Genomic DNA, 71,075 nt, shown 5'->3' with positions numbered 1-71,075 from the left:
ACACTACTGCCACCGGCGCTGCTACGGTCGCGGTCACCGACGGCATCACCCCGAGAGTCCCTGCCAGCCGCATCCCATCCCTCCTCTCAGCGCGCGACTCCGGCGCCGAAACTTCCCGAACCTTCCCGAACGCGCCGACGCCACGCGTTCCCGCCACTGTCGTCGCTGTCGACAGTACCGCTTCCGCCGGCCCCACTCCCCGCAATGACGCTATGGAGTCCTCCCACCAATCATCGATCGTTACATGCCACGGAGTCTTCCGGCCTGCACAAGAGCCTTCTAACTCATCTGCCGATCGGCACCGCCTCTCCCATCTCCAAATAGACCAGCCCGCGCAGCTCTCAACGCGAACCCTCAACACCGCACGAAGCCGGGGCTTGCCCTCACCTCCATCTAGCTTGCCCTCGCCCGCGACATCCCTGCGCTCTCCAAGCTCTGGCGGCGCTGCTGTCGCCGGCCGTGGAGGCGGCGGCATCCACGTGGCCGAAGAGGCAGCTCCCAACTCGTGCCGTACGGCCAGGTCTCAGGGTACCGCCTCCGCTGCGGACCGCCCGGCAGTGGCGTCGCCGCTGCACCAGTCGACGCATTCCCAACCCCGCGTACAGAATCCCAAGACACCACCCGCGAAGACGAGCTCCTGTACGAATGTAGGAGCGGTGACATCACCACAGGGGCTCGCCGCGGCGGCGCAAGGCTCTGCCGCCAAGGCTGCCGCCGCCGCGGCCTCTGCAGCAGCGGCGGCGGCGGCCGCCACTGCCGCCGGCAGCCATCAGCCCGCTTGGAATTCTAGTACGAGCAAGGGGCCGACGCCAGGCAGCGGCTGTAACTCTAACAAGGCGGTCCTTGTACCTATCCCGCCTGTACGACCACCACGAAAGCCGGCGGAAGCTGGCTGCAGCGGAGGCAGGAGCAATCCTGCGGTCGCCGCCGCCATATCAACGGTGCCGACGACGGGAGGACGCGTACAACCGGCTTGGGCCGCCGACAGGTGTTTGGCCGCGGCCGCTGCCGCTAGCACAATTGCTGCTGCCGACGGCGAGGCTCATCTCCCAGCCACGGACACTGCCAAGCACTTCGATAAGGGACATAATGACACCGCTCCGCCGCTGGCACCCCGTTGTCATGACGGTGCCCCGTCGGAAGACGCGACGCTAGCGGAGAGCATTGACAGCGGCAGTGGTGGCCGTGACGGGTATTGCGGCAGTCGTCGCATCGGCGGCGGCATCGGCAGCCGCATCGGCAGCGGTGTCAGTGGCCGTAGCAGCACCGGTGGCGGCAGTAGTCGCATCGGCGGCGGCATCAGCATCGGTGACAGTGGCCGCAGCAGCGGCGGTGGCGGCAGTAGTCGCATCGGCGGCGGCAGTGGCAACAGTATCAGCAATCAATCGGCCGCCACAGGAAATACCGCTACTGCCACTACCGCAAGCGTTTCAGCGATGGCGGCTGCTTCCGGCGACGACGGCGGTGCCTTGGACGCTGACTCCCTGGAGCTGATGGACCTGGGAAGGTACGACAGCAGTCTGTGCGGCAGCAAGGTCGCTCACGCAGGTGTACCAGGCAAGGGTGCCTTGCTGGCCCCGGCGCCCAGCTACGCGAACAGCTCACAGAAAGGCATCAGCGGCGGCGGCATCAGCGGCAATGGGTACGGCATCAGCGGCGGCGGCTGCTGTAATACGCGTTCGGAGGATTTGAGCGAGGCTGTCCCTGGTGTTGCTTCAGCTTCAGCAACAGCTGATGGGGCTGCAGGGAAGGTGGAGAATATGGGTAAGGGGCGGGCTCGGGAGGTTGAAGCGCCGTCATCGTGCGGTTGCATTCTGATGTAGAATTTGCGTGTTCGCAAAAAAATCAATTAACAAGGATGGGTGATGCCAGGGCATGCGGCTAAGTGGGCGACGCAGGGCCCAAAGGTCCTAGGTGTTCGCCGCCCCTGTGGAGAGAAAAGTAAGGTGGCAGGGGAAAAATGCTTATGCGTAATGCTTATGGGCTACAATTCTCGGCGTTCCTCCTTTCCAAACGGTTGGCAGCCTAAGGCCACCGGAGAGCAGCTGAGGCTTGTTAGGCCAGCACGGCCCCTGCACAAGGATGATGCGCACAAATCGAGAAATGCTATTATTGCAACGTGTGGGGCTGGGCCTGTTAACTGTCGTGGCGCCAAGTTTGCCGTACGAAGGCTGCGTCCACACAGCTAAGGCAGCCACGTCCAGATCTGGCGTATATCAACAACAAAATAATACCAGAAGTTGGGTGGGTGGGTGGGTAGATAGGTGAATCTTTTGAAGGTCTCCGGAAGGTCTCCGGAGGGGAGGCAGCCCTCGCCTGGGTGCCAATCGGTGTTGTTGTTGGTAAGATGCGGGGACATTGGCATGCGAAGGCAGGCCGAATAGGATTGATACTGCACTGCGGATGTGTGTGGGGGGGGGCACGGCATGTGGGGGTGAGTCGTTGATGGAGTGAGCCTGTCAACAGTGGAAGATGATGATGATGATGATGATAATGATGATGCTTTAAAGAACTGCTGCACGCGCAATGATCCCGGGGGCAGAGCGCAAAACATGTACGCGGGTGCAATACATGTACGACAGAGAACGCTGATGAAAAAATGATACTGTTTTTTTATTTCTCAAGTAGGCAGGACCATCACCACTAGAAACATTCAAGCTGAAGTGTAGCTCGGGTCGCTGTGGACGGGGAAACGCCTGTGTGATGTAAGGGGACTGCTTACTGCTTTGCTTGCTCGTTGGCTTAGTTAACTTGCATGCTCTGGGCTTACCGGCTGGATGGATATGTACATATGTGATGCATCATTGGATAGCTGGTTTTATAATTTGCAATCATAATTGGGCAGTGAATACTAAATGGATGGACGGCTGGCTGTTTGAAAATGAAAAAACAAAACGTTGCGGCTGCATGGACGGTGTGGGCGGATAGATGACTAAATAGACGAACTAGTTAGAGAGCACATATATATACGATATACCTACCTACATATTATAAATTGAATAGACGAACTAGATAAAAAAAATGTATGTACATGATAGTAGATGCACCTTGGCGAGTCAATTTTGGGCGGTGCGCTTGATGACAACGAATGATGACCGCCGATGATAATATCATCATCTATCATTGGCTGAGATAAGATAGACACGCGCTTACTGCGCTTTCCACGTGCGATGGCCGCCACCATAATCGTCCGTGGTTGGGACCTCTTGGGTTGAAGCCAGGGCAGAGGCGGCAATTGCAAACAACATTACCAACAGCAGAGCTGGAAGCAGGGGAACTGGTTGGAAAGGTAGATATACATGGCAAGGTACATGACGACTGGATGTGTGGATTGAGGACGTAGCAGAGGTGTGTGTGGTTCTTACAGTGGGCTTCAGACTCACGAAGAGTAGAGCCAGCTGGCCAGAGGTGTTGGCGGCAGCAGCGGTGTTGGCGGCGGGCGGCATGTTTGCGCATTTCCGAGCTAGAGAGCTTCCATATCTTTTAGTACTGGCGCTGTTTGTTCAGTTTAATCTTGAGAGCTTCCTAACGGGGCTGGTGGACTTTGGTTGATTCCACTAAAAGTTGGACGCACTGACCGAACGTGTAGCTGCCTAGTAACAACCGATTTTTGCCTAGCTGCTTAAGAAAAAATCACTTAGCATTAGTCTTTTAGCAGCTCTGAAGAGCGCAATTATTTCCTGGTAATTTTTGCAGAGAAATTTGAAACGTTCTGCGAATCACAATTTTCCGGAGCCTGTCGCAATAATAATTGTCGGTAAGGTTCGTCAGGCTTCAGTCGGGTTGTTCTGTCTGCCTGCCGGGCACTGTTAATCCCGGGGTGTTGGTGTTATGCACATGTGCCATTTACACCTACTGGCTTGTGAAAATTGCGTCCATAGCCGCAGCTAATTTGGTAGTGATGTGTCATGTAAAGTCAGCTCTCATACGCCGTCCATGTTCGCCCACCTCCCATGCCCTTTCGCGCTCGCTCCGCATTCTTTATGCATCCTTAATGTATTCATGACATCATCAGATGCGCCGACCTTGCACTCAGTCGCGCCTGGATTGTTACTAGCTTACTAATAAGATCTTAGCTTGATTAAAACTAAAACAGAGAACCTCTCATCACGGAGTAATAGTCCCATGCCGTCAAGTGCAGGACATGAATTTCTTCGACGGATTCAGCTAGCTCAGATGAGGAAGAGGTTGCGGAAGGGCGTATTCAGAGATGCTAATTAAAAAGATGGATTTCACCATTGAAGCAAGTAAACGGCCTTGATGTGTGTGTGTGGTTGTTACAGTGGGCTCCAGACTCACGAAGAGTAGAGCCAGCGGGCCGTGCACTGCAGTAGTGACAAACATTCACACTAGATTCCCACCCAGATGAGACAACACAAGTCATCTAGACAGGCAAAAGCGCGACCAAAGGGAAGGCTCAGGATCCACAACCATTACTGAAAGAGGCTTGAGCCTCAAAAGTCCTCCAATTATTCCCAGAGCTGCGAAACCCCGAAGGCGGCTCCGAAAGTCAACATCAACTCGATAAATGGCTCCTTCTGTAAGGGAGGACCAGGGTTGGTTTTCATGGTTGCAGCCATGTATCGTCTCCCATGCTCCATGGCTGACACCGCAGCTAGAGCCACAACATCCCAAACACATTGTTGCACTGTTTGTGGGCTTGGATAAGCCAAAGCTGTTCCCAAAGTTGTTGGCCTTGATGCTGGCAGATCGCTTGCCTCGAGTGCCTCGGACCAATCGAAGACAGCTACCCACACGTCACCCGTTCCCGTGAATGATACCCGTGACGTTCATTGAACGTCTGGATAAGTACGACACTTTCCAAGATAGCCTATAATACGAACCAAACCAGAATTAAGATCCTTACCAAGCCTCGAGTCGCCAGAGTTCGTTGGCAAGGACATTCCGCTCGTTCCACGACTGCAGCGCTACCTCGGTATTTCCCCATTCACCATGGCCCCACCGCCGCCTGCTGACGGTGGTACCACTGGTGGTGCGACCGGGGGCATCAGCAACGGGAGCGGCGGCGGCGGCGGTGGCGCACTGACACCTCTTTGGTGTGAGCCGGAGGCCCTGCTGCACAGTCTTTTTAACTTCCCTCACGCGCCGGCCAGCAGCCAGCAGTCGGTGTCCCACGTCGAGGCGCTGTGTGACCTGCTGCGGCGATTCCTCACCCGGCAGGTGTGTAGGCGTTACACATAGATTACATATACTGGTTCCTACTGGTGGTTGCGCTGCTGGTCTTGCATATATACATACATATGTACTCACATACATACTTCTGAAGTCGGATGCGGTGGTTGGATTAGGGTGCCCCTCTAGCAGGGGAGAGCAGGGCATTGCCTCGGGAAAGGGGGCCGCTGGTGAAGCTATACCACCCTGTAACAACATCATACTCACATACATACAATGGCAGGCGGCTGGCAGAGGTTAAGGCCTGACTTCTGCTCCCAGTCGACCCAGTCGACCCGGGTTCAAATCCGCCTGCCGGCTCCTCGGGTGTTTGAGGAGTAATGAAATGGGAGGTGGCCCCCCATCTTATGGACGGTGTAGGATGTGATAATATCAACTTGCGAGCTGACCAGGAACTAAGTTGATGCGCCGTTGATCCGCTAGATTTGGTTGGATGCTGGTGGTGAGTTGCCGAACCCAACGAATACATTCTGAAGTCGGATGGGGTGACGGATTAGGGTGCCCCTCTAGCAGGGGAGAGCAGGGACTGCCCCGGGAAAGGGGGCCGCTGGCGAAGTTGACCACCCTGTAACAACATACATACAATTCCTGCGAGCCGACCAGGACGGAGTTGGGCCGCCGTCGATCCAGCAGATTCCGTTGGATGCTGGTGGTGGGTGCGGAACCTGAGCGATCCACTGAGAAGTTGACTGGATGAGGATGCCCCGAAATGCCGGGGAAGGCAGGGTTTCCCAGGGTAGCTGCCACGGGTGAAGATATACCCCCCTGTTCCACACATCATACATACATTATCACATCCTAGGCCAATTCAGCAGCGTGGCGGGGAGTGATCATGATCATGATCATGGGTCATGTCTTGATCATTCCCGACTGCGACACTTCCGGGTCCACACTAGCCAGGTGAATGTAGCATCCTCATACCTCAATCCCTTCCGTGTTCCTTTCTAACGGCCCATGTATGCGCCTCTAGAAGGCCTTATGGCTCAATGCCACATGCATTCATGTGCACGATCTGAAACCATGGACGCCGTGCACCCGTCCCTACCGCTTGATGTACACCAAAAATGTATTCCCGCACCTGCTGGCGCACACAGAAGGGTGGTGGCAACACCAACACCAAACAGCACCAGCAGGAGGGCAGGTCTTCGGCCGCCGATCCCGCCGGCCCCGTAACCGATGAGGTTGATGTCTGGAATGGCTTCCCAGCCGACGGGTTGGCCGCTTTAAGTGCTGCCGCAAATGCCTTGTACGGCAGCAAGTGCCCTGTACGGCAGCTCACGTGGTTCCCGGAATACGGTTGTGCGCTGCTGGGTATTGGCTCGGACCCGGACTTGTTAACGTCGGCGTCGGATGGCGGGGTTATAATGTCCCGGCCTGGTGAGGTGGTGCTGCACCTGGTTGCTCTGGATGGCTGGAGCTTCAACGTGCACTGGTGAGTTCGTAGATAGCTGGTGTGAGATGGTGATGAGCTAGAGCAAGTAGCAGGGTCTGCGTCAAGTGCCATCTATCGTAGTGTGGTAAGGCGGCCGATATTAGGACTATCGCCGGATGGTCTGGCAGGACATGAATAATCGAGAGGACTGGTAGAGATAGCTGGTGTGAGATAGTGAGCTAGAACCAGCACTGGCCCAATGGCAAAAGAGCCGGAAGTAGTGCAGCGGTGTTCCGTTCGCAAGCATGTACAACTTCCGCCGGTAGAAGTCCATTGCTTTGATACACACACGTGATATCCTGGATGGTGTGGCACATTCTGCGAGCGCTCGTGAATGCTTGCGTGCGGTTGGCTTCCCGACCAGCTCCAGGTAAGAGATCCCGATGAAGTGGTGAGGAGCACTGAAGTAAATAAGATGTAGCGTACGGTGTGGAGCAAGGCGGCTGGGGTAAGATTACAGCGGCCGTTACAAGGTGTGTCGGGGTGCTCCCAGCGTTCAGCGTGACCAATGCAACACGGCCTACACAGTAAGACATGGCCGATTTGTGTCCATCTGTCCGTCGTCCTGTCTCCTGCCACCCACCCCGCAGTACACCCAGCGGTTCCCAACACACGGCCCGGTGCAGTAGCCACGTCAGCCTCGTCTGTGGCGCCATTAAAGCCGAAGAGTACGGCAGGGTGGTCAGCGCCGTACGCGCTCAGGTGCAGCGCAGCTCTCAAAATAATCCGCATCGGCGCACTCCCGCCTTCATACACGCATCGGTGTGTAGCGCACTGGCTGACGTCAGCACTACGACGGAGATCCATTCTCGCGGCGGCTTCACGGATGTGGCCCTATCTTCTGGGGACATCAACTATGAAACGTGCTGGCCGCTGGTCAAGGCAGTCCTGCAGGTATGTACTCCCGCGTGACGATGATGCCAGGTTCATCCTCATTTCAGCATTCTCAAACGAGTGCTGTGCAGGAGCCCCATAATGGGTGATTTAACATCCCCTTGCAGTATCCTGTGTCTTCATGCCCCCGAGAGTTCGGCGGCCTCCGCTCTTTCCCTTCATCCTCATCTTCCTTGAGCTCTTTCTCCCTATAATTCATCAGCACACATATGGAAACTCTGTGTGGATACGCACCTTAGGGTGCTGTACGACGAGGTCGTACGGTGTATCATCTGGCCATAGTACATTTGGCCCCTTGCCTGCGTCCAAGATACGTTTTGCCATGCGCTCCATATCTACGAGACCGCCATCCTGTGCGCCTCGCTTTGTTCCCTGGCAAGACGTTTCCTTCACTCGCAAATAAGACACTCGATTCTCGCCCCTCTCCTCCTGCCTGTACATAGTTCGCCCTGGAGAAGCAGTACGGCGCTGTTGCTGCCAGAGGTCGCAGTCTCTCCATCCAGAAGCTGCCGCCACCGCCGCCGCCATCGTCAGCGCCGTCACATCTCCTGCGCCAAGCACTGGCCCGGTTGGATCTCTGGCTGCTGCGCCGCCAGCTTCTCCTCATCAACCCTGACACCGCCACGCCGCTCATGGTGACGGCAGCGATGCGCATGCTGGATGCCGCCGCCACCAAGGCGGCGGCACTAGCTGCTGATGGGTACGACATGGCCGCCTTCGAGGCCGCCTGCCGCCAGGCACACCAGCAGCTGCGCACCGCCGTCGGGGAACGGGCATGGCGAGCCGCTCGTGCGTCCGAGCTCCCTGGCCCGGAGTCCGCGGACTTTCTGGGTACCTTCCAGCCACCCTCCGGCGTGCTGCCGGCGGCGTTCACACCGCGAGCGGAGGAGCAAGGTCTGGCGGCGGCACGGCAGCGCGCGGAGCGCAACCTGGGCTCGTTGCCGCTGCTGCCCGAGCATGCCAGCTTCTCCCAGATCCTGAAATCCATGTCGGATCCGGGACCCTGGCGGGACCTCAGTAGTGACGTCGCGGCGCAGCTGGTCCTGCGCTCCGTGGAGGGGGTACTGTTCCGCCGGGCCCTGCAGCAGCTCGGTGGCGGCAGCGGTGGTGACGACACCGGCGATGCTCGCCTGGACGAAGGACGCCTAGGTGAAGGGGAGGTAGCGGCGCTGGAGAATGTTGTGGATGAGTACCGCGCGGCGCTTCAGCGTTTCCTATCGCGCCAGGGCCCTGGGTCGGGTGCGGTAATGGTGGCTGAGCTGCGAAGTCGGGAGGTGCTGGTGGTGTGGGTGGCCTACTGCCTGATTCACGCAGCGGCATGCAGGGCGCATCCGCTGATGGCCAGCCGCGGAGGCACATTCGCGAGCCACGAGGCCCTGCGGCACCTGGTCCTTTCGGACCGATTGGCAGTGGACGCGGCGCTGAGTGTGGCGGCCTATCTGCAGGGATGTCGCCAGAGGGCAGTAGCGGCGGGCGGCAGCAGGCGGGCGGATCTTTTCTCGCTGCGCGACGGCGGGGTGGGCACGATGGCGTTCGCGGAGGACTACGTGGCGGCGTGTCCGGTGCTCCAGGGGATCCTGACGGCGGATCAGGCAGATGCGGCGGAACGTGTAACGGCGCACTGGAAGGAGGTGCAGCGGAAGCAGCAGCTGGCGGCCCAGCTGCGGATTACGCTGGCTAAGCATGAGGGGGAACTTGCGCAACTCAATCGTGAGCTGCAACGGCACAAGGCTAAGCTTGCAGCGCTGGAAGCGGAGCTTAAAGCTTATCATTCTTCGGAGAGCGCCGAGCAACATGCCACCAAGGACAGAGTTTCTTCTGTAAAGTTTGAAGTGCGAAGCGTCGAGTCCAAGCTGCAGGCAAAAGATGAGGAAATATGCAGCACACGATGCCAGCTTTCTGAGGCGGAGAAGGCCCCGCCGCCCGTCGTTCAGCCGCTGCCTAGCGATGCTAACCTCGCCCGCCAGTGGCTGTTCTTCCTGCACATGCCACCCCTGCTGCGCCACCTCTCACGCGCCAGCTTCCTGGCCCAACAAATGCTTCTGCCGAGACCCATCAGTGGTGAGACCATGAGTGCCATTGCCGTACAGTATTCCACATCGCTCGTACAGCACTATAACACACAGCGGCAGGACCGGACTTATGCTTCAACCCTTCGACAGACGCGCGCCGGCGCTGACGGCCGTGTCATGTTGTGGTCCACAAAGAAGGCTCCGACCAGCGTAGGTCCCAAGATGGTGGACGATTGCCGTACACCGTCCGATGGCGTTTGGTACCCAGATTCCCTGGCGCCCCTCATGGCGTGGGCTGGTTCCGGAGCCGGTGCAGATCAGGGCCAAGGCTTTCCGTCGACCTTCTTCGACCCGTTCGCGGTGCTGGATGAGGGCCTGTTGGAGCTGTACTTCACTGAGAAACTGCCGCAAGGCGCGGAGTCGTTGCAGTGGGCCATGCACGTGCGGTCGTCTGCGAGCGTTACGTCGCCTAGTCGCGGCAACGTCGCCATCGCCCAGCAAGGTGTGCGTGTAGCGCTGTAGTGCTGTCTATAACACAGCTTGCTCGCATCAAGCTTGCTTGGTATGTACTCCCTTCCCTAAGCCCAGCTGAGCCCAGGTGCAACTCGCTGCTGTCAAAACCCTCCCAACGTACGTTCCCTCAGCCGCTTTCCACCAAGGGTTGGAAGCAGCTGTCCTTCCCATTTGGAGCTCGGTTTGCATCCGGCGGCTTTTTTTTCCTCGCATTTAATCCTTATTTCCTCACGCTGCTTGGGCCCCTTGTCTCCCACACACGCTTCCAGATACCAAGCCCTCTTGGCTGTCCAAACCGGCCTTCTTGGAGCTCTGCACCCTGCGAGCTTTTCCCCTCCGTCAGCTGCGTCGACTGGCCGCCGCCCTACATGACCACGTCTTGCCGCTCGCCCAGCCCGCCGTACACACGCTTGTACGGCAGCTGCTCTTCCACTTGGGCACCCTGACCGACGATGAACCACCGCAGCTGCTGTGGCGCCGCGGCTGGGAAGCCGAGTGTGACGTGCTGACTGCGCTGTACGGCGATTTGACGGCGCTGGCGGAGGATCTCGAGCAGACGCCACGGGAACACGGCGCGGTGCTGCTGCTGGGGGAGGTGGCGGGGTATCTGGCGGCGTGGTACCCTCCCTGCCGTGATGTGGCGCGGCGCTTTGCTGCCATGACAGCGCGAGCGGCGGATGAGTTGGAGCCGCAGGTGGCGGTGGCTGGCAACGGTGGCGGCAGCGCAACTGACGATTCAGCGATCAGCAACCTGCTCGCCAAGCAATGCCGCTCGCGATGCATGGCGCTGATGTGCTGCTCCGGTGCAGCGGCGGCGGATGCTGCCGCCTCCGCTGCAGCAACGACGGTGACTATGGCGCCTCCGCTGCTGACGGAGGCGGACGCTCGGGAGATGATACGGCTAATGGTCCTAATCAACCACGGCCGCGTGTTTCTACACAGCCCGAAGCTTCGCGAGGAGCTGACGCCGTTGTTTGTCCGGGCGCACAATGTGATTGCGGGTGCAATCGGGCCGCTAATGGAGGCAGTGGTGCGGCGACCAGACATACTGACAGACGCCGTGGCGGCAGTGCTGCAGCAGCGCACGCCGCGGGAGCTGACGTGGCGGCGCCTGGCTGCTACGGGCAGCTTCGAGGCCGTATCGGTCGATACCTCCGCCACAGCCGGCAGCGGCGGCAGCGACCGGTTGTTCTCTATTAATCTACTCGACGGCACCGTACTGTTCGACGGCTGGCCTCCCGGCAAGTTGCCCAAGGAGGTCACAGAACACCCGCTGTACCGCCGTACATTTGGCGAGTGGAACTTCGACGTGGCGCTAGCCAGCGATGGCGTCATGCGCGCGTTGCGGCCCGTACAGCAGCGGCTGTACGACTTCGCCGTCAGTGCTGATGGGCAGCGCCTGGCGATCTCCGAAACTGATCGACGTGGTTCACGGCTGGAGCTGCTGGATGCGGGTCCCAACGGGGCGTGTGGCGGATGGGGCGCGGAGCTGCCTGTGTCGCTACGCGCTCTGCACAGCCACTGGCTTAACAGGTAGATGGGTGGGTGCAGGAGTGAAGGCGCAGGTGGTGAGGTGGGGTAGCGCATACGGGGTGTGACGGTCTGACGGAGCTTTGGCTGCCGTGCCGGTGGATTAGGGTTGGTTTGGAGCGGGGTTCTGTTCTCGTTCAAGATAGGACTGAGAGGAACTGAACTCAAATGGCCACTGTGATATCACTCCAGGGAACAGGGCGTCATGGTGCTTCGCCCGCTGGACTTCCAAAAGCACGATGTGCACTTCATCGTCCGGTGCACACCCGCACCGGTGCCGGCGTCTACCCCTCTGGCGCCCGCTGCTCCAGATGTCGCGGTGGCGGCAGCCATGTCATCGGGCCACGCCTGCATATACGACTGCCGACGTGTGCCGCCACATCTGCGCCATCGCCACTGGCAAAGCCTGCTGGCCAAGCACCGCGCCGAGTTGACTGACAAGCTGGTGCTGCTGGCAGGCGCCATGGTCAAGGACCGTATCCTGGCACGCTTCGAAGACGCGAAGTTCATCCACGCATATCTGGTACATAGCAGTGACGGTGGTGATACGCCCTGTGGCTTGGGTGGGCCCACGGGTCCATTGCGGCCAGGAGCACCGGAGGTGCTGCCGTCCAAGCCGCCGATATCACCTCCACGGCTGCTGCTACTCGAGCTGCCCCGGTACGGTCTGGAGTTTGAGGTCCGTCCCGCAGAAGGGCAGGTTCTGCCCCGGGACTATGCCGGGTATCGCCTCCGCCAGCGGCAGCTGCTGGTGCAGGCTGCTGAGAAGCCCCGAACGTCGTACGATGCCGTACTGTATACGCTGGTTTTGGAGCGAGTACCCAACGTGACGGGCGCCGTGGTGGGCGCCCGCCGGGAGGATGAACTGGTGCTGGTGCCGGCGGATGGCATGGTCGTACAGGCAGGGGGGGCCAGCGGCACGGGCGGCTTGGCTGCCGGGGGCTGTGTGCGGATAGACGTCAGCCTGAGGGCAGATGTGCACCTGAAGGTGGGTAAGGGCACGGGGCTATGTGGGCCCGATACTGAGGTGGATGTCCTGGTTGAAGTGTACACGTACTGCCCCTACCGGAAGGGCCGCCGCGGGCTGTCGGCGCCACTTGCTGTGAAGCGCCGTTCATGATCACACATGACCGTGCGACGCCAGATACCGTACACAGATACACAGATACCGTACATGAAATCCCCTCACTGTTCTGCAGCCTTCCTCGTGTGGGTAGGGTGTTGAGGGAATGCCTTGGGTTACGGTTCGTGGTGGGGTGGAAGAAGGGTGGGGATGGAATAATTGTTGCCGCGCTTGGAGGGGCTGAGGCTTTTAGTTTAAGAGCTACTTTGGTGGGCTCCCAACCCACGCACACAGGCTCACTGCTACGAGATTCACGGCCGCTTCAAGGACCTGCGAGCCGCGTCCATCCCAGCCCGCCTGCAGCTCGCCGCTCTGTACGCCGCCACCGGCACCCTGCTGCCGGAGCCCCTCAGTCGCTGCACTGGGGGCCAGATGGCCATGGTGCTGCTGCGGCAGTGCTGGGGTAACCGACCGCTCGGTAATGCGGACCTAGCCCAGTTGCGCAGTGCTGCCCGTCTGGGCGGTTACCTGACTCCCGGACTTAGGCTGCTGGCTCATGAGCTGGAGGTCAGCGCTGGAGAGCTACAGCACCTGCGTGAAGCAGCCGGTTCAGGAGCGGTGTCAGCAGCGCCGCCACAGCCACTGCCAGCTGCGATCTTGGATCCTGACGCCGCCATCAGCTACTGCCAGGCGCTACAGCCGCCGACTCAGAGAGGAGGAAGTTGCGGCGACAGTAGCTTGTGTGTGGGTCCGAATCCGCGTCTGCTGTTGACTCCAGGGGAGGAGGACCGAACCCTGGGTATGCGTCCGTCCACTGTTGCGGTGTTGGAGGAGCCCATGTGGCTGCGGCTGGGCCAATACAAGGCTGTGGAAATCCGGGAACCCTTTCCGGTGGCAGCTGGCTTTGTGGCGAAGGTGGAGACGGCGCTGGTTCAGCTTGTGGAAGTACCCACATTCCAAAGGAACCAGCGGCAGGCGCGGATTCCGCCGTACCCTCTGGAGGTGGAGGGCGCCTATGGCGGTGTCGATGAGGGGCTGCGGGATTGTGGAAAGAGCAGCGCAGGCGCCGCCCGGGGGCCCTCTGGCCCGGCGGTGGCGACTGGTGCTTCGGCGGCTTCAGCTAGCTGGACCCGTGCTCTGACGCCTCTGGAGGTGGAGATGCATGAGGAGCTGCGGGACAGCTGGGAGGCCCACCACGGGGCCCCGGCATTGGAGGAGCACCAGCTGACGGAGGGGGCTGCTCAGGAGATAGCCCGATGGACGGTGCGTGTGTGCAATGTAATGTAACCAAGTAGGAGGCTTCTGGGCCGCTTTATCTCTTGTTACTTCTACGATTTATCACCTTTTAGCACCATCCGCCACTATCACACTGTACTATGCCATACGAACTGTAAGTCTTAGGCGGTGGACTCAACCTTCAGGGATCCCGCCTCATTCATTTACCTGAACTTCCGAAGAGACGGAGGGTTCGGCAGTCGCCACTAATCCAGCGTGCGAATCTGGTCAATCAACTGTGAACTCAACTCCACATCTCATCAGCTAGCCATGATGTCGCGCCCCCGGCTAATTCGGGGGCCTCCCCGGGAATCGACCCCAGGACCTTAAAACACTATTGCAAAAGTGTCAACCCAGACCAGACCAAAATTAATGTCTTCTGTAAAACTGACCGTTTATGTGGGTGTAGGGAGCCATATTAGCACGAGGCCTAAAAGGGGATGTCGTGGGAAGCCAAACATACCTGGGGGTGCGTTGGGAGAGCAGTGCTGAGTACCTCTTGAACTCCCTCCATTCCGCTATCGCCCCCCTTCCCCCGTTCCCGCCTTCACCCACCAAGGCGGAGGTGGCCCAGCTGCGGGAGGCCTCCGAGGCCTTCCTGTTGCGCCACCTGACAACCATTCCGGAGGATGTTGGGCGACACGGCACCAGCTTCCGCCTCATGCAGGCCGCCGGCAGCGCCCCAACCCCGAGCACCCTGGACCTGCTACGGGCGGCCTGGCAGGGCGGCCCACTGCTGCGCCAGTTCAACCCCTTCCTGTCTCCGCAGGCGGTGCAGGTGCTGGAAGACGGAGTGCTGCTTTGGGCGCAGCTGTGTGTGCTGCAAGACCGACTGAGGAGGCTGGGAAGGCTGGCTGCAGAGGGGCCTGCGTACCGCATCGCGCTCGTCCAGGTTAGTTAGTACGGCGTACCTCGTATGTATATCGGGGACCTTTGCTAAAAGGCAATTCCTGGTTAAATCCTGCTGTGTCGTTACCTTCTCCGCTCTGCCTTCTTCTTCTACCTCCATTCCCCGATACCCCTTTCCACCACCATCACTGCCTAACCCTGTCGTCAGAAGTTGCTAATGATCGAGATGGCGTTGTCAACGCAGGTAACATTGCACGAGTATGGTTCCGGCTTTGCTTGCGTGGCTACGTTTTCCCTTACTTTTCCCCTGACCACAGCCGGATCCTACTCCGCCCCCTTGCCCGGCTGCTAACCGCTACACCCCACGTAAACCCCCCTTTCCCTGCTATCAGGAGCTGCTGGTACGACGCACCTGGGATGTGGTACGGCACCCTCAGTGGCTCGTGTTCGAGGTGGAGGGGCAACTGCAGATCCGGCCTGCGCAGGCGGCGGTAGCGCAGCAGGTTATGGCCAACCCTGGAGCCATCGCCCAGCTCAACATGGGCGAGGGCAAGACACGTGTCATCCTGCCGCTCTTGGTGCTGCACTGGGCGGATGGATGCAGGGTGGTGAGATGGGCTGTTGGTGACGGTGCACGTGTGTGAATATAATTATTGATTCGCCTACATGTCTGGCTGTATTTCTTGGCGGTTGTAACAGTTGTTCGGCAGTAGTCGTTGACAGTTAGTTAAGCGTATCCCTTGCAGACATCGGCAAACGGGGTATTTCTGGTTTCGGGAAAGGTTATATTTCTGTCTTCCACAATGGCCCGCGACCTGTTCTTCATCATTGACGGTTTCGGGCCGTATAACATCTTTCGTATACGGCGTATGATCCTATTCATGCAAGTCGGCCAGCTTCGGGAACTCTATTTCTGTTTTCGGGAGTTTCGGTACGGACGCGTTTGCCGATGACTGATCCCTTGTCATGCTGCCCGTCCCCTGTATTTGGCCTGTGCCTGACCACCTCTTTGCCGTACACCATAGTGTACATTTCTTAATCCATCAATTCTGCCTGGTCTTCGTGATGCTCCGTACCCAGATGGCTGTACACTCGTGCCGGGCCCATCATGCCGTTACGTATATCATCTCGTACTGAATCTGCCGTACATGCCGTGCATCAAACTGTTAAAGGCTATGCAGCCTTTAAAAACCCTGCACCTGCATATTCATGCATTCATGCAGGTGCGTCTGAACTTCCTCTCCACGCTGCTTGAGGAGGCTTACTGCCACCTGCATCTGCACCTGTGTGCTGGGGTGCTCGGCCGCAAGCTTTTCACGCTGCACTTCAACCGGGATGTGTCTGTCACGGAGGCGGGAGCCCGGGCCATGACGGCCAGCCTGCTGTACTGCAAACGGGTACGTGTGTACGGCGGTAGGCAGAAATGTGCTGTCGGTGGTCATGTGAATGCAATACATGTGTGATGTATCGACACACCTTCCTGTCTTAGGAAAGCACCACTTCCCGTAATTGAACTATTTTGTTTATCCAGGCATTATCCCACCTGTACTGTCCATGTTCCGCGCGTTGTGTATTTTCTGCAAGCTCTGAATACACCGTACAAGTGCCGCCCGTCCCACCCACTCCTCTACCACATACACCCCAGGAGGGAGGTCTGCTGCTAGTGGCTCCTGAGCACCGATTATCACTGCTGCTGAGGCGCCAGGAGATGTGGGAGCAACAGCAATCGAGACCGGAGAGCCAAGATGTTGTGGCGGCCGCCGTGGCGGCGCTGGACCAATTGGCTTCGTTGCCGTACTTGGACATTTTGGACGAGAGTGACGAGCTGCTGCACCACAGGTACGGTGTGTCCGCATTAACACGGGTTATCGGGTATGACCATACCGCGGGGCAATAATAACCACCATTGCCTCGTGGACGGATAGAAGAGACGCATTTGGTCAGATGCTTGGACCAGCAGGCGCCACCACTCGCCTCCACATGAGCCTCCTAAAGCTAAGGAAGACCATCTTGCCTGTTTTATGGCGGCGGGCAGGAGCGCTGCAAGACTGAGAGGGGAGGTCACTATCCCGCCTAACACTGCACCTCGCTCCTCAGGCTTAGGCGCTCTGTCCGACAGCTTGTCACCTAGCCCCGCACTGCCATCTCCTGCACAGCCCAGCCCAGCACCGCCATCACCTGCACCTCCCAGCCCAGCACCGCCATCACCTGCACAGCCCAGCGCAGCACCGCCATCACCTGCACCTCCCAGCCCAGCACCACCATCGCCTGCACCGCCCAGCCCTGTGCCGCCATCGCCTGCACAGGCCCCCCTCCCCAACGCACTGTACCCCCCCGCCGTTGCAGGCTGCAGCTTGTCTATGCATGTGGAGCCCAAATCGACCTGCCCCACATCCAGGAGCGGGCTATCGCCATGCAGGCCCTGTTGGCCGTCGGTTCGCGCCTTGCGGTGGCGGAGAACAGTGGCAACCAGCCAATGGCATCCCACAGCCAGCAGCCCCAGCCATTACTGCTGCTGCCCGGCTCAGCAGTGCTGGAGCCTCCTCTCCACCGCTGCCCGGGGTCATTCAGTGGATTGCGTTTGTTGCCGGGGGACGCTCTCACCGCGTCACTGCCTGGGTGGCACCGCCGGCTGGCGGAGGCGCTGATGGACGAGCCGCCGTACGAGCTGAGGTGGCTCCAACACCATCCCCTACGGGTACGAAGCGCGAGTGCTAACAGAGACGATCTCGGTACTGGTGGTGCAGGACGGGCCCGCATCAATCCCCATACGCAGAGCCAAGGCCGTTACACGTGGGACCCACTTGGGGCGCGTGATGCCGTACGCCGGTCATGACTTCGCGCTGTGCATGTTCTTCGCACACCCCGTCACACTGCATCTAATTAATGAGTACGTTGCGCAGGGGCACATCCTGAAAGCCGCATTCCAAAACGCACTGCCCGTTAACATAGCTCATCTCCTCGGTTTGATGCACACGCGTGTATGTGTGTGTATGTGTATTATCCGTGTCCTTTTCTTGTTCCACTTGTTTGCAGGTCCGCATCCTGAACTGCCTCACTGAGGATGGCCAGTCATGTGAGGCGCTCCTGGGTCCGGATGCGGAGGGTCCCTCCCGGGAGCAGTTGACTGGATCCCAGGTGGCTGTGGTGCTGGCGCTGAGGGGGCTGCTGGCGGGCGGCCTGATGCAGCACTGCCTGCAGAAGAGGCACAGAGTGGAGTACGGAGTAAACAGGTAGTAAAGGGTGGGCGGGTTGAGGGGGATGGGGAGGAGTTAGGGTTCGGTTGATTTCTATATGCCTTCGAGCCCTTAGTCCGTTGCGGTGGGTAGCAGCCTATGCAACACTCATTTGGTTGCGCGCCGTCGCAAACACCTCAGACTCCCCACTCCTCTTCACTTCCCACCCTGATCAGGCGACCCGGGAGCCGCAAGCGAATGGCGGTGCCGTACCGTGCCGCTCACACACCCTCCGAGCGCAGCGAGTTTGCACAGCCGGACGTAGCGCTCCTGCTTACTAATCTGTCGTACTACTATGACGGGCTATCGCGACACGAGCTCCGGGAGGCTCTGGTCACACTTCTGGGTATGGGCCTCAACGTGCAGCGGGACTTTTACGAGGGCTGGCTGCGGTTGGGACGAGGCGAGATACCCGCAGGTGAGCGTGGAGGGTCTTTGACTTCCTGCTGTCTGGGGCGGTTGGGCCTCTCCGTACCAACTACTTGTGCCTGCTATGGCGCGAATATACTGCAGGTGCCTGCATGGTCCGCTGCCCCCTGCATTTGCTTATACCTTGTGTTTGCTTATAACATCTCTGTCCGGCCTCGTATTGTCCAGCAGCATAGCCCACCTAACATTTCGCCATAATCCGGCCCCACCCATACAGCAACCCACGCAACTCTTTCACACGCGCATGCAGAGGACCTGGCCAAATTCGACTGTGTGGCCAAGGTTGACGTCACCAACGAGCCGCAACTGGATCTCATGTACGGCTATCTGCGGTACAACACCGGGCTAATCGACTTCTGGCTCAACCACTGCGTCTTCCCCTCGGAGAGCCGTCAGTTCCCGCAGCGCCTGGCTGCTAGCGCCTGGAACCTTGCGGATACCTACTGCAAGGACGGCATTAGCAGCGGCGGCCCTTGCAGCGATGGCAGTGGCCAGCAGAGGGTGGATGCCCGGGTGGCTGTGGTTGGCTTCTCCGGCACCAATGACAACCACCGGCTGCTGCCGCTGCAAGTGCACCAAGCCCGACCGGAGAACCCCTCGCTGCGGGCCACTAACGGCAAGATGCTGGACGTCATCCTCAGCAATACGCTGGGCTACACAACGCTGCATACGGGCACCACACCGCAGCAGGGGCAGGGGCAGGTAGCCGCCTTGCGACTACGACAACGGGAGAATCAGCCGGTGCGTGTGCCGCTACATGCAGGGAGTGATGGCATGGTTAAGGCGATGATCAATTTGTTCTGGAAAGCTTCTGTCACTTAATCAGTATCACATGAAAGGCCAGCGCTGCACGTGCGTTGGCCTCTTGTTAGTGTCCTTGATTTGGGCCAACTGCTGCTGCTTGAGTAGTAGTTTCCCGCTGGGGTTCTGGATATCCATAGCCGTGTCCCCGCGTTCACCCAGAGACCGGCACAGGGGCAGGGTCCACATGTAATTGGGTTCGACTGGGGACATGGCATGTATGCAGCCTTAAGACAACTTCCCCCTCGGCTCGCAGGTCAACATGGACGGGACTCCTGCTGCTGCTGGCGGCGCTGGTGGCGGCGGTGGTCATTGTGATGCAGCTGGTGCGGGTGCTGCCCAGGGCTTCTGCCCTGACGAGCGGCCGCTGTGGCAGGTGCTTCTCGACACGGCACTGGATGAGGGGGTGGACGCACTGCTGGACTGCGGGGCGCTGCTGGCAGGGGCGAGTAACAGGTGCGATGTGTGATGTGCGTGTGTGTGTGTGCATGTGTGTGTGCATGCGTGTGCACGCGTGTTTGTGTGCGCGTGTGTGTGCGCGTGTGTGTGTGCGTTATGTGTGTTGGTGTGCGTGATTGTGTGCATGCATGTGAACGCGTGTGTACATCTGTGTGTGTGAGCAAAAGAATAACAAGGTGGAAAAAGCACATATTCCTTCATTTCCTCCTCGCCTTGCTGTTGCTGGTTGTCGGTTGTCATTATTGACCGATATAGCGACCTATCGGAGCGGTGGTTGCTCTGCTTAACTGACACCTGTAGCCAACAGTAGAACTACTACGCACCCACCATTGCCAGCTGGTACCAGGATGGAATCGATTGCATATAGTTTGCACGCAGCAAGCGAGCATGATTCTTCCTTCCTACCCCTAGCTGCCGCCAACTCCGAAACCAATCGTTCAACCTACCGCCAATAATTCGTGCCCTCAAATCCAGGGACGCCGCCGATTACCTGCTGGCCCGTCTGGACGGGCACCGTTACCAGGGCGTGACGTACTTCGACGAGGCCCTGCGCAGCTGGACCGTGGGCGACCTGAGGGGCCGCCGACTGCCGCGCCACGCCTCAGCCATCATGGAGCGGCAGACGCTGGTCATTTACGATGATGCACGGTGCCGCGGAGCTGACCTGCAGCTGCGACCGGGTGCAGTCGGGCTCTTGACTCTTGGACCCAGCGTGTGTAAGGACAAGCTGATGCAGGCGGCGGGGAGGCTGAGGCAGCTAGGTCGTGGCCAACGACTGCACTTTGCCGCCCCGCCGGATGTGACGGCCAAGGTCAGGCGGCTTAGCGGCTTGCCGGCAGCGGAGCCAGGTGCTGATGGTGCAGGAGCATCTGGACTGCCGATTGCGCTGCCGCGGCTGCATATGTTGCGGCACATTAGGGCCTTCTTCGCCAGGCATACATCTTCTAAGGCTGCCGACACCGGGAACAGTACTGTTTCCGATAGCCGCCTGCGTGGGGGTCAGCAGCAGCCAACGACGGCACTGCATGTGCTTCTCTGGGTGATGGCCAATACCGTTACGGCGACGCTGGGTGGTGTAATGCAGTGGTCGACACATGGACTGCACTTTGCTGCCACCAAGGATGCGCCAGAGCGGGCCCTGCACGATGAGGTTCTGGAGCTGGGGCCGCTGTACGGCGGTAGCAAGGCGCCACAGCCGGTGGGGGAGGTGGTGGCATCCAAGGTGCGGCAGCGGTTGCATCATTGCCGCGATGGCAGTGGCGGCGGTGATGGCAGTGGCGGCCTGTCGGCCCATGCGGCTGATCTAATGATGCGTATTGGGGACCAAGCGGCTCTGTACGGCAGGGGCCACATGGTCGCGGCCGGTGGCGGCGCGGTGGCCGCAGGCGACGAGGAATGCGAGCGGGAGCTTGAGGAGGAGAGGGAGAGGGAGAAGGAGAGAGAAGTTGAGGTGCCACACGTGTCGCCGGCGACTGAGTGCGACTGGAATTACGGCACTGCGTTAGCAGCGGCGTCACCGGCGCAGCTTGACAGTGATGCACGGCTTGTTGCGCTCCGCGATGCGGTTTCGGGGCTGCTATGGCCGAGCAGTCTGGCTTCGCTCTCCTGGTCTGCAGAAGTCCTCTGCACCGCCAACTTCCTGTGTACCACCACCGCGAGAACACGCGCGACATTCACAACATCTCGCTGTGGAAAGGAAGGAGACCTGAACGAGTACCTGCGCCCTGTGGACGCGGTCCTGCTGTTCCCCAGCGGTCAGATGGTGCTGATTTCGGAGAGAGAAGCGGACCAGCTGCAGGGCCTGGTGTGGGCGTCGTGGCATGTAAATGCCGGTAGTAGCGGCAGTGGTGGCGTCGGTGGTGGCGACAGTATTGCCGTGCCGCTGCTGGCCAGCCTCTGCTACGTGCGAGACGCATTTGCTCGCAGAGCCGGACAGGGGCCCCTGCCGTTGCTGGCGGTGCCCTTGAGGGCTGGTGGCGGCAGCGGCATGGCCATGACGGCGGTGGTGCCAGCAGGGGTGCCACCGGTGGGGGCTACAGCCATTCGGCCCCTGCAAGTCCACAGGCAGCAGCAGCAGCACCACCACCACCACCAGCAGTTGTGCAATGGGTGGCTGTCGGTTGTGGGCCCATCAGCGTTGGTTTCGGTGCAGCTGTTTAACGGGAATGCGAGTGGGTACGGCAGCGGCGCACAGCAGCGGGAGCTGAGGTCGCTTGTACGGCGGCGGCGGGTGGAGGTCGAGGCGCTGGTGAGGATGCGAGGGAAGGCGTCCCTGCTGCCACGGAGCGAGCTAGAGAGGGCGTGTGAGGACGTGTGGTCAGATAAGGATGTGTGAGACGCATGTGAAGAGCGGGAGGAGGGGTGGGCGGCCGCCTCTCCTGGCGAAACATGGAAGCGGCAGGAGAAGGGGACAAGCCCCAAGTGTAGGCATTGGAGGAGCAGTGCTACGAGTGGTGATGCTGCGGAAGGACAGAGACACCTGAGGCACTGAAGCAAGGGGAGGGACAGAGACGTTTATTTCGGGCGGAAAGTTGATTTGGTTCAAATAGGCACGTACTAGTACTTGTAGCTGTTCACTTGCACTTACTTCCCGCCGCCCGCCCTGTTAGTCTCACGCTGCCCAGGTCGCAGTAGCAGTCCACTCTTTTTGACTTCCACTCTTGACAATGAAATCAAGTGGTCCGTCAGAGAATAGCGTTAAACTGTATTGATAATAAAAATGTAAAATGCGTTTGGTGTGAAGCGACTGAGGCGCTGGTTAAGGCCGCTGGTTATTGCGGACCGGCATCCGGATCCGGTCCGGTCCGGTCGTATGTAGCCATACGTACAAAGTCAAACATGGAACATGCACTGCTTTACTCCTGAGCAAGCCTGGTCTGCCCTGAGTTGTGATTGTGATGAGAAAGTGCTTTTGGTGTATCGATCGGCTTTGCGGCAAATCGCGTGTGGAAATTGCATCAGTACAGAACTTCTTAAATTGCGTAGACTGTAACCTTACGACATATGTAATATGGAAAAATCCACTTTAAAGTAAGGACTTTGGTTTGGCAGGATGACTTTAGTTAACCTACGCAAGCGGAGACGCAGACGCACTCCAGGACGCAGGCAGGCAGGCACACAGGACGCCGCAAGCAGGCAGACAAGTAGACTGGCGTGTAAATAGGCAGGCGGGCAGATGGGCCCCACGAGATCAGCAGGGGGCTCCGCCCACCTTCGCTGCAGTGTGTGTGTGTGTGGTTGTTACAGTGGGCTCCAGACTCTCGAAGAGTAGAGCCATCGGGCCAGCTGGCCGTGCACTGCAGTAGAGACTAATATACCAAAAGATTATCACCTCAGATAATTAACCTCTCATCGGTAACCGCTCTCGCGAGCACATCAATTTGCCAGATATAATTCTCAAGAAGGGGTGATGTACGCCAACGGAATCCCAACCTTTCCGTGGAATTCCCAAAGCTGCGAAACCCTGAATGCGGCCCCAAAAGTCAACAATAACTCGACAAATTGCTTCTTCCGTAAGGGAAGGGCCAGGTAACAGTGCCGGGTTGGTTTTGATGTTTGCAGCCATATAACGTCTCCCATGCTCCATGGCTGACACCGCAGCAAGAGCCACAACATCCCAAACACATTGTTGCACTGATTGTGGGGCTTGGATAAGCCAAAGTTGCTTCCTTGAGACTGGCATTCCTATTGAAAGAGTAAGTTGATCTGCTACTGCCTGTGCCACCGGACAAGCCCAGAAATGATGATAGCGAGGGGATACACCTCCCACTGAACCTATTGGATAACCTCCACAACCACAAATCGTTGGGCGCGACATCCTAAGATGGGAATTTTCTAACATAGGCACCCCATCAACTGCGAGACGCCACCAAACCTCTTTTTGTTCATTTTCCCACCGTAAATGAAACCATAAACGATGGAATGTCCGTTGCAAAAGAAGAATAGCTTCATCTAATATCTCAGAAGAACCCGTCGCCTCTTTGATGAAAAGGGTATGGGCCACACGGCGAGCCATCGAAAAATGTGAAAGTTGCATATTAGTCGCTATTTTAACGGATAAGTGTTGGAATCGGATTGGAGGCCCTACACCCCATCTCCAACCAAGCCTCGACACTAGGGTTTGGGTAACCGACTCAATAGGGGGCACCATTGCTTCCCTAGATTCTACACTCAGCGGCAACAAAAGACTAGCCGCCTGTCTCCAATTCGCTGGAATATCATCTAGAAGAACGCCAATAGCATCCATACATTCCTGCCATTTACGATAGGTGCACAGGGATTTAGCTAGTGGGGTTTGCGGTTGGAGGTATTGATCCACTATTTGATGCCAAGCCTTGCGTATTGCTAGGCCTGCTTGGTCCGTTGCATTCATAACTCCATCCAAGGCCTCGCGCGCGCAAAGAACATCCCCCAACGTATGCAATGCTTTACAGCCCAGTAGGGCCTGATGTCGAAATTCTAGTCCCGGGCGGATGTTATCTAACTGGACATTCACCCTTTTTTCTGGAAGAACAGGGTTTCCCCACAATGGCAAATTCCAACACCACGCATTAGGAACTAACGGGTGATCATCAACATCTTCCACTGGGGGAAGGTATGCCAACGCTGTCACAATGCGCTGAACATCTGGCGGTAAAACGATTAATCCAAACCAAGGCACTCCCACCTGGGACGTAAAAATACACATAGGACTATATTTGGGGTAAAGGCTATGTAGGAAAGATTGCATGACCATCACCCAAGGCGGACGCACTAAGACTGGCTGGAGTAATGCTCCCACAAAACGCACTGCCCAGCATGCCCATCGCGCTTGCACATGTTGTCGTACTGCTAATGCCCCAAAACCGCCCACAGTTGGATGGCCATATAACAAATATTTAGGAACCCCGGTGAGTCGTCTTTCTTGTGCTACCGGTCCGAGGTTCCTATCAATAAGCTTGGCCGCTTTGGCCTCAATATTCATGAGTTAAGCTTCTGGGGGAAACCCCCCGTGTTCCATATGCCACGTAAAACGATGCAGCCCATATGCAGCCGCTGCATGTGCACGCCCCAAAATGGAATGCTGTGTGGCCTGCACAGGTACCTGCACGCGCCCATGCGGCGCACACAAAAAGCAATGCGGACGAATTAATAACGAATTGTCGAGCACGCGCAGTACGGTATTATATACTCTTCGCGAACAACATATTCGGCAGGAGTTTGGACGCAAGCAAGGTTACGGCATCACTAATTATTTCAGCGGCCAGTTACTACAGTGGCACGTACAGGGCTACATCCTGGAGTGTACAGTCGAGTGATGAGGTAAAATGGTAAACGCCTGACCATCAGGCATATGAGAGAAGAACTTCTTGAAGAGGCCCCTCTTCGTCCAAGGCAAGCTTACGCCACCTCCGACTCGGACTGAGCTTCGGAAGCTGCCTGCCCGTAACATTTCGCATTCTCGGACCGATGGCGCGGTGATGGTGCACGATAATGTATGTAGGATTTACAAGGGGAAGTATTATTGCGATTGAAACATGCAAAAGCCTGCGCATTGTTGTAAACTAACCCAGTCACAAGCTTAAGCCCCACACGCAAGGGCGTGCAGTACCGAGCGCCCTGTGTGACAAGATTCACATCCCGAACTCAAAGCATGCCTTGGGTATTAACCTCGGACCTCGATACAATCATTAAGGTGAGATAAACAGTTGACCCAGGCGAACGTAAATATAAGTTGCACACCGGGGCCTGACATGTCCTAGCGGCGGTCCTTACAACGCCCATACCAGAGAAATGGTACGTGCGCATGGGGGGACAGCACAAACTACCGGCCATCACCATACGCACCATACGCATGCCCGGAACAAAACTGTTAGTTGGTTATTTCCGCACGTCATCGCTCGCTCGGCGGCAATTAGATCGGCAAATGTATGCGGTTCTTTATAAGGAAACCGTGCCAATTGGTAGATCATAAAGCAGAAGAGACGAATGTGATGGCAACATACACCCGCTCACGCACACGGCAGCTTGTGCGAGATGACGGAGATGCCGTGCGTGCAGTACCATAAAATGCTCCCGGCACACGGGTGGCTGCATAGGGCAACAGTGAAAATTGAGAAAAATTAAGGCAGCAAATGAAACGGCACCAGCACACTAAAAGGAATGCGTTCGTGCATATGCCATGTACGTAATAAGCTGGGGTGCCTGACAATGGCAAGCTTTGCACACGTTTCTTGATGACCAGCTTTTACAGTGTAAGCAGGGTACGTGTAAAGTGTGATATCGCATAAAAGGCGTTTGCTCATTGCACCACTGGCCTGACAAACAACTCGGGAAATGCATTCACAATATAACAAATTCAGATTTATCCATTAAAAGCAAGGTCAGCATTAATAGGGTGCGTGTCGCTATCTGCGTTCAACACATGCGCGCGCTCCCGCAGGTGGACACTTGCTTCACGTGTGTTCAGCTCTGCCGAGGGGCTACGTGAAGTCATTCATGCACTCGGGTGGGCATGAGCAAGCCGCGGCCCCTGCCTGCGCTGGTCAAGTTATAAGTGTGTACGGATTCACACTAATAACCGCGGCTCCACAATTAACACGCATAAGGAACGTCAAACTGATTATCAACCATTAATCATTAACGGCAACCGGACAATTAAGTAAATATCGCTTAGAATATCTGACAATTCATGGCCTCTACCCATCCATCAGCAGCTATGAAGCAAGCACTGCACTGCACTGCACTGCACTGCACTGCACTGCACTGCACTGCACTGCACTGCACTGCACTGCACTGCACTGCACTGCACTGCACTGCACTGCACTGCACTGCAATGCAATGCAATGCAATGCGGGACACGCAAGACGACACCGAACAATCTAGCTACACCATACCATGCATGCACTCGCTGCTGCAACTCGCTGGATGATACCCAAAGCACTACCACGCACATGCTACAGAACTACACACTCCGCAAATAAAGCAGCCAATACACATGGACACTGTATCAAATTCTTGTTAAAACGAATTCAGACACTACTCGTGGTGTGGACGTGCGCAACTAGCTTGCTGTAAATATAGCAGCTGTTTTCAACGGAAAAAAGTGCCGGCTATGCATGCATTCCCAACGTGCGTTTCTTCGCATCGGTTTTCTCCACTGCAACACGTTGGAAAGTCGGAATTAAATAAGCAACTTGGCTGGGTACAACAACGAACCACGCGGTTACGTTGGCATCGGGAAGATATCCCTAAAAGGGATTCCCTAAGGCATACTCATCCTCCCTAATCTGGGGTTAAGGCCTTAAACCCAGATTACAGGCCTTACTCCCTAGGGATGCTTCCCCTAGGATAGCTCGGCCCAGGGAAGAACACTGTGGGAACCAGGAGCCTCCATTCCATACTTCGAAGTTGAGGGAGGGATTGTGTAACAGAACCCCACCATAACACACCCAACCTGGGTAAAGATGGGTAAACATTATGCATTAAACAAGCTTATCAATTTATATGGAGTATGATATTATTTTACAAACTATAACAAAAAAGGAGAAAATGAGCGACTGGTACAATACACTAAACAATCCCCAACTACTGCATGCTGCATACCGTTCCCAGCTTAAGCACTGGCAGCCGCTCGTGCGGCAGGTAATCCTCAGGTGCCTACATGCTGGGGTCATATATAACTAGGACATGATCCATAGGCGATAAAAAAATCACAAGCGGAATGCATGGCCACACGCACGCAGGCAGCTAGCCCTGCTATGTCATCTAGCTGCCTAAATGTTTCTGCGTGTGTGAGACATCGTCAAGGCCTTAGTTCAGTATCGACCTGCACACGCACGCTCGGAAAATGGTGAGCAACACTCGCTTGTGCAGCTAGCGCCGCCGCCTGCATCATGGTTATGTCCCTTACTTCCGATGCGGACGGCCTTCCCATGCGACGACGACCAACCTCGGCCGCATGCATGCAGCTCACGAGCTTCTTTGCGAGATGTCTCCATCCATGCATGCCAATAGAATGTACACGCTCGCTACGCACACAACTGACACGCGTATGATAAATGTCATGCTAACAAATCAGCCGCTACCCAGGTAAGGTATTATGCGGGCCCTCACGTTGTTTACCCGAGGGCAGCGGTTCTATACATGCAAGCATGCATGCTGCACAATTCCCCAAGGTAATAACTACATATTTATTGTTCCCTTGCGTGTTTCAAATAATGCATAAAGATAAGTATGCACAAGCTTATGTTCATTCAAAACGCGCATCCGTTTCGAATTTCTTCTAGGTAGAAACACCTACCCTAAAACCTGAACACCTACACACACACCTCTAGCTACGTACGTGCGTGTTTGCATACATACGCACGTACACCTATACATGCACCTACGTGCGCGTGCCTACATGTGCACGTGCATACATGCGCCCAAATAAACCAGCTTCCGCAGACCAACCTACGCAGGGCCGTGTATGCATGCACACAGAAAACTTATGCCGACAAACAAAATCACCAGCGGCAGTAACCGACACAACTCGATTCTTTTTGCTCGCATAAAAAAACCTCCAACTCACCGTTCCAAATACGCACTTCCAAATAAAATATATGGAAAACTGTGGTCCGCTAGCTAGGATACGTAGGCATGAAGCAGGTAAGCCAGGCAGGCTTACTAGCTTTAGGAGTGTCCAGCCACGCGCGGACGATTGCGGGACACACGCACGCATGCTCCGAACGTTTTTTTGAAACGCATGCCGACGCCACTCTTCTAATGATGCCTGCGTATTCTTGCATGTGTACGTACCACTCTTGCCTGGGGGCCGTAAGTACTATCACGTGCTCTTCATAATCCCAGTGCAACAGTATAAATCATTCATTCAGTCCTTGCTTGACACAATCATTTATTCATCACTTTCGCACTTTTTATACATCTGCGCATAGCGACCGACAAACGAAACCACTTCAGCTTATTAATACGCAACCAATGCTTTTTTTGGATCACAATCTTAAATCATATGACATACATTATTAGATCTGGTTCAATATGTACTCGGCAAGCATTCAGAAGCGATATAGTCCCTGTCTATCTTCTCACAACAACTTACAACACATAAAACCTTACAACACACAAAACCTTACAACACACAACAAGCACCTATACGTTATACAAGCTATACGTTACTAGCAGCAGTGTCCGTCCCCTCTGCCTCCTGTTGCGGCATTCTTTTGCTGTCCTTGCCTCGACCTGCTGGACTTCCGATCCTGCTTACACCCGTGTTTCTACCACTGTTGGTGCATGCGTCTCCACTGCTGCTGCTGCTATCTGCAGCTCCACCGCTGCTGCTTGCTGCTGCCGCCAATGGTGGTGATGCTGCTTGAACAGAATCTCTGCCCTGCTTGCGTCCTTGGTGCTGGCTCCCAACGCTGCCGGCAGGGCCCAAGACCCAGGACAGCCGGTTCCAGATGGATGATTGACCATCACCCACGGGCGCTAGGCGGGACCAGCCCTCGCGCAGATGGGATGCTACTGAGGAGGCCTTTCTCTTCAAGGTTGGCAACACGTGGACGACGAAGAGAACAAGGAATCCCAAAATGACGAGACAGTTGATGAGGAGAATTAGAGCGCCCAACAAGTTTTCGCTCACCTACAGGCAGGGGGCAGGGAGCGACACTTGTAGCGCGCGTGCACACGTGACGACGACCATGCACGTAGCTGGCTGCTGGCTCCATGGCTGGCTGGAGCGGAAAGCAGATCTGCAGAGGTGATGCATGATTTGCCCCCAAAAGTGCATGCACCAATAAATTTAACAATATTGAGTAGATTTACCCGCCTGTGTTTTGACGGCCTGATGTGGCACTTTCTCTATCCTTACCTTTCTCGTTCTTTCCTGGCTTCTGTGTTGTGTGGTTTGTAATTGAATGCCCTTCGGCACGCAGTTCGTGGCTATTAAGTCATCCCGCTCGGGGCATATGCAGGCACGGCCAAGTAATCAGCACCCACACTCACACCAACACGCGGCACGCAGCTGTGAGCATGGGTAGGTGGCCCTGGCCCCAAAGCGAGCTACGCGGGCTTGTGGATGTACACCGGAGCGTATGCGCGTGCGTGTATGCATGGTAACATGCTTTGCCATACGTGGAAAAAAAAGTTTAGGGCAGGCCGTACCCCCGGGCCTGTGTGAAGCCCGGCATGCCATTATGAACCTGGCACTTCGCTGTACACCGTTTGTGAGGGTTATGGCCGAACAGCCGAACTCGCTCACAGGCCTGCTGCCTATTCAACCTATTAATATTGGTGGTCGACATCGCTAGCGTAGTGTCAGCTTTGTCTCATCAGCTGGACAACAAGTTATCAGCAATAGGTAGTTCCTGCCCAGGCCCAGGCCCAGGTAGTTCCTGCCCAGGCCTGGCTTCTACAAGGTCACCATTGCTTAACATGCATGCCACAAAGATGTAGGCTTCAGGTCCTCACGTACGTATGTATGTATACTTCTTTAGGGGAACCAAAGGGGTGTTCTTCTTCTTCCCCTAAAGAAGACGGAGACGAAGGGGGGATGAAGAACAAGAAGGGGGGAAGTCATTCCCTTTAGTTCATCTCCCTATGTATGTATTTATGACGTTGTTTACACTGTGGCCTGAGAAGCCGGGGATCCAGGCCCGAAACACAGCGCGAGGGGCCGGTTAGTCTCGTGCACTCCGCCCCCGGGTCAGGCTGCACGGGAACCGACGGCTGACACATAACAGCGCTCCCCTCCGGGGGAGAGCGCTCCAAACGGGTGGTACCATGCCCGCTGGTCACCTAACAGAAACGAAGTCGCACCCGGGGGAGCCTTCCTACGGACAGAAAGTAATGAAAAATTGGTCTGCCGCCGGTAACTAGCCGATCACCGCGGTCGCCATAATCACATACCAATGAGAGCTCCGCCAGGGGCATGCTGGTGAACAAACCGAGGACTACGGTCAAGCAAATGGTGCCCAGCGATAGAAGCTGAAGTGAGGTCAGCTGATCGTGGACGAGGGGGCTGAAAAATGTGTTCACCATCAGGAAGGCCAGCAACAACACCTGCGTGCACGATGCACCACATCCATGCGGGACGATGATAGGTGTGTGGAAGGTTGCACGTCATATTCTAGCTACAGAATCCGGTATCAGTCGCAGCTGGGATCTCACTCGTGTCTTCTGTCATCCTAAAAAGGATCAACACACAAACCGCTGGGCAATGGAACTACAACGTGATGCATGCACAGGTAAGGTATGCCCGGCCGGGCGGCCGCTGCCCCACAGGGCTGCACGGCAGGCATCCGAAAATGTTAAATTCGTTAAGCAAGGCTGATGTTTGCTTTGGCAAGCAGAAGCCTTGAAATAACGAACAAAAAGGCGCAAACGAACGAAGTAAGTATCTCTTTAGTTTGTGCCCTATCGCAATAGTAGCACAACAGCATGTTTGACAACACGAAGGCCATGAACGGGGTTCTACAAAAGGTGACAAGGATGCTTCAATCAAGGGAATGACGGGAATCGGTTATGGCGGACGGTTTCATTCCCCTATCCATCAAAATCCGGTAAAAAAATCAGACACACCTTACTTTATGATGAAACGCCCTACCATGCGTGGTTCCACAACAAACGGTTCCGGAGCGCCAGAACCTTGCTGCTGCCCACTCACCTCAATGACAAGCGCCTGATGAAGCACCCACAGGGTGCGGCCGAATACCTCAACCACCACCAACAGTAGTGTCTGTGCCTGAGTCATGCTCTCCCAAAAAAAATATTTCGGCCTGCATGCATACACGGATCCGGTCATAGGGAGCATCGATACGTGCATACATATATACACCCGCAGACGGACGGTAGTCGAGCATATTGCGGTATGCACGCCTTAATGATAGCAGGCTGCTGGAGACGATCGGCGGTGGGGTTACTTCAATCGCTCGTCTGAATTTTTTAATGTTCTATAGACAAGGTCATAATCATGATATTAGTTAAGCGTCCCGTTTCTGAGGCGTAGCACGTGCTGGCTACTTACTAACCGTGCGTGCGCGACAGACATCTGCTTGTCTACGGTCGCGTACAGCCGCATCAGCGATGGTAACTATATTTAAAACATATATTATATTTATATTTTATAGACATGCATTGAACATATGGTATATATCTGTACCGTCTCCACGTACGGCCGCACATATTGCATACATCACTTTATACTAGGTTGGGCACTACTGGTAAGGCACGATTGTTGCCCCCGGGAGATCCCGGGATTGAGACCTGTATATGTACCGGAGGGTATAGTGCCCCTAGTCGATGGACGGTGGTGACCTGGGATAAAGTGATCTTGCGAGCTGACCAGGAATGGAGTTGAGCCGCCGTCGACCCGGCAGATTCCGTTGGATGCCGGTGGTGGGTGCGGAACCTGAGTGATCCACTGAGGAGTCGACTAGGGTGACTATATGAGGGTCCCCCGATATACCGGGGAAGGCAGGGTTTCGCAGGGTAGCTGCAACGGGTGAAGATATACCCCCCTGTTCCACACATCATACTTTTGCATCTCATAAGCTTACTTGTACGAACGATAAAGGAAGCCGTACACCTGCACAATCTCCACGTCGTCCAGGCGCTTCCGATGTTGGTACGTGAGAGCGGCACAGGCGATGGGCATTGCAAGGCACAGCACCACCACGGCGATGACGCCGATGGGCACCCAGCTGCAAGCAAGTTGCATGACACACGGGTCAGCGAGCCGGGTTAGGTGGGCATCAATAAGTTCAGGAACCGAGCTCATGGATAACGATGCCTGCAGCTCGCCAATGCAATCAGGTGCGAAGGACAAAGACAAGCAGCAGGGCAGCGCTGCCCTAGGGCAGCTTTCTCGGCGGTATTAGGCCTGGCCAAGTGCAAAGTCAAATAACCAGCCAAATACTTAGGTAGCGGTAAGCTGTAATAATATTGCTTACACGAGCAGATGCCGGCCGGTATAGCACTCCTGGTTCATGTCTCTCATCCAGTACCCATAGCGCCACCTAGCCTGCACATTTGCAGCCACAGTATTCATGGGCTGTGTCAGTGCTGAGAGCCGCGGTTCGTCGACTCATCAGGCCGCTGAGTGGCCGTATGTTGTATCACGACTACACAGAGTAAAAGTAACGATCGGCGGGTGTCGGATCCCGTGATGACGATGATGATGATACGCCCTGCAGGCGATACAACACCGTACTTGCTCGCTGCGAATCAGTACACGTGTGCTGCCAAAGCGGCTGACTAGAACGGCAGGAACAACTAATAAATATAGCAGTATAGCATATGGCATAACTATACGGCTGCGAACGAAGGATGCTGGATATGTGAAAATACGGGAACAAATTAAGCAACAGCTTTTAAGGCGCCAAGCTATGAAGGACGGCCTACTGATCAAGGTGCACAGCGATCGGGTACAGCGGAACCTATACGCAGACAGGCACATATACGCAAATGCATTGTGGCAGGCCGGGGCATGGAGCTGGAGCAATTGACCATTCAATCTACCCATGCATCCTATCTCAATTATGCAACAGCACCCGTGAGTGATGATGTAAGGTCCTAGGAAGTCCTAGGACAAGCGCTTCATCCGTGTTATGATGCTACACACACATATGTTACATGTATGCCAAAAGATGGTAATTAGCTATAGCCAATGATGCAGTACTAGTATGAAGGCATATGTCCATATGGCTGTGTAGGCCAGCACCACAACATCTTTTTTATATCTTTTTCAATGCCAGCAACGCCGATTCAGCGACTTCAAAGCAAGACAACGTTTTTCAGCTTAAAAGTATAATAGGTCCGTGCACTTCTGCACATATATACGCGCATGCAAGAAACATACCCGCTGGTTCTGTGCGTACTCTCCGGAGCCGTCATCCAACTTGTAGCAGGAGAAGATGGACAGCGCCTCTGTGGCCCAGGTCGGCATCAGCACGAATGAGGTCACCTGCACATCAAGCACATCAAGCAGGCCCGGAAGCCTCCCACTCTGTAACGTTACATTACATTACATTACATTACAAGCAGGCCGGGAGGGTAGGAGTGTTTTGGAGTATGCGGTGAGGGGGTTATGCAGTGACGTCCAGCAAAGCAGTAGCAACATCAGTTGATGAGCGGGCTGCCGCCGTTCGGTCTCGTCCTTTTACAGATGTCAGGTAAGGTTGACACACCTGTAAGGTTGACACACCTGTCAAGACACAAGGTGGGCGCGCACATGCAGATATGCGCGGGCTTGTGAGAGCGAAGAGACGCACGCGCGGTAGCGACCTCCCAAGGATCGCTCGCTATAGGGGATAATAAACGGGTGGTCAGGGGGTACGAGCCATTACCTCGCTTGCTCATTTCATCATATGCTTGCACGCGAATGGCGACATCGAACAGAAAGAGGTACAAACAGCAATGAGTAAGGTCAGCGAGCGGCATCTACCCAAAGCGCGCCGGTTGGATGCCCTTAGCTATCAATCTATCTATCTATCTATCTACCTACCCAGCTAGCTAGCTACATTTCCGTCTTCCCGTAGTAAATCGGCATCACCAACCGCTGATCGTGGGGCATGCAGCTTCGTGAATATAAACGTGATGTACGCTGGTCCCCAAAACAAGTGCCGGACGCGGGTCAACTATTCCCCAGCCAGGCCTCCCCAAATCAGGTGGCATTGGTTGGGTGGCATCGGGTTGGGTGGCATTGGGTGGCATTGGGTCGTCAAGAAAGGACGGAACCACAGCTAACGCACCATTAGCACCAGGAACATCTGTGACATGAGGGACATGTGGGCATCCACAAACGATAGCGACTCGCGCTTGGAGAACAATCTGAAGAGCCCCGACGATCCATCCCCACCGGTGCCTTCATCGGCCGCTGTGTCTGGGGCCGGTGGGGTGGCGTTTTCTGTGTTGCCATCAGATGGGGCAACAATGCCCAGTGGCGGGTTGACCGTCGCCGGCAGCGCGTTGATGGAACCCAGCCGCCGGCTGCGATACATGGACGAGCGGTCCCGGCCGATGGTGGCACCTGCGCTGTTTCTAGGAGTAACTAGGTTACTGCCGACGCCAGCAGTGCTCGCTGGCACCGACGCGGACTGCTGCATCTGTTGGGTATTGCTGACGTCATCATAAGTCGCACTAGCATTACCCGACGCGCAGCTGCTGAGTTCAGGAATCTTAGGGAAGGTGTTCATCGCGTTCTTGCTGCCGGTGATAGTGGAGCCAGATTGCATGGAGCGGATTTGCGCCAATGCAAAGACACTGGGAGGCGGCGAAGCAGTGGCACCCCCAGGGCTTGCAGCCAAAGCGCTGGCAAAAGTAGCAGCAGGAGCATTCAGGAAGGTCTTCGGAGCCGCGGCCGGGGCAACGGTAGCAGTGGCCGGGTTTTTTGCAGCAGTGCCGTCTTGGAGCTCTGCAGAAGCGGGCTGGCTCCTTGTGCCATCTGATGAGTTGTTTCCAGCAGCTTCTGGAGCAGCGCAAGCATCCTCCACCTCACGTGTATCATCATCGTTCAACATGATGCCGACCATAGGCGACGTTGTATCAACCCTGGCCACGATGGCCGCGGCTGCCAGTGGCGACAATGATCCGAAGCTACTGATGTATCTCAACGTTCCAACCGATGACACACCGCAGCTCGTGGTGGTGTCAGCTCGTGGCAATGAGCCTGCCTCTGGTGGGCTACGGCCCGGCACCACAGAAGCGTTGGGGCGCAGATAAGCAGAGCTGCCACGCCTTGACATAGAAGCCCTCACAATGGGGCCGTTGCCGCTACCGTATGTAGGCAAGGAAGCTGCAAGCGTTAGACAGCTGGGGGCATCAGGCAAGCTGGAGGGTCCCACACCGGAGGGCCTGCCGGAGAAGCCGGAGAGAGCCTGAGACTGAGTGCGAGGCAGGCTGCTGGAGCGAGGTGTGTACAAACCTTTTTGATTCCAATACATGTACCTGCAGCACACGAACATACAAATAAACATGCACATACACATATATGTACACACGTATGGCCAGCATAAATTCGCTTTGCACACGCGCGCGAGGTGGTGGGGCCCGCCATCCGTGAAATGTTTGGTCGCCTATAGATTGCGCCCTCGTATTTCGATATGAATTTAACGTCCCTTTCTATTATACCAGGGTATGATCTGTAGATGATAAAATATTTGAAAGACGGTGGCTTCCATGGGCCGTTTCTTGGCGAGGCTGCTGTAGAGGAGTCCCATGCACTTCTGCAGAACGATGTGCGTGCATGCACGCATGTATAATTTGTTACACACGCAAGGTCACAAAAAGCTGCGTATATACACATGCACCCATATAAAGTTTTAATGCGTGTCATGCAGGCTGTGTCAGCTTCTGAGCTGCTGCTTAAAACTAAACACGAAAGGCATAGTCGTGGTTGGTTATTAGATTATTCTGCCAGAATAATCTACAGCATCTACAGCATCTACAGTGTACTACTAGCAGGCTATCTGTTCATGTGTGTATATGTTTTCTTACATTCCTGCGTAATCTGTTTCATTGTGTCTCGGTGGGGGGGCAGCTTTCGCGCGCTTTGCATCAGGCTATTGCACAAACGTGGTGTTTATCACTCAGCCAGTTTTTGTTTGAGCCTCTTGGTCCATCGCGGTAGGATAATTACGCGCAATGCCTGCGGCAGCAAGCACGCACGCAGCGGTTTTGGAACATGATATATATCTACCTGTGCATGTACCTATCTTTTTGCCTTGCCCTCACCTCAGGGTCCAAAGGAACATGACCATGATGACGGAAAAGATGGGCATAAGAAGGCCAGCTAGCACCTGGATCGTCGCCTGGGTGGCTGAGTCAGCACCGGGCCAGAGACAGCTTGGCGAGTACACTTGCTTGACGCTGCCGGTGATGCTACCCACCACAGCTTGGAGTCCGACAATCGAGTTTGGCCAGTTAATATTGATGCGGGTCACAATAAGGAAGAACTGCGAAGACAAAAGCAAACAAGGGAAAAAACCGTGGCTGACCTACTGTAACACCCTGGGAAACGTAATCACTGTATTCAGGCAGGGTAATCAATCCACCCGGAAGGCTATTATGCGTGCGTAACAGTCTGTAGCAGCCGGGACACAGTACGGCGCTATAAATGCGCGCAGAGCGCGACCACCAGCAACTCGAGAGACCTTTTCAGCGGTCAGCTGCTACACAGTCCTTATGCGGTATGCTATAGATAGTTGCCGGCCGGTGCTATCCGTCTGCCCGCTCACAAACATGGAACCACGATTTGATACAAGAGTATGAATACCAGCGAAAATTTACGACTTGCTCATCAAGCAGGGTTGCTTATAGATTTCATTACTTGTTCACGCGTGGCAAATGAACACGCCTGGAGACAAGCACGCAAGCACTTGGGTCATCATCGCTTGGCTGGTAAGGCTTATCGTTTGGGAAAGCAAGTTGGGCAAACAAGTCGTCACGCATATATAGCATGAAGCATGTACGATAATGGATATAGATTGCCTGGCAAACATTTACACCCATTCATGTGGTAAGCAACAGGCAGGCTAGCAGTACTAGTGGAGTAGTGCTAGCAGTAGTGCTGCTGTGGGTAGCGCTATCCACAGCACCTGCTGGATAGCCCTTGGTGCATCTGGTGCATCTGGTGGTTTCCTGCTTCTGATCTGTTGCTATCCTAAGGAGCGTGCGTGCAGACGCAAAATACATATGAGCCATCGATGTCTGCATGCCAATATGTGCGTGCGTCTTACACCTTGAGTTGCATTGCTCTCCAAAGGTGTAACGCGCTGTAGTAGCTGTAGATAGTATGGCACACGATATGTGTGTATTATCACAATCTTGCCGCTGGCCACGGGCTGCGCTGCCCAGCCCCAACCGTTGGTCCATGACGGACGAAGCATATTCCCTTAAGGGGAGGGGCGTGAGGGGCCACTGGTCCCTTCTGTTCGACACAGAGTCTGTACCTCCGGATGCCTTGTCAGCAAGGGTCACACAGCGGTAGTTGTGTGTATGTGTATGTGTGAATAAATACGCGCTAAGGCGTTCCGCCAGCACCTATAGAGGCATTTTCAGCCGCCAGCTACTACATGGGCCCATACGAGCCGAAGCCATATGAGCAGGTAGAGGCCAGATGAAGACAAGGACCGATATGAAGCGCATGCCATGTGCTTGCAAGCGACAACGAGGACCTATCTGCTCTTAGCTGCAAACTAGCTATAGCAAACTGGCTGGCCAGAAGAATGTACACATACATAATATATATAACATATACAGGACATACCTGATAGTGCACGATCAGCACCTGTAACACCAGTAGTATTGATGGGCAAGGCATATACACGGGGCAAATGCAGGTGAGTCGACAGGTAGCAAGCGTGTGTGTCTTCTTGGCGGAAACAAACGATTTGCGCGACGGAGCAAACCATACACGTACCCCCCAAAACGTTTTGGATTCGTCCAAACTAACAAACCGCAACATGATGTGGACTGCATGCACAGCCATGCATCGCCAAGCAAGCCAAGCACCGCGCATATATACATAATGCATGTCGTAATCCGCCTGCCGACCCCTCGGTGTGTGAGGGGTGTTGAATTGGGAGGTGGCCCCCCATCTTGTGGACGGTGTAGGACGTGATTATAGCAATTTGCGAGCTGACCAGGAACTAAGTTGTGGCGCCGTTAATCCGCTAGGTGGTTTGGTTGGATGCTGGTGGTGAGTTGCTGAACCCAACGAATACATCCTGAAGTCAGATGGGTTGAATGGATTAGGGTGCCCCTCTCGCAGGGGAGAGCAGGGAACTGCCTCGGGAAAGGGGGCCGCGGGTGAAGCTGTAACAACCACCCTGTAACAACATCATACATAATACCGCATGCATGCAGCGGATAGTGTTAATCCATTAACGTTTGCTTGCCACAAAATAGCGTGGACGAACGACTAAAACGACGGGCTAATCTTGGGATGGAGAAAATCAATGGCGGGACTCGTTCTCATGTTCTCAATAATCACACGTACTTTGAGCAAATCTGCTGCCGGCAGACCCTCCTCGTTAGGAAGTGTGTAATCCGTCATGAAGGTCATGAGGACGGAGAATCCTGCACACATGGGTGTGACAGACTTAAAGAGGGATGCACAAGAAGATCCATTCATGCCTTAACTTGTAAGAGCTAGATTGGTCTGGTCCAGGCAGACGCGCTAAAGCTACATGGGCTGTAACTGAACAGTGTGTACTACATAGTGCCGTACACGGAATTCATCCTCGGTTAACAGGCAACCGGATGATGTGGTTCACACGCTTTGCACTAATACGGTCCAAGCCCACTCTAAGTTCCCTCGGCGTCATTTTCCACCTACCTAGCCAAGCCGTGTTGCCGACGAAGAAGGCAAGACCAATAAATGCGCTCGCCACCTTGCTGAAACACGGGCTGCACGTCAAGTCTGAGAGAAGGGCGTAGTGCCTGCCACCCGTTGCCGAGCTAACACACGTTGCGCAAAGCCTGCCAGAATATCCCTGCAACAAACACTGGATATACTGGAAGTGCTTGCCAACGGTGTTAAGATCATGCACGTATGAATAGATAGATACTTGCGTGTGTGTGGGGGTGGGTGTGGGTGTACAGGCAATATTAGCAAAAACAGGTGCTGCATCAGCTAATGTTCAGCTCAGGCGGGTGTGGTAGACATACCCGCCATAAAGTGGGACAACTCATTATGTGTGGACGTCATGCAAGCAGTGTTCCACCTGCTTCGTGTACGATCTTGCTAAAAATAGTCTACGGCAGCCAAACGGTACGGCAGCATGCATGGCAGCTCACACGTGGCAGCCAGTGCATGCAGTCATTCCTTCGTACCTCGGAGCATTGCTTCTGCATATAGCTCAGGAGATCGTCGCTACGCACGCCCCACAGTGCACAGTCGAGCAGGAAGCCATCGAAAATGCCCTCAGGTGAAAGCGGTGTGTAGAGTGACCCATTATATGTATTGTTCGGCACGGCCGCCACTTTCCTGCGTACACCAAAGGTGTAAGAAGGAAGGGTTCAGCTCCCGTGGCATCTCCCTGAGTACTCTTTGCCTGGTATTACATTGGTGCGAATTGCTAGGAGGTGTTGCCTGGTGTTACAAAAAGCACATCCGTACACATAGACGCATATCCGTACCGGAGCACATGCACGCGCCCGAACTTAGGCATACATGTAAAAAGGATAATTATCAGCTCATTCATAACAAACACTACGTAAAAGGCGCAATTGCCGTGCAGCTGGCCGCAGAAGCGAGCCATGCACACATATTTGCACTGCCTTGCGTGAATACCAAAGCACACATATGTGAGGGTTAGAAATAACAGGCGCACTGGTGCAGCACATATGCGGTATATACCTGTCTTTGTAGTTTTATTAGTTCGACCTACCCTTTTCTTGTGCTGCGTGCTAGGATAACAGACCCTTAAGCGTTTGTTATGTCATCTACTTCGAACAGCCCTAGGCTACTGGCCCTCGGGCCCCTCATCAGGGCTCCTATGGCCCCCCCCCGGGGTTACACCTTCGGAAGGTGGTAACGCAACTCCAGGAGGTGTAACACGCACATGTGTACATACATACCTACTTACCGGTAAAGGTCCAGGTAAATGCCCACCAGGGAGGTCCCCCCTGTCGGATCGCGCAGCAATGAAGAGAACCTGCTTGCCTCGCCAAAATAGGCATACCAACGCTCTTGGCAACGCAAGAGCTCATTGTTGGCGTCGTCGTCGTCATTCCTGCATGCGCAAGAGGCACGTGCTTCATACGAAATAGTTGAGGCTGAAGGGACAACAAAGCTGGCAGCGGGATTGCGTGCATCTACCCATGCATCGCTACACACAACAGCGTAGCACGTGTGCACGTGTGCGTGCGTGTGCGTGTGCGCGTGTGCGTGCGTGCGCGTGTGTGCATGTGCGCGTGTGCGCGTGTGCGCGTGTGCGTGTGCGTGTGTGCGCGTGTGTGCGTGTGCGTGCAGTTATGGAATGCGCTCCCACCTGCAGGCGTCCATGTTTGGGCACTGATGGATAATTGTGGAGTTGGCCGCGCTGTGCCAGTAGCCCTGCTCCGGAACCAGTACTGCGCCGCCCGTACATTTCGCATGGTATGGACATGCCGCACAATTTTCGTCTGCAGGCTTGCTCCGACCGTTGTAACTATCATCATTGTCGACCCTTAAGGTGAAGGTATCGACAGGGCACCTGCGCGAACAAGCAAGGTCATCGGTGAACGGAGCCCGCGGTAAAAAGCAGGTCAGGTGGTGTAGCGAAAACGAGAACGGATATCCAACTAGCATGCATGCATGAGTGGGCGTTACTTTTGTTGTCGGCCTCGGTGTAACCTGAATATCTCTGCAGTGCATGCCATGCAACCGCGACGATTAGTCGCCCATTACATGTGTAATGTATATATCGGAGCTGGGCCGGCAATGATAATGGGTGTTCCATAATACCGCAAAAGCTACCTAGCTACGGATGCATGCTCGCATGTGCGAGTAGCAGCACCATCCACACTAATCATGGAACTTACTTAGAGCATACGTATCCATTGTCGAGTGGCAGCTCCCCAAAGGAACAGGGTGGAACAGTCACGTTGATTATGAGCGGAGTCACCTGGACAGAGGGCGTTCGCAGCAATAGGCAGCAGGTGGGTGGTGTTTGTATGTGTTCGTCTGTACATCGACGGCTTGCCTAATAGATGACCCGATGACCCAGCAAAACAGGCTATAGACGAATCTCTAATCAGCAGATGATGGCAAGGGCATGAAAAAGGAGAGGGAGCGAGGCTGCATGTACGGCTCAAAGCAATAGGGCAGTACGGTTATACTGCATGAGTGTATATATGTGACGAAACCTTGCTGTCCGTGCGTGGTTGGAACGACGAAAAGTGGAGCAGGCAAACAAGCGATTTGGGGCCGGTGTGGTGCTGACGTTTACAGATAAGAGGGTTTTGTAGTTGTAGTACGGTACGGTACACCCATCGTCTATAAATACTCGCTGAGGCGCTCTGTCAGCATCTTAATGAAAGGCTTTTCCAGCGACCAGCTACTACAGAGGGCCTGGGCCGGCTTCCATAATATATGGAAGCGACATGATTGGGCAGCATATGCATGCATGCGTCCACGTGCAGAATTCTGTTCGTTCGAACGAACAAAGTTTGACGCATTGTGCGGGGTAGAAGAGCCGACCCTGATCAGCACAGCTCACCACCTTCCCATCAATTGGATCTATACATGGCTGCATAATGGCTGCTGGGAGCTAGATGATCCGCGCTCGATGTAATCAGTCACCTGGAAGTCGATGTTCACGTCCACCGCAAGCGTCAACGTGTAGTTCCCCTTGCGCGCGTGTACACGAACAGCCTCCAGTGACGCTGAACCGCTGTCCACCTGGTTCCAGTTGTCGTTATTGCACAATTGTGAACTGTCAGTAAAATTGTGAAGCCCGGAATGTATGGGCGAAAGATGTATTTAGACAACGCCCACCAGCCAGCAGGATCCGCATGAACATTGAGCAGTCATGCACCTATCTGTACCCGTCTCTCGAACGCATCACCGCAGGTCCCCAAAAAGCGAAGGTCAGGTAAATAAAGCGGGAAATAAATGGATCGCCGTTCCGCACATGTTCAACATGCCGACAGCGCAACCCCCTGGCCACATGTCCTCCACCAGCACAATGACGCAGCTCATATCGATACACACACGCGACAACACGCACAAAGTGCTCAACCGAGAAAGTGCACGATCGGGGTAAGAAATTAGCTACTGTTTTGGACGGAAGAGTCCCACATGCAGCTTTTTACTTAAAAGGAATAAATCGGCATTTTGGCCTTTGGGAAAAAGGAACAAATTGAGGCCGACCCGTACATTTTGATTCCTCCAGCCAAAAACGTCCACTGCTGCCAGATTGCTTCGTAGTGTGCAGAACTTAGTATTTGCAATCACAGAATAAGTATGAGGGGCCGTAAGAAGGTCAAGCCCGTGAGTCAACACGGCATAGCAGCATGTATGACCGGTCCTCACATAGCCAAACACGCACAAGGCAATGACTCGAACGTCGAACAGACACCAAAACAGCAAGATAAGCCTTAAATTTTCCTGATAAAGGCGCTTGTACTCAGTGCGTGACTCTTGGTTTACAAGGGGGGTTGTAATTTATCGGGGGGTCTGGAGGGGAGCCCCCCCCCAGCGCCTCACAATTAAGGAATAAATTACGACAACCCTAGCAACTTCGTTACTTAGGTTGGAATAAATTGAGACCCATCCTAAACGAAAAAAAAATCACTGCCCACATGCAATAGTGTCATGTCAGTATAGATCACATTTTCCCCAACAGTTAGTAGTGCTACACGCGGCTTGGATTCAGCCCTGGGGTGGCCTTGCCTAGTGAGCGCGCCATGCATTACAAGCAAGACGAGCGAGCCGCCGTGGCAAGGGTAGCTAATCTAGCTCAACGGCAAGCGTACCTGTGCCAGTGGATTACCGAGTAGGTCCGCGCGGCGGCTGGGATCGGAAGATGCAATGGTCGCACGAACCACGGGTTTCAAATCTCCCGTATCTGAATACGGACATGCACGTGGCGTTACAGGGCAATAACATAAATCATATAGTCACTCGCAGAGCGGCAGTTAAAAGTAGCCTCAATGAAAAACAGCTACGTCTTCAATATAAATGTTGAAAATCGTCTACAAATCGCGCCCTGGTATATTAGAATGTACGGATTTTATCTAATAAAACAGGGCTAAACGATCTAAAGACGATCAGAAATATTACAGGCGTAGGTTGGCTGGTAGCGAGGGGAGCTTTTAGGCTAGTATGTACAGTATTTGTTCTACGCGCGCGCCCGTCCTTACCGTTAACGACTTGTTTAATCGCATCGAAGATCGAAATGTTCAGGCCCATAGCGACGTTAGTAGGCATGATCAACCGGCACTCCTGCCCCGGCCAACACTGCGATGCCCTTCGACTACGGAGCTCCAGCACAGCACGACTCATCCACAGTGGCCACCAAGGCCCTTGGCTAGATGGCCTGCTGGTGTCGCTGCCGGCGCCGCTGCTGCCGCTGCCAACCGCCATGAGTGAAGTCCCGTTCTCACTAGACGCCGAAGCATTTTTTAGCGCATCTCCTAGCACGCCTAGCCTGTTTCTAACGTAGGTCATCGCCGGTTCACCCTCTCCTATGGCGACAAGCACGACGACCTTCGGCGCTGTGGCGACAGCATCACCGTAGCCCAAGCGTGCGCGGTTTGGTAAGGTCCCCTCCTCGCTGTCCCCCGCAGCCGTCACCGAGATTTGCGGCCTCCAGAAGCAGGAATCCGTGCCGGTGTCGGCCTTCGGCAGTAAACCCATGTACGGCGCTGTCGTACTGATGTCCCAGTTGTCGCTGTCCTGCAGCAGTTCGACCTGGCCTGTGTCGACGTTAACGACATCGAGGCTGCTGGAAGACGAGGCCACTCTTGATGTGGTTGTGGTGACCAGACCTGCCAGCTGTTGGTCTGTGGATGCTCCTGGCGTCGGCGAAACAGTCCAGTTGCTGCCACAAATCATGGCCAGTGTGTATGGAGAGCTGGAGAACACAGCACCACCGCTACCCTGTGCATGCAATCCAGCGCAAATACATAATAATTATGAAAGTAGCCCCGGGAGTTGGAGATTATCGTAAAGATAATACGCGCCATGCATGATGACCACTACGTAGCTAACGACGTCATCCCCTTGATGGCCTAACAGAAAATACATTAGTAGTCCTGTTCACAACACAAAGAAGTGAAAGCAGCAATTACTAAATTACTTGAAAACCTGGACCAACTGGACCAACATGCAGTATATAATATATACCGGAGCTATACCGGAGCGCACATGCCAGCCATGAACCGACGTACCCCAGCTGTATTGCCCCAAAGTCGTGGCTCCTTGAGAATTGCAGTCCAGCAGCTGAACGAATTGCTCCGGCGAGCAGCTTGTTGCATGGCCTGCGAGAAGGTAGCGCAGACCGGACATGCTCGCTGTCAGGAAGGATGCACCATGATGAGTACCCCACATGGGAAATGTTATTACAATATTTAGATAATTCTTAAATATTTAATAATATTTCAATAATAGTGTACTGAAGTGGCTACAAAAAACACGCACCTCAAGAAGCAACGTACAGGCAACACCCAGCCCTGTTCTATCACGATGACCAAGTAACAGAGATTTCACATGAAGACGTTTCATATACCTGAAGTGTCAAATTAGCGGCAGCTGGTAGCTCCAAGAAGCCATAACTCAGCTGTGATAACCGTTGCTGTGGCAGCCAGGAGGACGCGTTGACAGAAGATGACCAGTTGCCGGTCGCCGAATACGCGTCGGGCGCCTGAGGATCAAGCAGCCACGGGCGCGAGCAGGTAAAAAATGAACGCAACAACAGCTCCATGAACTATGCACATTAGTTATTCCGGGCACAGCAAGCATGCCAAGATGCAGGAAGATCGAATCCCGGTAAACCGTAATAGGTCGGATGCAACCCCAAGCCGTTAAACAGGAACAGATCCGATTCTAGTGACCTGCGAGCCGATCAGGAATGGACCCTTGAGCTGGCAGATCCTGATGGTGGGTGTTGAATCCGAAAAAGTCACCGCCGTCGCAGGTGTCGAGGTGAGCGACCATGGTGAGGTTACTCGTTACTTCGAAACATCGAGGAAGGTAGTGAATGCTATGCTAAGGGCCATGAGTAAAAATATGGCCCCATTCTACGCAGTACGAGGCGTATGGTAATGGTCCATGTTACTAGTCTCAACACAGTGCACCCCGTCTTCCCCGAAATTGCACCAGGCGTGCTACACATCCGAGCAAGCATTACGTGGCATTCCCTCCATGAAATACGCTATTATTTTAACCCCGTGACATGGATAACAATAATAATATTAAAAAAACAGGAAGCGGGAAGCGGGAACCAGTGAAGTTGCGTTAACCACCTGCGGGCAGTCGAGATCGATGCCCACTGCACCTCCTTGAGCGTCGGCTATATTGCCGTCGAAAAGAGTTTGGTCTACCAGGAACGTCATGCTGCCTCCCAGATACAGAGCACCTGAGAACGTAAGTTGGTTTGGAGAAGTTGGCGGGCGTGTCAATGACCGAAGAACGGCGGAAGTGAGAGCTATCAACAACCAATGCCCGGCCGGTCCAAATCTACATCCATAAATCTTAACGCACTGTGTTACGGACCTAACCCGTGCGCGAAAGCACCAAACCAGCTTCATGCATGTATCCCAATCCAAACTGTTATTCGTCAATGCTATTTGTTGTGTCCGTATGTCATATACGATGTCGGGGCGAGCTTAACCCGGTGCCGGGGCGAGCTTAACCCCCAGCTACCTGCCTGCTAGCGCCACCTAGGTATAAATATCCTTTGCTACAGACACGTATTTTAGTGCGTAAAATACCTTAAACAGATAACAGTTATACAGTACATACATCAATGCATGTTACAAACCTGCAGAACCCGTTCGAAGGAAAGCGGCTTTGTTCCTGCTGGTGCCACCGCCGCCGTCAACCCCGCCGGCAGTGTTGCCGTCCATTCGGCCTCCCGAGACGAACGCCAAGGATGCGGCGGCGTTCACGTTGCTGGAACCGGAAAGAAACGCTGCGCCGCCAATTGCTGACGCGTTGTTACCTGTCAGACGAACTTTTGAAAGCATGACCAAATCACAGCCCTCCGTGTAGATACCACCGCCGTAACCTTCGCTGGCGACCGAAGCCTCAATCCTTGTCTCGCTCGCCTGTGTAAGAGTGCAGGTTATGATCACAACGGTATGCTCATACTCTGGGAATCTTCCTATCCATCCGACTCCGCTGCGTGCCTGGCCTCTATCTGCCTCTTGGCAGCCAAGCCACACGCAGCAGGTACAGCTTTGCTAAGTTACAACAACCTAGATACTTCATCTTTCGCACGCAAGCACCACGCAATCTACATCTCACAGGCATTCATATTTAGACATAATTTTTGATAAATTTTATAACGTCCTCAGTCATTGGATGCCAATGGCGCATGCAGGGGGTTAGAGCAAAGGATAGAGAGACAGGAGGAGGGTATGAAAAGCTATCTGGAGAGTTGCAACGAACCCCAAAGCGTGCTGCTGTACGAAAGAGGAAAAGTTCCCGCTGCCAAGATATTTTGGAGCGCTGCAAGTGGCAGTTTCCGCAAGTCCTTTTCGTAATACTACGCGGAGTGTGCAATGTGCTAAATTGCATTGCGCAACTTGCAGTTCCAGGCCAGCCGCTTACCAGCAGCAACTTGCATGCATACGCGTGCACAGACCCGCCGCTACCCTCCCCAGTGGCCCCGCCACCGTCCGCGACGTTGCCCTCCAAGATACAGCCGTGCAACGCGACTGACGCCAGCTGCTGCAAGCTCACAGCTCCTCCCAGGCCCGCGGTGTTGGAGTTCAGTGTGGTGTTTATTGCAACAACCTGTACCGGCATCATTCCATTCGTTGGGCTTAGGCATACATACACCACGTGCACGTTCTCATGCACACATAGATGGTTTCAACGTTTATGCGTGGACTGGATACAGAGCCACTGACGACTTGTTAGCTTGAAGCTTCAAAGGTCTGGCAAACGTATCCCTAGGAAAGCTCATCAGGCAAAGTCAGGCAGTGACGAGCAGCACCTGCAGCAAGCACGACACATATTATTGCTTGGTATGCACAGCGCACATCGTGAATACATACAACCGTACAGGAACCCGGACCGAAGCATGGTTGTTTCTGTGTTAATGCATTAATGCCTGCGACAGAAGCCCTTGGCGCGGCTCAATTCTGCTGGAAGGCTCATTATTACAAGCTAGATAGCTATCTAGCCGTGAAGAAAGTCCTTGGGAAGGACGCACGGCACATAAACAGCATGTGCCGGACTCATCTGCTGCTTCTTGGGGGCCCTTCAGGCTGCTTTCCTCTTCAGTGCGTGGCGGTGAGGACATCCCATACGGAGTCTCTCAAGACTCGGGGTGGGCTGTATTGCTGTTCAAGGCATGCGTTTTCCGTCTATTCTGTTTCCCAGTATTGCAATGCAGTGCAGAGCACGGCGGTCCCTTGTGGCCCGATGGCCCCCTACCACCCTGCCGGGGTATTCCTTTGTGGTCTGGGGCTCGCTGTTTGAAAGTGATCGACACTCATAAACCAGTGTATGGTGGCAGCAGAAATAGGACCCGTGCGGGGGTCCGTGGCGCTTTGCTGTGCTTAACACTCGCTGTAATACCTACTACTACAATTACAGAAAGGTGTAATCAGCACAGGGGGTAAGTCCACAAAGCAACATGCGGAACATGCATGCAGGATTTATTGCTGGACAAGACGGCAATGTACCTGTTGATGGGTAGAGGCGCCATCAAGTGCGAGGGCTCCACCACGCTCCACCGCTGCGTTGCTTTGGAGATCGCTGGAGGACAGGTAGACTGTGGTGCCATCAATTAGACTGTTTGAGACCGCAATCGCTCCGCCGGCGTTGCCCGCACGATTTGCACGTGCGGTGAAGCTGTCTAAGAGGACGGACCCACGAATCGCCTCGAAGAGCACCACGCCGCCTTGGTCTAACCGTGCAAGGTTGCCAATAGCTGAGATATTCGTCGCTACCAACACCAAATCATCCTTCTAAGGTGAGAAGTAGCGGCCACCGAGCACAAACGAAGGAGTCAAACAATAGCGGCAGGATTAAACCAAGCGATTCGTTCTGTCCATGCACGGAGTTCGGTCCGTGTAACGACCACACAAGCAAAAGTATCTTTCCGCACATCAGTAGAAAGCATTTACATCGAATCCAGCAGGGCCCTGAGGTATGCGATAAGGTAACCCGCGCAGTACGTACCGGTTTGCACACTATCTAGACGCACGCATAGGTTCATGGCGGGCTTTAGGCTAAATTGTTGGATCCTACTTCTGTGGCTTGAATGTCTGCGTGCCTACCTTACCCACCTTGTGAAATACGATATAATAATCTGCTGCTGCTAGGTCGATTGCCAGTCATATATGCATGTCGTGTAAATGCACAATATATCGCTCTCGGTATCACCTTCATAGCTGCCGTTCCTTCCGATTACATTACTTACCTTCGTCTCGATGACGGTTCGCGATGCGTTGGAAAGGTGTTCAGTCCAGTTACCTCCCAGCAGCGCCGTGAAATCTCCCAGACAGTCCAGGCCGTCGCCAGCCGGGCTCCTAGTGAACTCGGTCATGACGACGTGAATCCCTCCTCCCTGTGCCGCCGCATTGGCAGCAAAGCTCAAGCCTTCAAAATGGGAGCAATACGCATTCACGAGCGCCAGCCCGCCCCCGGAGAGCCCAGCCGTATTCTCAACCATAGCTGTGCTCTTGACCTGAAAAAAAATGGCGGTAAAATAAATGGTTTATAAACACCACGGCATTTTACAGACGAAGACGCAGATACATCCGTCGAATGGCAAATCATAGCCAACATGTGAATCGATCAAGTGGTTGCAGAAAAATGCCGCATATATACCCGAAAATAATGAATACGCGCGAAGCGCAAAGCGAGGCGCATCGGTTGCATTTGCACTCGGTGCACTAGGATATGGACCAGCCGTCCTCGTGTATATGCGGATCGCCGCGGCCGGAATAGAGCAGGCATTTATGCTAGACATATAGGCCTACGCGCAAGGAAAGGGCAAATAATAAATAAATATTATACGCGTTAGCTGATGAACCTACCTGCAGAACCTTTGGGCTCGCAAACAGGGCTGCCCCGCCCGATAGGTCAACGATGTTACCGGCAAATGTGCTTTCGGTTAGAAGAACCAGGGGTGCTGCAAAGCTGAATAGCGCGCCTCCCTGTCGATGCGCTGAGTTGTTGAGGAAACGGGAATCGTGTAAGAGAAATGGCACACCAGCTGTGTGCACGGCGCCGCCGTCTTGCTTCACGCCTTTGTTGCCCGTGAGGTTGCAATGCTGCATGGAAAACAGCGGCCCCTGCAAGCAAGCGATTCACATACCCCGAAATCGAGCTGCACAACTTTATGATAACGAGATACGTAGACAACAGATACACGCACGTCGTGATTATCGCACAATGCGACACACACCGCAAACACATACACGCGCTGGTAGACAAAGCGCACGTTTAGCATATGGGGAGGTCTTTTCGGTGCATGCACAGCTACTACAACGCGCAAAGCATGCCGCCATGATATTCAGGGGCCGGGCCCCGCAGTCGCTGTTGGAAATCCGCGTGCGCTGCGTGTCTCTGCCCATCTTCTCATCACTAACGCTACTTTGTACGGCATCGAAAGGTCGTCCAACTAAGGGGAAAACAACTTCTGTAGCGCACCTGCGGCTTTGAGGTCGTGGCTTGATGCCCAGCGGCCACGCCGCCGCCTGACAGTTTCCCCACATTGCCGGTCAAGGTCGAGCTCTCCATCATCGTCTCGCAGGTAAGCAGCGACATACCGCCACCCATCCCATCTGCCTGGTTTCGGAGCAACTCGCAATTTCGTATTTCCATAATGCCGGTGCAACTGGCCGCGAAGATGCCCCCGCCAGCCGTGGAAATGCCCTGGGCCTGCACGTATGTGCGCATACAGCCTGATTCATTGTGCTGATGTGTGCTGATGTGTACGGGTCACTGCTCATCCTGGATGCATGCTTTATTGGATCCAATACAAGCGCGAGTGAAACTATGCGGCCAATGCAATGCCGTCGGTCGACGGTACAGCGGCCTATCTTGCAAAACGAAATTGCAAGACATGTAGCGAACTACGTCATGTGTTCATTCAGTTCAACAGTTACCGGTACATGCAATCCACCAGGCGCTTGGCCGACGGGCTCTTAGCCTACTACAAACATTCTCTTGGTAGCTAGCAGCATGAATGAGGTTTAGCGACCCGCCCATGCTGCGCGCACGTGCGTACGCACCACGCCAGCATTCGACGCGGTCGTGCTCCCAATTCCGGCGCTATTGTCGTAGAACTTGCAATTGCTCAGGTGTACGGCAGATGTCTCGTGGTACATCGCCCCACCGGAGTTGCTGGCGTTATTGCGACCGAAATTGCAGCTGTCAAATAAGCTCTGCGGGGAAAGGGGGGGCGTGTGGGATCTATGGCTGCTGGAGTACATACACACCCCAATGCATTCAAGTTACATTTGTGTGTGCATAATGCTGCCAAACATGCAGGCTGGAGTGATGGTCAACGTGATTGCCATGCATGCTATGCGTTGCCAGAATGTGGCTAGGGTGCGTATGTTTTTATGTATAGACACGCAAGGTGCAGGGGCTAAAGCACAATATGATCCGCAATACAGCTTATGACATGTGCCAGCTGATGGGAACCATTTATGTTATTTAATAAGAGGTTTCGCGACTCTTTTACATGTGCATGTACTAGCTAGGCTAGCAGCGAGGTGCATCATGCAGCACCAGCAGCCTTGTGTCCGTCTGTCTACACCCTGCCTATTCAAGCGGCAGAAACCTAAAGGAGCGTATAGGCCACTATGCAAAAGGAGTTAGCACAAACAAAGAACTCCTGCACTTGATCATTCCTTACCGCTTTCTGGACCAGCTGCCCATCGCCACCTTCCTTGCTCGGCGGCGGCACGATCTGATAGGTAGGTAATTTACCAGTTGTCAGAGTAAGATGCAAGCACATACAGGGCGTGGCAAGGACTCCGCCAGATTATTACATCAAAAGCAATACGGCAAACCGGGTACTTCTAGTAACACGCCGCGCCGACTTGACTGACTAGGAGGATTACTAGGAAGCCGTACGAAAAACAACACATCCCTAGCTATGATACAAACGATGTGGATGCGCCAAGAATGCCTAGCTACGTGCGCTTCCTTGCTTGCCACAGCAGGTCGCGGGAACGATTCCTATAAAGACGTATGGACCGGAGCCACAGTCGTACTGGACCGGACATTAATAAGCATGTACGTGGCTGGAGCCATTCTGGCTATGTGGCTAATTACGTACACACCTGCAGGTGTACAGCTCCCCCCTGCATGCATGCATCACATGTACAGGGTGTCGTATTGTCGCGGACGGACGACAGATGCAAGATAGCGATAATGTGACCAATATGAGGGCGAGATGAAAGGGGGCATGAAGAAGAGAGGACCGCCATGCATCTCCATTAAAAGAGATAAAATACATAGCCTATCGATCTGCTGCTGCCGCGCGTGAGGGCAAACGCCTGTGGGATGTTGACGGTTATACGCATGGGAAGGTGTGCCGGTGCCCAAGAGGAGGTGGGGTGGGTACCGTGTGTTCGTAGATATTCCGTCTCCGGCCTTTACCTCATTCTGCACGCATCCGTCTCAGGCACATCCTAACTTGTGGCTCTTTAGGCTCTTACGCTCTTGGGCCTCTGGCTCGTATGGGCTCATTCCAACACTTCTCAACACAACCGAGGTGTAACACACGCATAATGCAGAGGGTTTGCTACCCCGGCGGGCGACAGGCGGATGAACCATCGTGCCAAAAGGGACGCATGCATTTCTTTGTAACTACTTCCTTCCCTCCTAAGGGCCTAACTTACATCGCTGACCACTATGCATTTTCCGTACATATCCTGTGATGATGCTCCACGCGGGGAAGGCCGCCGTGCCAAGTGCTATAACACATGAGATTAAACAATACGGGATCTGAGCTCTAACGGCATTGATACCACAAGCTGTGCGCGCATTTTTTCTCTAGTAAGCAGGTATATTTACCTCCAGCTCTGCACTATTGTCCAGGAAGTGCGTCTCGTTGACGAAAAGGGTGATGTGGTATGCCTGCATATGCACAACACAATCAAGCGAGAAAGTGAAGAGCAAATCAACTTGTGTAATGGGCTGGTACAAAATAGCTCCTAAGGATTAGACAGGTGGGTACTCGAGCAATTATTAACGCTGTCTGCATGCCCGCTCTGCAAACAGGCATGCGCATCTTCATGTATGACCTTACATTAAGAAGACACCTGATCACAAATAGAGGATGCACCTAAGCACAGACGCGAGTTATTGAACAGTAGTGCACCTCTAGACGCAAGTTACTGAATTGTAGCCCACCTCTACCCCCAATACGAGCTGTAGCCCGTCTTTACCAACGCTCCAGGGGACCGTACCTCTCAAATTTGGCATGCATCGCTTATCGCTTGCAAACATTTCTATGAGGTCTTTCTATCGGGTTTGTTGTAATATAACCTTTGTAAGGCAAGGCAAGACCGTTAATGAAATAAAGCCCAGCCACTGCACCGTTTAAAATACAGCAAGCTAGGCATGACAGGTAAAGTACAGGAGTTGCAGAACATGAAATGTATTGCTCAATCGTCGCCTTGAGGCCGGTCGCTACACGGTCCCTTGTTTAAATATCGCGTGCTGGCATGTCCTCGTTTTATACGGTGAGTATGTATGTGCTGTTGCTCGCAATTTCCCGGCACGGCCACGAGCCTCCCATGTATGCATGCCGTATGACCCCGCCTAGTCCCATACGCATACACAACATACACTAGCCAGTAATCACCAATACACCTTAAGGGCTCCAGCACGACCTCCGGCTCGGTTGCTGTAAAATGTAGAAGTGGTCAACTCCCAAGAAAAGGTCTTGTTGGCTGATGAGGTGTCGGTATCGTCGGTGCCAACGGCTGCGATGGCGCCCTGAACAGTACAATAAAGTTGATGTATTACGTACGTGCAAAGCAGGCGGCGGGTTATAGTTCACACATCACCTTCGACGCACGCTAGCTTGAGGCATGCCTGCCTGATTGGCTAAGTTGCTTCACCGTGTGTGTGTGGTTGTTACAGTGCGCTCCAGACTCGTGAAGAGTAGAGCCAGCGGGCCAGCTGGCCAGCTGGTCGTGAATTATAACTTCAGTAATGCTCACCTTCCGCCACAGCTGTATAAACTTGCGGTATCATGCTGTACTTTTGTCGGCACTTATATGGAAACACCGGTTACCTTCTGATTATCTCCTACTGTTCCATTTGAGTAACAATAAATAATATATATAAGGCGCGGGGCGGCCTTCCCTGCGCCAGCAGCCTGGCAGGTTTTGCGTAAGGCAAGCTGAGGTGGCCCGTTCGTGCCTAATAATAAAAGTAAGCGTACATTAGGCAGCACATCGTGTCATGTGTTGGAGAGAGCAGATAACCAACTAGCTGGGGAGCGTGCATTATTAGTATGTAGTAATGTAGTCACTTATACCTCCTGCTACATGGCCAGCGGAGCCTACGGTCGAGCAAGCTCTTAAGAAGCTTATATGCGCTGCGCTAACATCATCCCACTGCTCGTAAATACGTGAACGCCTGAAGCTCTCAACCTCACCGCATCTCCCCCTGTGGCGTTGTTGTTCCCGAATGTTGAGTTCTTGATCTGCATGCCGCAAAGCTCCACGTACAGGGCCCCACCTTGAAATGCAACATTCCCGAAGTAGCTAGCCTGGACCACAGAACAATAAAAAACAAGATCAAATGACACACATGCATGCATGCTGTAGTATCCTGGTATCACGGGATCTTGAGATCCACCGACCGGTTCTTTTCCGAAAAAAGTCGTGATACAACACATGGCCATTATTCTATGCAATGCAGGTGAACGTCTGACCGAATGACACAAAGGCCCAAATCGACACTATTTCCTCCATCAACACGGTATCGCAACGACATATGACACACGTCACATGCCGTACACCACGCACCCGTGAGTAATGTACCGCCGACTGATGAGCCGAACCTATCTGCACACCTACTGAATTGCCAGTGGAAAATTTATCTGTAATGCGCATCTGTTCCGTTGCGCTATCGCTGCGTGTCCTAAACAATTTTCTCTCTGATTGGCCATCCATGAAACGCATGCACACGCGTCATCAGCCGAGATCAACGAGAACGCACGCAAGCTACACGGCATGCATGAGCACACGCATACACCTTTAGCACTTGTAAATTCTCCGTCATCATCCGTATGTCTGTTCAAGTTGTGAATGGACTTACATTGCTTATGGACGCGTCGCCAATGCAGTTGGCCACGTACATGGCTCCCCCGACATTGCCAGTACCGGCAACTGTCGCTGTACTAACCCCATTGTCAGAAACCTCCAAGGCGCTAAGCTGCAGCTTCCAGCCCGACAGCCACAATGCGCCACCGGCAGTCCGCGCCCGGTTCTCCCACGCCTGGAGGCCCTGAAGGACAGCCACCGGCTGTATGGGCAGGGTGCAATCACGGCAGCAGACGACCAGGGGCGTGCTATTTGTCAATACATCTAAGGTAACATCTATCTAAGGGGAGTTCTGGTTTCCCCAGCGTATGAGCGGGTCGTGTCGGTGTCCATACCATGCATTGCCGAATGTGACGGAAATTCCTACATGAAGCGGAGCTTCATGTTCGCACCACATTGTGAAGACGTGCACCATGCAAGAACACACCTGGCCAGTTGGAGCGCCCTGGGCATGTACAGCACCTCCAGTCACACCGGCCTGATTGGCTCGCATGATGGTTCCGGAAACGATCAGCAAAGAAGAGGGCCCCATGTACACAGCGCCTCCCTGCTGGTTAGCCGTGTTGTACTCCAGCCGGCTGTGCTCTACTGTCAGTGGCAAACTCTCTATGAAGACCGAGCCACCAGCTTCCATCACGGCTGTGTTTCCTGTCAAGTTGCTGCTTTTCAGGAGGAGCGGAACGCCCTGCGTTGGGTTGGTGAGCTAGCTTACGCACGGCCCTGTTGATGGCTTACGCAGTAGCTGTAGATATAGTACGGCACGCATATTGTCTGTAAATACGCGCTAAGGCGCTCTGCCCGCATCTTGAGGCCTTTTCAGCGGCCAGCTACTACAGCTGATGGCCTTGCTGCTTACTGAGCAGTAAGCAACGTACTGGCAGCAGTGGCAACGTACATGCAGCAACAACCTCCTGCTGGTTATGCACTAACGGAGGAGCTCCTCCTGCCTGCAGCTGTTTACGTACCTGCATCCTAAAAAGCGGACGGACTACTATCTGTCACGGCCTGTCAAAGTCGCGCCAAATCGCCCCAAATCGCCCAAGCAAGACTGTGCAAAGTTGTGGATGATTGGACCGTGCGTACCATTGTTTGTCTCGTGGACTGCCCAAGTCCGAGGCCCCACTTACTGTGGCGTTATCGTCGACCGTCTTAAGGCCCGCCGCAACGGCTCCGCCCCCAAGCTTCGCCGTGTTGTTGTAAAAGGAGGAACCTTCCGCAGTCATGCCGCACGTCAGCAACGCTACTGCGCCGCCCCTTTCGTTCGCGCGGTTGTGCCCCAGTTCACTAGCGCTAAGCAACATGCGATCCTTGCAACGCAGGGCATAGATGGCTCCCCCCGAGTTTGACGACCATCTATCTCCGCTGACTGGCCCTCGGACTGCCCCGCTGTCGGTCCCGCTGCTGTCCGCAGCATTGCCAAGAAAACTGCAGTTACTAAGCCCCAGGGCGGACGATGAGTGGTAGATGGCACCTCCCAGGCCGGCAGCGGTGTTGTTGAGGAATTGACAATGACTGAAAGCTGCTTGGACGAGCTACATCATGTGGTAAAAAGCACAGAGGAGGAATGGTCATCACGCCTGCCCGCATAGGTCCGGCGACTCGCTTGGATAATAATGCCACACGATAGGTTGTCAGTGAGGAATTGGATACCGTTAAGTGTCGACAAAATGTTTTACACCATACCAAACTGCGGCGACTTGCTAGCTATGGGCAAGTTTACTATGTCCTCCTTTCTAGGGGCCAACAAAAACGGTTTCGCTGTAAACGACACGCCGATTGTCGAATGTAATCCAGGTTCAAACCGCAACCCGAATGCAAGTAAGGTCCATCCTGCTGCCTGCCGTTACTGTTGTTTTCATAACATGATGGCAACCAAGCAGTCTATAGCAACCAGTCTATAGCACGTTTACGATTGGCATGGTTTCACACATCGCGTGAACGTACACACCCACATACAATACGCGCGCATCTCACTACTATTACCTTAGCTTGTGGTGTCTCCTGACTTTCCGGTGCCCAGAATGCTTCCTGATGTGCAAAACATATGTACAGCAGTACAGGGTGGTTATCATGTCTGCCATCCAGAGTACGTATCGGGCAGACGGGTGGGCAGATACCGGCGCAGGAAGCCAGCGAATAGATACATATCTATTTATGCATAAATAGAAAGATAGATAGATAGCGCCATCCGTCATTATTTCTTACGTACGTGCAGCAACAGGTAAGCCGGTTTTCGTGGCATCTCCAAGCAAGGTAGAGATCCTTACCAAGAAAGTTGCCGTGGATTGCAACGGTGGGTGAAGCCCATCTATGTATGTTTACATAACGTATGTATGCGCATATACGAAAAAACTACTACTGCCAGCTATCTTTCAGTAGGTAGCCTCAGCGACTGTCCATGGTAATTAAATGCGCACCTAGCTGGGCTCTTGCCGAAAAAAATGTACTTTTCGAATACAAAAGTACATTTTTTCCGCAAGAGCCCAGCTAGGTGCGCATTTTCGAACTCAAAAGTACATTTTTCCGCAAGACGTAATTACGTACTCCGATGTCTGGGCAAATAAGATACGGTACACCATGCCCTAATCCAGCTCTTTTCCACCCTGTATTATGTAGTTGCTGTAGTATGGCACTGTTAAGCACACACATCGTCTATAAACACGCGCTAAGGAGATCTCCCAGCATATGCAACTTTTCAAAAGATGCATCTTTTCAGCGGCCAGCTACTAAAATCCTGTTATAGTATAGGCAACTACGGTTGTGCGTGCTCAACGAACCTACGACGTCCGAATCAAGATCGACACCGACTAAAACGACTCCTTTATTTGTAGGCTTTGAGTAGTTGGTCCCTCTGTCAGGTCGTGGGTTTCCATTACAAGCAGGTACATGCATGGCTAGGCAAGCTTGCTCCCTTCTATCTGTGTCCCGACGGAGGTCTGCGAGTTGTAACGGGCCACCCATGGCCGGCTTAGGATTAATGCTCCAACAGATAAAAGCGCGCTCACACAACCAACCCACCTCCAGGTACACAGCGCCACCCTGGCGACGGTACGGACCCCGCGCGCAGCAGGTTGACATGCACAGGGCACGAGTAAGGTTACAAACATTGGTTAGCTATGTGGGTCGCGGGACGTGCCCTACAGCGCGAGGGTGTATTTGGTGCAGACAGGAAATCCTTAAAATGCAAGATTTGGCTGACAGATATACGGAAGTAAGGGGCCCTGCTGCTGGCTGGGTCATCAACCGGAAGGCGGCCTCCGAGGCCGGCGTCCGGGCGGGTGGGTGTGTCGAGCCTCGCCCGGCATTGATCCGCCAGCCAACGTTTTGCGATGCGTCAGCGGTGATGCTCGCACGCGGTACGGTTATGGAAAGTAAATGAACGTCGGTTCCAATCAACCTAAGGGACGCGTGCGGGCACAGACATTAATTTTATTGTCCCTATTGGAGTAAGCACACAGAGCTGAGAATGAACTTACTGCTCCCCGAGCCTCGTTGCCGATGAAGGCGACATCCGTGGCTGTGACAATGGCCATAAACGCCTGCACGCAGTGCAGAAGCACAGACAGTACCGGCGCAAGAAAGATGGCTGGCCCACTATCCTCTATCAGCTAGCTGCTGGACAATAGAAGTCCCCGTACAATCATTACGCACACGGCTCCTCCGAGCTGGGAACTATTTATTGGTAGTGTTAAAACAACGATGGTGCATGCACTGCAGGCCTTGTCGACACAGGTTTCTTCCGTATAAAACCGCAGAATGAAAGCCCCCAACACCTATCATTACTACAGCTCTGACCGGTGTCATGCATGCGTTTTAATGAGGACATGAGCGATACAGAATGTCAAATGCAGGTTCCATTTATTTAGCTAAGTAGAAGTAGATATATCACGGTAGTGTGCATGAGAACGCGGCATGGCGTGCAGCCCGGCACTGGTATTGGTACACTGCTGATGAGTAAATCGAAGTCGTACCAGCACCAGTGTGCTGTGTGGGACAGGGGAGTCATATCTTCACCCTGCGGCCGCTATCCGTCAGACCCTGCCTTCCCCGGTACTTTGGGGCACCCTCATCTAGTCACCGTAGCCAACTTCTCAGTGGATTGCTCAGGTTCAGCACCCACCACCGGCATCCAACGGAATCTGCCAGATCGACGGCGGCTCATCTGCATTCCTGGTCAGCTCGCAGGTCAACTTTACTCAGATCACCACCATCCATCGACTAGGGACACTTTTTACCTTCCAACATCGGAACGATTTTTCGAACCTGACGGGTCGCCATCCTGGAACCTCCGGATGCATGAGTACGTGCTCTACCAGTAGTGCCTGACATGTGTACCAGTACCAGTGTGTATGAAGTGACGCAGTACCTCACCTTTAAGGCTCCGCCGTTCCCGTTAGCAGCAGTGTTGCCCTTAAAAGTGGCATTCACTATATTTATGGTAAGTAGCTCCTGCTGGCTAAGCTGGCTTACCACAAGTGCACCCTGCATGCATATGTACGGAACCAAAGTGGATAGGCAAATAGACCAAGTAAAGCAAGTCCATGATGAAATGTATACCAATGGAACTGAAGGTTTTCTGAGAGTATACGTAACGATATCATTAGAAAAACCAGGTTTCCTCAGAAGAGTTGGTTATGCGGGTTGGTACGGCATGTAATGCCAGTTAAGGAGGTCGCTCCGGTGTTCTAGAGTGTCTTTCGGGTTTCGTAGCTACATTAGGTCGCTGCTGTGAGGCGTTAGGTGTCCAGGTCTAGTGGATTGCCTCGCGGTAACTGGAGCCTCCACCCGGCCTATCTACACTTATTTCAATTGCTCGCAGGTACCCTTTGTACATTTTGATAATTTCTGGCATTCAAGTCGATCGAAAGCACGCTTACCCTGCCGATTGCGAATCCACCCGATGCAATCATTGAATAGTTGGTTGAGTAGTAGGGAAACACCCTTTTTGGAGGACCTCAATTTCCAGAAATTTTACCTGCGCTAATATATATGAGCAGGTAAAAAAAATTCTGGAAGTTGAGGTCCTCTAAAGGGTGTTCCCGCGCCGTCGGGTTCGACCGCGCTGTGAATTGAGGTTTACAATTTCCACGTGACTGACAGAATACTTGCAGAAATGCATCATCATGCCGGCAAGACGTCATCAATCAACTCTGACATAAGCACACTACTACTGGAGCTACACATACCCCATGAAGCGTGGCGTTGTTGTCCTCGAATGTGGTGTTTTGCATTATCGCCCCGCATGCCTCGAAGTATGCGGCGCCGCCTTGAGGTGCCGTGTTACCTTTAAAGGTCACCTGCACACGTCATCGCAACACAGGTTACATGTATAGCGATCCTCAGGGGGTTACGGGGAGGTAAAAGGTTAACCTTTGCAATAATAATGTGCATGCATGCCATTCCCATGCCATTCCCATGCCATTCCCATGCGTGCTATTATCAACAACTGGGGTTGTTGACGTTTGATTACGTAATCAGTATGTAATACTGTTGGCCACCATGAATGAGTAGCCGCCCGACCCAGGTATGGCGACAACCGTAGCCCGCTTTCCTGTCAGACTTCACAATTGCGCAAAAAGAATTGGAAAGCAAAGCGTGCGATACACCCGTCACTACTCGGCACCGCCGAAACCACTTACACTTCGAATGTCTACGGCGTCTAGGCATCTTGCGACGTACATGGCGCCGCCATGCGTCGCGTCAATTGTCAAGTAATTCTCCACAAAGTCCACCTTCTCCAAGGTTAAGTACACATCGCTAGCATGAAGCCCACCACTTTTGGAATTGGCATTGTTTCTCGTAAAACGTACTCCGCGTAAAACGGCATGTGAAGCTTTCCCACCAACCTATGCATACGCGAGGGAAGGCATATCAGACATCAGACATTTAGGATTATACAATGCTTCCTGCTGCCGAACATAGCGTTCGACGCCAGCCGATTGCCGTTTTATATGTATGTGCGTATGCATTCAACGTAAGCCGATACATGACGTGGAGGAGAACCTGCAGCTGGCTAGCAAACTCGCGGCCCAGTTAACAGCTTGCACACGGCGGATTAGTGATCCATCCGCATTTCTTATGTCTGTTAGCACGTCATATGGCGTGACAGCGGATTTCCACACCACAACAGACACACGACCAAGTGTTAACACCGATTCACCCAGCCAGCGGAATACCCGCGGCAGCCATACATCCAGAGGTGCATGAACGGAGATTTACAAAGGCCCGATACAAACACATCCGTTGCGTTGTCATGTAAAGCACGTAGGCATATGATGAGAGCCAGGGACACGCATGCTGTATATATCCCAGCATGAGCGAATACGTATGGCCAATGTTAGCTCAGTAGTGGTGCACCAAAAAAAACCTGTCGGAACAAGTCCATCGACTTGAAGCCCTTCAGCTTACCTGAAGCACATTTCAGGGCGCCTTTCAGAGCATGTGAAGATTTGTCTATGACTAGAAGCTTCAGTCAGGCTTTTCAGCGTCAATTCATAAAGCTAGCGGAGCAGATGGGCTGGGGCCACCGCACGTTTGACGCTAGCTAGTAGAGGGGTGGGAGTGGAGACGAAAGGCGTGCGGCCTCGCTGGGTGTGGACGACTGAACACATGCATGTGTATAACCGAATGGGTGGTTATCGATGCTCTAATAATTGCGCGGGTGAGCATGCATGTCCCCTCAATCGGCAGGCCACCATCACCTCAAAGCTCAAGAAAGTCAAGCGTTGTCATTATGGCACCATTTCTGACGATATGTCCTACGGTACAACCCAAATAAAACACACACAAACATCGCTTACTTACCACAACCATTGGAGGAGCTACTTTTATGCCGCCGGCCTACAAGGTTACACGGAAACACGAGCAGCATACACCGAGCACGGAATACCAGATGTTATGCGCACACACAGGGGATAGGCCTGAGGCTTTTTCTTTGCTGGGTCTGGGTATAGGGCTTTTCGAGGGGGAAGGCTCGCCACCTCGCCACAGGTTGCGCCAAGGCAGGGGCAGTGGGAGGATTTTGAGAGGTCGCTGGTGTAGGGCTTGGAAGGGCGAAGGGGGTGGCTGTAGAGAGACTGGGTGACGCTGTGTGGGTTGTGTTGGTGTGGTGCTGCCTTGAGGCATCCCTAGCCCGTCGGTGAGCTGATAGCTGATAGCCTAGTCCGTGCCCGCCTCCCGTCGCGTGTGCTCGAAAGGTAGTTAGTACGAATTTCTTGAACCCCGCCCGGTCCCCCGCCATGGAGAATTGGGTGAGAGACCGAGCTTTCTAATAGGGCCGCGTGCCGTGGTAGGGATGGGTAGGGTCTGTACAGCTGTACAGACCCGCAGGTTTTCCGCTGTCTTTGTGAACCCTCATCAAAAGAGCCGGATCAGGCCGGGGATGGAGGGGAGTCTTTTTCGTGTTTCAGGCTCAGTGCGCGAACTCGCGTGATGGAGACTTGACTCGTGAGAGCGTGCGCGCGTGCGACTCCTCCCACCGGGGGGGAGGAGAGCAGATCTAGCGGACCTGCGGCTCTCGGCTTCTTACGAGGGGACAGAGGCCCCTCACGGCCCTCTCCCGTCCGCGGGAGAGAGCTTAGGCGGCCTTTCCGTTGGGGCTGGGCAGCAGCCCCTGGCCAGTGTCAGGCCCGGTCAGATGTTTGCAACGTTCACACACATACACACATACGTGACACAAGGCCGCTTGAATGCAAATTTGCATGCAGGCTTGATGTACTTGCAAGCCAGCCATTTCAGTTATGACACTAGTAAGCCCCGGCTTCTGGCGACGGCCGAATGTATCAATGCTTCCCCGTCAACACGCAGAGGGTTCATCACATTGGCCCGCCAGACACTACAGCTAAATCGACATTTGCCCGTGGCACGTAAAACCTTGCCTATATATACGACAGATGTGAGATAATTGCAGCACATGCGTCCGTATGTCTTGAGATTTTTTACAGACGAGATAGACCCTTTCGCTCCTAATATAACCAGAGTTTTCACGCAGAAGCGTGAAGATAACTGAAACAACCAACGAGTAACGCATCATGTGGAATGTATATACATGTCTGATACATGTATGTATATCTTCTTAAATGCAGCGATAATGTCTGAAGTCACCTTGTTTTAGCTTCCTAACCATCCTCAGCAGCTAGGTACGTGGCATGGTATCAGCAGTTTCCTACTGAGCTTAGTATATATGCCTATAACATTGTGCGATCGCCCTCTTAACTAAATAACCCGCCGGCATGAGGTTTGCCTGCTGGCCATCTTGTGTTTCTTATTATCGCGAGCTTGTCGCCGAAAAGGCCTTTCGAGATTGCTGTTTGGAGTGCGCTTTACATAGTAGTGCGCATGTAACGGTCATGTGTGTGCCGATAGCTACTAGACAGGTAACTAGGCAGACATCTCACGTGTTGGCTCAGGCATTCATGCACTTACAGTGAAGGCTGAGTTTTCAGTCAGGCTCGAGTCCGTCATAGTGATGTTGCCACAATCGACCTGCGTGCATACAAAACATACAGCAGGCGTGCCGGTAGTTTTTTGTTCGGACCGTGAGAAGGCACTTGAAGTTTTGCCTCTGGCTCACAGCTGCATGGGCGTCAGCGACAACCAGCTGCCTTATATCGTTGCTGCCTTTCCATGCCTCATTCACGCTCATCTAACCCGCACGCCACAGCTGTGGTTCCGCGCTTGTATCGATGCGCCGGCAATATCTATGTATGCACCTGTCCAGCAGCCTCCTCTACTCGCATACGGGTGAGCATGGGCGCAAGATTATTAAGCACTCGGCTGAGCCCACACAGCGGTGTCGTCTGCTGGATCTATGGGTCTGCACAACAATCTGGGTGTTTGCTTGCTTGTTGTACATACGTACCAGAAGGCCCCCCCCGCTGCCAATCCCAGCGGAGTTGCCCTTGAACGTCACGTTGGTCAGGATATGCGTATATGCACTCTTGTCTCGACCTTGAGTCCCCCAAGACGAGATGCATCCCACGTAGAGGCCACCCTGAATGTTGCACAGCAACAAATGAAATGGGACCATCTTAAGGACAACCGCCGCGCTGGTGTGTGTATACATGGGTTGGGTGGGTAGTAATTAACAACGCTGAGCCACGCTAACCCATGAGATCTAAATTTGTGGGACAGTTAGGACTTTGAAGCAGCATGGCATTTAGGCAGGTGGGAAGCAGGTTAGTGTGAACTGAATACGGCAAATCCGTTGACTGACCACCTAACCGACGAGACTTACGTGGTTAAGCCCCATGCATTCTTCATGTCATGTGAGCACTACATGTGCTTGGCAGCGTGTCTATCCCGCCATAGCCAGGTACGTCGGCGTGCACTTACTCCGTCAGTGTCTGCGCTGTTTTGGGTGAACTCGACATTCCGTAGAGTCAAGCTGCACCAGTCGGCTCCAAGTGCCCCCCCGTAGATGCCGGTGTTCTCCTGGTACTTGACCTGCGCAGCCCGCACATGCGTCACGGGCGGGATGTGCAATCGGACATCGCGCAATGCAGATATCATCATTTTAGAAACCCTGACGCCGAAGCATGCTCCCGCTCGGCGTCAGATGAACGGTAGCTAGGATGCAATATATATAAATAAATCATGAAAAGTAATTTATAAAATACAAAAAATCCAAAATGAATTAAAATATAAGATAAAGTATAGTACGTGTAATATATTTTGTGCTATCCTTTTTATTATTTATATGATTTTATTCTTTAATGCCTCACGAATAGGCCGTAAAGTCCAAAGTCAGCACGTTCGGTAGCGCTACATGTCCTCCGAAAGATAACAAATACAGACGCTTTGTGACTCAAAAGGAGTTCACCCGCTCCAGAACCAAACAACGCCCGCCCATCGTGTACTGCAGAAAACCATGTTCTTCTTCGAAAAACTCAGAAAACCAAAAATTACGATATATAACTATAATTTATATGCTTTCCCCTGGACGGGCCGTCGTCCGCGGTTTAGTCCCAACAGCGCTGCATCACGACACCTACGTTGCTGATTTGGATTGCCATGGGGCAGTTGCGGACGGACATTGCGCCGCCTAGGCTGTTATCCGATGACCAGCCTTTCATATTTTGTGTAAATTCGCCGCCATCCAAGCTAACATCCCATCCGGAAGCATACAGTGCGCCACTGTCGCCAGTGTCGACCATGTTTCCCCTGAAGTCCACGTTGCGCAGACGTGCAGATGCTACGACCCCGCTGGGGGCGCCCCCTGTTGCATCCTGCGTGGCCACAGAGACACGATATAGCTGCAGACACCGATAGCAACCAAACATTTACGCAGGCAAACAATGCAGCCAGCACTTTTGCTGTAAATGGAGGCGGGGAATAAGCGTGTAGACAGACCTCAGAGGGTAAAGGTGTAAAACGGTGCACAACGACGTCCGCAAGTACAACATACCCATGCTACTTTTAAATCCATTTCCTACGAATTAAGGTTTAAAATTGAACGCCAATGTTCCCAGTAAAAGCTTGCATTTGTAACTGCCATGTGATTTCGGCTTTACCTTGGCACCAAGCGACACAGCTCCGCCCTTGACATACGTACGGCATCATGGATCACCCGAGTCCAATTGGTCGCACCACAAGGATGGAAAGGGAGCGCAATACAGTTAGGTGTTTGTTTGCGACTTTCCATTTTGCAGCTCCAATCAATGGTAAGAAAAACACGAAGGCGTTACTTACATGTTCAACAGCGACGTTCTCCGTGAAGTCTGAATTGGAAATGGTGAGGTTTAACCTCAGCGCCTGCAGGCCATTCAAGAGCTTTTTGTTAACACTTGTCCGATCTAAGAATATAGCTGCATGTGTGGCTGCCTACAGAAGCCAGAGGAATTGCATGCGACGTAAAAAGCAAGTGATGAGGACGCAACGACGACAAGTAACAGGCACTAACAATAAGGATACTCAGGAAGACAAGGAATAATCCATCAGAATATTCTGTCCAAATCAAATGCATTTATCGCAAACGGGTACTTACGCCATCCGAGTGGTCCGCAACTGCTGCTATACCGCCGCCAGTGCTATCAGCTCTATTGCCAGTAAAGACACATTCATCCACCACAATATTTGAGATAGGCGCTTCATCAACCTGTGTTTCATTAAGGGTGTAGGCAGGCACCCAGGGCTTAACAAAGAAAGGTGGGCTCATCACCTGCCGGGAATAGCAAACCGACGCTATCGCGGTATATTACCCCTATATATCTGTTTTGCCACGGCTTCAGAAAAGTATCGATCGGCGGATGCAGATCCCGTGATATGCCCAGTATACAACAATATCACGGTCCAGGCTAGTGAGGCTCGAGCCTCGGATTTGCAATCAGGCCCCCACCTGACGGGACGTTCACCAAGCCAAGCAGACGATAGCTCCCGCCCGTGCACGAAGGATTCGACCACTTCAAAATCACCCGCTTCGAGAATTGGTTTGCTAAGGGAGCGGGCGTAGGGCCCACAGGCGCATTTTGAGGAAAATTCGGTGTGACCAGTTATCAGTTCGCGCTCGCTTCTTGCTTCCGTTTTCTCGGTTGTCCCTTGATGGCGTCTCCGCGGCATCTGGTGTCGCCGAACCTGCTTTAAATGTTCGATTCCGCCCTGTAGTAGCTGTCGTACAGTACGGCGTGCATATCGTCTGAAATTACGCGCTACGGCGCTCTGCCCGCATCTTTTCAGCGTCCAGCTACTACACGCCCAGTGCAGTGCACGGCCAGCTGGCCCGCTGGCTCTCTACCCTTCGTGATTCTGGAGACCACTAGATAACAGCACACACACACACACGCGCGCGCGCGCCCACGGTTCTTTCCGGTTTCGTGTCTCAAGTTGTGTGTGTGTGTGTGTGTGTGTTCCTGTGTGTATCTGCGTAAACCGAGCATATATAACGATTATTGCGCATCACCCACTTACGCTTTCGAACCAGAGCGCGCCGCCCTTCCTTGCGGTGCATCCAGTAAAGCTGGAGTTAAAGAACGAAGCTTGGGCTGCAATTCCGCAAACGCATCCGCCATCTCCTGCAGGGGTGCTGCTATACTTGAATGCAGATGAATGGACAAAAAGCCTGCTGCCCTCGGAAATGTAGACGTCGCCGCCTTGCGAAGTTGCACGGTTTCCGTCAAACAAGCTATGTCTGATCTCCACGAGGGGGCCGTATCCATCACTTCCCGCCAGCAGAGCGATTGCTGCGTACATACACATGCACACGGGGCAACTCTCTACACTCAAGAACCTAAAAACCGTACGGCACTCGATAACCCACAGCCCGGAGCTACTGGCATGCATGCATATGCAGAACGTGCTTGGCAGAGCTAGCAGTGTTATAGCATGATCACTACATAAGGTAAAAAGGAAATGGTAACTTTACCATCCCGGGGCCGTGAGCCCAGGTGTAGAGCGAAGCTGGCAATTTAGCAGTTGGAGCCACTCAGATAACGACCTGTGCCGCTCATACGTCTTTGCAGCAGCCTCCCGAATGAAAAACCGTCACCTGCTGGAATGTTCGCAAACCCTGTGGTCCCACACGTCTTCCCCCACGCACCCCTCCGGCTGTGCATTTGACCGCGGCATATGGCCACCACCGAGCCGGCGGGGCGTGGCGCCCGGAACTAATCGACTATAAAGAGCGGGGCCGTCCAGGCTGCTGCTCTCTATACCAGTTTTGCCCCGCCGACCTAAAAAGATTCAAATCTCGCTTGTGGCCACAAATCCCGCCTTGTCTTACAGGGACTGACGCGCTTTCCGATAGCCGGCGTAATGGCTACATGTTAGGCTTACGATAAAGTATAGGTGTATGAAACAATGGAACCATTACGGTTAAGCCGAGCAACCCTATGCATACATACATACACATCACATATATACATATATATAATGAGTTGAGTTTGTATAATATGAATGCGGGTAATATGTATATAATATTACTATATGACAAAATATATACGTTTATGGGTTACATGCAAATATAAATAAGCATGTATATACTGCCTGTCGTGCCTATATATACATTGCCTGACGTGCGTCATAGCATCATAGCTTGCCGCGGGCGCCGCCACGCACGCAGCTGCAGGCCGGCGGCAGCAGAAAGTGCGCCCCAAGCAACGTCGGCGGATACAGGTGCGCGATATATATGTGCAATCCAATTAGCTGTGTAGGGGAGTATACCACCAAATAGCAATTTATTGCGTGTAATTAGCACCGCACCCGGCGGCATAACATGCATGCAGCCGCTTCTATATACCCGCCCTCCGATTTTACTTCTTCGCCTACCTCCTCCTTGTCCAGCTGTGTTGTTACTAAAAACGGTATCCAAAAGCGTTGCCTTCGACTCGATGCCAGTCTGCTCCGACTTGAGACACACAGCACCACCTGTGCAGCCTTCCGCACCGTTGCCTGAGAAGTTGCTGGACACGATAATCAGGGACGAGTCGATCGCTGCCAAGCATGGGCCGCAGGCAGCCTTACTCAAGCTGCAGTTCATACTGAGCACCGATACGTCAGCGGTTCCCTCAATCATCACAGCCCTGGAGTCTGCGGTCTCTGGGACAGCAGCAGCCAAAAAAGCATCGAAGCCGTAGACGTGAATCCCAGAGGCTGAGATGTTCCGGCTAGCTGCTATCAGCAGGCCGTGCAAGCTACTGTAAGACGAGTTGTGACGATAAAATGTGATGTCAAGATTTTCCAAACGTGCTGCCGAAACGCTCTGTAGCCAAATTGCCCCGCCGTGGCTGCCTATGGATGATAAATCGCTAGGCAGCAGCGCGCCACCGTCATTACCGCCGGCAGAGCTTCTCGCCATTGAATTACTCCCCAGTTGTGATTGCAGTCGGGACGTTGATGGTTCCCCAGGCTGCATGCAGAGGCAGGCGCGGCGCGCATGCATGAATACGGGGACGAAATGAGATTGGCGGAGCCAATAGGTTGGCGCCACTGCCCCTCTATTCGAAAAGTACCCGTGCAAGGACATGTACCAGCCCATGAAAAGGCATACACCACAGCTGCTGCCATGCAAGATGGAACAGTTCCGCTGCTTGTATCGTACGGTCCCTAAGGAACGAACGACCATGTGTTCAAACCCCCGATATACTTCATAGCTCACGATTATACATATTCTATGCACGCAAGTCGAAAAGTCGCGAAAGTGGGCACAATAGCTATAGCATATTAGCTAATAAAAGAGTACCCAAACAAATACCGCACCCGCGTGGCCCTGCATGAGGGGAATAAACGTTTTACAGAACAGCAAGCTCAGGGTCAGGGGAGCGAGTGTCTCTGCTGGTTGCCTGGTGTTGTCCGAGACATAGTACAGGGTTTGCTCTACCTATTGCATCTTACCAATAGTTAGGTTGCACCAGCTAAAGGCTGAGACGCCTATCTTAATGCCGTACAGCACGGAAGAACCAATCACAGTGATTTGGAATCCATGATAAGCAGCTGCACGATAACTCATTCATAGCAGCGACTGCGAATCCACAAGGAAACCACCAAACTGTCCTCCATCAGCATATCTTGCCTGGTGTCCCTGGCCTTGGATGTCAACACCTACCGGAGCAGTTGGTGGTTTCGATGGCGGTGATACCGCGAAAGGGGGGGATGGTGATGGCGATGATGCATCTCTCACGTCTGCCACCCGCAATAGGGTCACATTTTGGATTGTAACGTTCGTGCAGTCCTGGATAAGAATGAGGGGTGCCGAGATGTCCAAATCCCGAAAGATAAGGTTTCGGAGCACCAAGCCGTTAACCTTGTAAAAGCGCAGCAACGGGAAGGTGCGGCCGTTGGCTGCTGCCAGGTTCAAGTTGGCAGCTGTGGGTGTGGGTAACAGAGAGCCATCCACCACCAGCCCCTCGCCGCCACTGAACGTTAGGCTTATGGTGTCGTTGCCTCCAGCATCTACATGCCGGGAAGAATGAAGCAGGGGCAGTGCACGCATTCATTTTGTCAAGGTCATTACGGTGCTAACGCTCTAGGGCGAGCGACCTTCTAGGTGTTTTTACATTCGTATATTTCGCTGTTGCACATCATCTCGTCGTTGCACAGTTTTTTGTCACAGCGTTTGTCGTCCATTATTGTCAGATTGTACGGTTCCCGTTTCTCCAGAGTTAGTGTCTCGTCCAATGCAACCAGGAAGTAACTGCAAACTCCAGTCAGGACCAAATCTACGTGTCGTATGTACATACGCATAGTCCGTGCATCGTTGTTCGGGCGGGGACATGGTTTGCTTGGCTGGCTGCTGCTGCAATAATGCAGAGGCGGGGTTCACACATACAGTCGGCTGGGCAGCACACATGAACATCTTCTAGAGATCTGCCTCTAAATAATTTAATGTTCAGAAAAAAGGGCCATCGCATAATAGATACGATTAAGAAACTGATTGTATATATATTCATGGTATAGATAGAATGGTCTATAGATCATGCCATGATATGTATAATAGATAGGTCTGAACATAAATAGTCTATAGACACTTCTCATTTCTGCAAACTGACTACATACTTCCTCACCGCCAGGCTGAACAGCGCACGGTAGGGCCGTTACAGAGTTCATAACCATAGCAATCGCGAACCGTGCCGCGATACCAATGCAACACTACTGATACCAGGTCCGACACGGCAGTTGCACCGCAGGGCATTCGCCAACCATAATAATGAGCTCTGTTGTAACGGTTTACCGTACAACGGCGTCGTTATGACACAACAAGTGGCCACGCATGCATGCTGACGCGGGTGGGGTTTCGCGCGAAGGAGACCATCCATGGAGCCATGCTAGGCAGGTTGGCCCGGGGCCCGTGAAGCGAGAGAACAGATAGCTATTCTCAGGATAGATGCGGATGGTCCTCACTAAGTATACGGGCGTCGCCTACACATGTGATCGAAAACTTTACCAAATCTAGGCTAATAAAATAAGAAGCGAATTGCAAGGGAACCATCACGTCAAGCCAAGTGCAAAGGAGCCACGCTCCCCAAGGGAACGGACAGATAATAAATACATCAGACAGTCCGTCTAACGCAGGGAAGCCCGCCTGGCAAGCGGCATGGAAGCATATCCCTTGCTGCATCGTGTAGCTACTAGCTAGCTAGCAGAGGAAGACGAAACAAGCAACAGCAAAACGTGCAATTGTATATCCTGAAGAATAAGCAACAAGGAATAGGCGCAGTAATAGCCACACAAAAGGAGGAAAGAAGCAACAACAGGAAGACGCGTTCAGGGCAACAATGACAGAGAGAGCTAATTAGGCCATGGTTCGTCAACTTACCCACTGCGACACACGATGTAGCGCGATTTGCTCGTGCTTGACGGGAAATTTTACGAACAAAATGGCATGCTAGCTGTTAAGAAAGTAATGCAGGCAAGGCAGGCGTATGAACGGTTGCATCCGCGCCGTGCTGACATTACTAATGCCACCGTTGACTGGAACTGAAAGATCTTCAAACTTATGCCCAGATAGCATTCAAGCTTTCGCC

General features: G+C 53.8%; 5 protein-coding genes across 5 annotated transcripts in view; 2 read left to right on the top strand and 3 right to left on the bottom strand.

Annotated features, from left to right (window-relative positions):
- VOLCADRAFT_91062 (uncharacterized protein) overlaps positions 1-1,823 on the top strand; it is a gene marked incomplete at both ends in the record, with an annotated part of 2,608 nt that extends 785 nt beyond the window's left edge. Inside the window, 2 exons of the mRNA XM_002950616.1 lie at positions 1-1,128; positions 1,720-1,823. The exon at positions 1-1,128 is cut by the window's left edge and continues 341 nt beyond it. Of these exons, the coding sequence (XP_002950662.1) occupies positions 1-1,128; positions 1,720-1,823 (1,232 nt within the window). The remainder of the gene's footprint in view (positions 1,129-1,719) is intronic.
- A 362-nt stretch (positions 1,824-2,185) lies between these two features.
- On the bottom strand, positions 2,186-5,200 carry VOLCADRAFT_91061 (uncharacterized protein; the record flags this gene model as incomplete). Its single annotated transcript, XM_002950503.1, has 5 exons — positions 2,186-2,397; positions 3,154-3,203; positions 3,384-3,398; positions 4,868-4,987; positions 5,175-5,200. 5 exons carry the CDS (start codon positions 5,198-5,200, stop codon positions 2,186-2,188), a joined length of 423 nt encoding a protein of 140 aa, XP_002950549.1.
- A 1,057-nt stretch (positions 5,201-6,257) lies between these two features.
- Positions 6,258-22,021, top strand: VOLCADRAFT_91060 (uncharacterized protein; the record flags this gene model as incomplete). The annotated part of the gene is made up of 17 exons (XM_002950615.1): positions 6,258-6,625; positions 7,216-7,519; positions 7,963-10,033; positions 10,314-11,577; positions 11,767-12,562; positions 12,932-13,900; positions 14,472-14,804; positions 14,970-15,005; positions 15,154-15,369; positions 15,985-16,158; positions 16,407-16,600; positions 17,333-17,582; positions 17,798-17,994; positions 18,174-18,415; positions 18,644-19,167; positions 19,484-19,603; positions 20,210-22,021. 17 exons carry the CDS (start codon positions 6,258-6,260, stop codon positions 22,019-22,021), a joined length of 9,870 nt encoding a protein of 3,289 aa, XP_002950661.1.
- Positions 22,022-36,294: 14,273 nt separating this feature from the next.
- VOLCADRAFT_117619 (uncharacterized protein) lies at positions 36,295-59,531 on the bottom strand (the record flags this gene model as incomplete). The annotated part of the gene is made up of 33 exons (XM_002950502.1): positions 36,295-36,307; positions 36,394-36,458; positions 36,519-36,614; positions 37,928-37,948; positions 38,660-38,739; positions 38,999-39,082; positions 39,387-39,417; positions 39,496-39,649; positions 40,251-40,397; positions 40,656-40,859; positions 41,188-41,270; positions 41,948-42,046; positions 43,123-43,214; positions 43,510-44,248; positions 44,539-44,628; positions 45,613-45,725; positions 46,131-46,416; positions 46,922-47,107; positions 48,004-48,288; positions 48,744-49,010; positions 49,363-49,599; positions 49,979-50,209; positions 50,563-50,715; positions 51,622-51,642; positions 52,358-52,420; positions 53,952-54,065; positions 54,617-54,823; positions 55,049-55,306; positions 55,749-56,153; positions 57,640-57,660; positions 58,098-58,160; positions 58,993-59,103; positions 59,499-59,531. The coding sequence occupies 33 exons, from the start codon at positions 59,529-59,531 to the stop codon at positions 36,295-36,297; spliced, it is 5,052 nt and encodes a 1,683-aa protein (XP_002950548.1).
- Positions 59,532-60,233: 702 nt separating this feature from the next.
- On the bottom strand, positions 60,234-70,243 carry VOLCADRAFT_91056 (uncharacterized protein; the record flags this gene model as incomplete). The annotated part of the gene is made up of 15 exons (XM_002950501.1): positions 60,234-60,467; positions 61,426-61,461; positions 63,046-63,105; positions 63,482-63,613; positions 63,955-64,065; positions 64,614-64,847; positions 65,311-65,442; positions 65,606-65,657; positions 65,957-66,052; positions 66,526-66,797; positions 67,629-67,675; positions 67,882-68,461; positions 69,158-69,504; positions 69,609-69,847; positions 70,116-70,243. 15 exons carry the CDS (start codon positions 70,241-70,243, stop codon positions 60,234-60,236), a joined length of 2,700 nt encoding a protein of 899 aa, XP_002950547.1.
- Positions 70,244-71,075: the final 832 nt, after the last annotated feature.

This window comes from Volvox carteri (genome assembly GCF_000143455.1).
Source record: "Volvox carteri f. nagariensis unplaced genomic scaffold VOLCAscaffold_19, whole genome shotgun sequence".
In the NCBI taxonomy this organism is placed as follows: Eukaryota; Viridiplantae; Chlorophyta; class Chlorophyceae; order Chlamydomonadales; family Volvocaceae; genus Volvox; species Volvox carteri.
This window is presented reverse-complemented; position numbering and strand designations above follow the sequence as displayed.